At 40.0% G+C, this 72,089-nt stretch overlaps 1 long non-coding RNA gene across 2 annotated transcripts; it reads left to right on the top strand.

Moving 5' to 3' along the window:
• Nucleotides 1–18,170: 18,170 nt before the first annotated feature.
• LOC125644536 (uncharacterized) lies at nt 18,171–65,095 on the top strand. Of its 2 annotated transcripts, none has more exons than XR_007359041.1 (3): nt 18,171–18,322; nt 62,187–62,346; nt 64,886–65,095. It is a non-coding gene; the product is annotated as an uncharacterized LOC125644536 (long non-coding RNA). The 2 variants fall into 2 exon arrangements; XR_007359040.1 differs by lacking the exon at nt 18,171–18,322 and adding an exon at nt 49,018–49,148.
• Nucleotides 65,096–72,089: the final 6,994 nt, after the last annotated feature.

The raw sequence follows: 72,089 nt of genomic DNA, 5'->3' as shown, positions 1-72,089 counted from the left end.
AGATCAGAAGGGTAGACTTTTGAATACCCACTTTGCAACACCTCTGTCGGAGGGAAGTACTATTATCCCTAGTTCCCAGATGGGTAACAAAGGCACAAAGCCTAAGTGAATTGCCTAGATCATATGCAAAGCCTGTGGCAGAGTAGTGAATTGAACCCAGATGTCCCAAGTTCCAGCCTTTCGCACTAAACACTGGACTATTAGTCCATTACTAAATAACACGGGATCCGTTATACTGGCTGTGGTGTTCAATATCACATTTAATTGAGTAAAACTTCATTTTAAAATGTAAATGAATCTGCTGTTGAATTTGCAGTCTGCAGTGCCATAGTAGTAGAGAAGCCAGGAATCCTGATGCAAAACATAGGCCCATTTTGTTGTAGAGCATGCAGGCCTTGCATACATATACACAGTGTCACAGGGCTCAGTTATGAGCCTCATGTGTCTGCCTAAGAGCTGACCCCTTACTTCCTTATGTGGCCATCCACATCAGGGGTTGCCTCCATGACTGGCTACTCCCCCTCATGCACATGTGGGTGAGCAGAAGCATGGAGTGTGTGGTGTTTAGTAATCACTCAGAGACAAGGTACTTGACAGAGATCTGCTTCATTCAGTGTCTCAGTTCCAACTGTCTATTCATTGCGTAACACGAGCTGCTACAAGGTAGAGTTCCCCACTGTGTGCCAAACCTTGACTGTCTCCCAATGCGCTAACCAGCATAGCCAGGAAGTAACCTATCTCAAGTATGGAGCTGAGGCAGACTCTGTTTTGTTTTTCCATGGCATGTATGGAATGTACTTTCCTCAATGTACTCAGTTCTTTAGGGTTACCTAGAAGTAACTTACCGTGTGGAAAATGGTCAAAATTCCTAAATGCAGCATAGTGCATTAGATGTGGCTCAGTCCTGTAATCTAGCAGTTGGAGAATAACCAGTGAGCAATGGAAAGGAATGAAGTAGTGAAAACTGCAACCTAAAACACAAGAACTTTACAAGCAAGCAATAAACATTACAAGGCAAGTAATATATTGCCCCCGGTGGTGTCTGAAAAAGTACCAAACATTCAACACAGTGCCAGCTCTTACTTTGCTCTTATATACCCATCATATTCCCTCATCCCAATGTGCCAATTAGCCATAATTATCTAATTACATTTCATAAAAGTCTTCCAAAGATGAGGATCTTGCTGCTTGGGACTCATTAGCCCTTTTTAACATACTTATTACATTCTTTATTTCTGACCACAAAGGGGGAAGAAAGTCCTTAAATATTCTCTAATATTCAGCATATTCTGCTTGTCAAGCAAAGCCTGCAAAAGAAGTAAGTCTCTCAGGTATATGTTAGCTCTCTTTTGAACTGAAAATGACAGGTAGCCATTGGAAAAGCAGGCTTCCATAGGACAACTGGGATTCACAATACAGAGTATTATATATCATCATACGGGATATCTACTACAGCTGACCAGACGGTGACAATTCCGTTTCACAGCATTTTTGAGACTTTAAATTTGTTTTCTTTCTGCATTGGAATGAAAATGAAACCTTTTGAATGCTTTCAGGATAACAGTGTGTGTGTGTCCATGACTTGCTTGTGAGGATACTGACCTGAAAGGTGGAAGACCCAAGTTCACATCCTTGCTCTGTCTAATTCAGAGTAGAGTTCTTTGTCTCAGATAACTACAACTGAGGCAAAGAATGGACTTGAATCTGGGTTTCCCACATAATAGGCGAGTACCCTAGCCACCCCAGACTGAAAAACCTTCCTAACTATTGTTCTGTGGTGGTAGATTCATAGACGCAAGACATTTTGAGTTGGACAAAACAGGAGATTTTGTCAAAAAATACATTTTGGTGAAGATGTTACCAATGAGTGGCTTGATTTTCAAAATTCGGACCTGGTTCTCCAGAAGTAAGCTCATTCCCAATCATCCATATAATATGTAGCACACGCACACAAAAGACCAAATGTTTACAATAGATTTTCTAGTCAAATAAAACAAGGTGACCAAATTGATTATGACCCTTTTTTTCTAAATGAATCAATGGTGGAATCTGCCCTACTTTTGTCCTCCCTGTAGAGACAGTCCTTTTGTTTTAGCTGTGTTCCTGGAGGGCCCTTGGTTTAGCATCTCCAATTATCTGGTCAAAGAGGAGGAGTAAGGCAGGTATGTAAGAGAAGTCCAGTAGATCATAAGTTAGACCACTGAATTACACTGAATATCATTTTTCTAACCTCTGATTCTGTGCATAATGCCATTCATGTACCTGGAGAAGAAAACTGGAATGTAGTATTTTTCCATCATGAAAACAGATCCTTTGGTTTGGCTGAGCTCTGCTCAGGATCTGAGGAAGTGGCATTGCATCATCTTGGCTAACAGTAGGACTGAAGGAATGCAAAAGATCAGTTCAGTCCCCATAGTAAGTTAGGGCAGCTTCAGGGTTGCACTAACCTTTACCAGGTGCAGCAATCCCCTTCTGCCCTCAGAGCACCTTCTACACCAGGAGCTCCAGTACAGATGGTCATGACAACTTTATTCCAGTTGGGGGTCAATTCCCCAATAGGAGCGGAATCCCTAGCTAGCAGTCTAAGCAAAATTTCCCATCCCCTTTGACCTTCCAAAGCAGCCCAAAGAGACCACAGCAGGGCCAAAAATTTGACCCTCCATTTTTGTTTCAAATATTAGATGTTCCAAATCTGCCTCTTTTGCAACTTCACTATCGTAAATTTGGTAGAACAGGACTTCATGAGCATTACATGATTTTTCTGCTGGATGTCCTGTTCCTGAGATGAAGCCTTGAGAAAATAAAATTTTCTTTCTTTAGATGCAATCAAATGTATATAAAACACTCCCTGCCAATACACTGCACAGCTAAAATGTAACATCCTCCAATATTTAAAGTAGCATATAGTAGGTAGTAAAAAAAATGGAGTTAAGCTGGATCTCCTTGTAGATGCAGAGTTTTGTATTTACTGTCATTCCAGCAGAATTGGAAGGACAGTCACGTCATGGTTATATAATTGTTAAAAGTCATGAGAAGTGCTTGCTGTCATGTTTTTGAAGACTGTATTTTGATAATGGATGGTAATGTTTAATGAGAATATTGTCAATATGACAGCAGCCCCAGCTGTCATTGCTGTAGGGCAGGAGTTCTGCAGGGGTAAGAGTCTCATGATAGGTTGGTTGGTGCTAAGGGGTAGATTAGATTAACAAAAGATCAATAGAACTGTTCTCTTTCACAATTTTGATTATTATGCTCTCAAACTGTTGAACTGAAAGGTTGTTTTTGATTGATTCATTAGACCACCGCATGATCAAACATAGGTCACTATACAGTTAGTGTCAACATACTGAGAGCTCCAGCCTTAAAATGCTAAGCAATCCCACAGCTTTTACTTTGAGTTGGCATTTAGCTGCATGATTTGGTCTCTATGAGCCAAAAGGTTTCCTTAGTATGTTTTTTGCTGAGATTTTTTTTTAACCTATGGACAGTTTTGCACATAGCATTGCAATTGATCTTGTGCATTAGCCACGTGCTAGTGAGATGTGTCCGACAAGACAGGTATTGTAACCAGTGGTGAATGCACCTCAAGCTCAGAATGTAGATCGAGCCATTTGTGGAGCCATTGTTGTCACAGGTCTCAATATTAAGGGGATGATGACACTTAAGCTGGTGGTGAAGGGATGCAGCAAAGGGAAGAGAAATGAAGGGAAAAATAGTATGTGGAAGGAGTTCCACAGATGGGCCATAGGCAGAAAACTATACCTGTGTGTTCACATGGAGTGCGTATGTTACACAAATAGACCCCAGTCATCGGTGTGCGGGATCGAACTGGGGACCTCTGGAGCTTAGTACATGAGCCTCTACCACATGAGCTAAAAGCCAACTGACGGTTAGCGAAGACTCATTTAACTCTCTCTAAGTGGTCTCAGTGCCACTAGACGGGACAGAAAACCACACCCAGAAGGTGTGTGGGTCACACATAGATCTCTAGCGCACGCCACTCCCATCCCTATAAAAGCCACCACTTAGATTTGATCAGGAGGGAAAAGTCTCTCTAGACTTCAAAATAAATGAAAACTGTGTTTGGAGGGGGAGGAGGTATTCTTTCCTAGCAATTTATTAAAGTCTTAATATGATTCCCTGCATGGTAAGATTTTTCTTAAGAGTCGTCATAAATGTGTGCTGGCGAGAGGGAGTTGGCAGCTGCAGGTCGTCTTCCTTCCCACTTCCTTTGGAAGGAAGTGGTGGGAGCTGGGGCAGAGTGGAGGCACAGAGTGGACTCCTGAGAGGGGAGAGGTTTTCTTCTCCTCTCAGTTACCTACTGCTGGAAAGACTGGGAGCCCCAGAGACTCCACAGCTATTCACTAGCTCCTTTTAATGACCCCACTTCATGTTCCCTCTTGTGGTGAGTCCTTACTTCCCTAGCCAAGCAGGAAAAGGCCTCAGGGAACACTGCTCCCTTCAGCCAAGGAAAGGAGGGAGAGGGCTATCTGTTCCCAATCAGATGTTCTCTAAGCTGTTCTCCCTCCCCCCCATACCCTTGCTTTTCCCCCTGCTTTCATATGTGCCTCAATTATACATCAAATAGAGTTTAACTCACTATCCCAAAATGTTAGCTACCTTCTTTAAATAATGACAGGTTTCAGAGTAGCAGACGTGTTAGTCTGTATTCGCAAAAAGAAAAGGAGTACTTGTGGCACCTTAGAGACTAACCAATTTATTTGAGCATAAACTTTCGTGAGCTACATCCAATGAAGTGAGCTGTAGCTCATGAAAGCTTATGCTCAAATAAATTGGTTAGTCTCTAAGGTGCCACAAGTACTCCTTTTCTTTTTACCTTCTTTAAAGTTTTCCTCATGGAATCAGAGAGGAATTGGTTAGATCCTCATTAAAGATGATATTCTATACTTTTTCTCCCTACTTCAGGCTTTTGCTGTATATCCCCTTCTACCTTTTCCAAGCTTGCCTGAGACAGGGAGAGGTGGTGCTGGGAAATTTACACACGTTTTTACAGATCAACGTCTGATAACAGCAACCAGCATGCAGCACTCAGTCTGTTGTTGTAACCTACGCCTTTAACAAATCAAGACTGATATAAGCAAAATGCTGCTGTAGTAGTTATGATTTCTCTCAAAGGCAACAGGAACATGCTTAGGTAGAGCCCATGTTTCACTGTGCGGCATAGCAGCATTTTGCTGATCAAGAGGAGTACTGGATAAGACAGCATTTCTAACACAGCAACGGGTTTTTATGTAGTTGAGCATCATAAATCAATGAGCCAAAAAAAGCACCTCTGTTGTATAAGCCCCCTTTTTTTGTTTCAAAAAATATTCTAGGTTGATCATTTCATAGTCAGTTATATGGTAATCTGCTTGGCAATGATGCTGAAAGTCTGCTCAACCCCAGTATGTTCCGTGTGCTTTAATAAATTTTGAACGTATGTTCTCATTATAAAATAAATAACAGTATAATCCCAAACTATCCACATTTTAAAGTGAATAATGGATCAAACACAGGGCGTTAAAAATGCAATGTGATTTCCAAAGCATGGATATTAGGAGGGTTGTGTAGTACTTCCTGAAAACCAAGCTCATCTAAGGTCTGTCAAACTGGGCATCCAAAAACAAAGGCATTCAAATCACTAGCCACTCCTGAAAATATAGGCTGACTTTTTACTCTTGGGGTGGTTTTGCTCCAAAAATTTGGGTTTCAGACCTTCAACTGATTCAACATAAATGATACTAAATTTCTGTCTTGTTTCATGTACATCAGTACCGGATGCTGAGACAAAAATATCAACTTTGATGCTGGTCCACTCTGTTTTATGCACCGGGGTTCATCTAAACTCTGACTAGAACTGGAAGCAAGAAGGCAAGTGTTTAATGCACTGCTGCTCCTAGGCTGACTGGAAGTAAGGACTAGCAGAATTTTTCTGCAAGGCTCATGTCATGTAACTTAGATCAATTTTGCAGTCTAAAGAGGTTATTGGCCAGACTGTGGCCCACATACTTGTGCTGACTACTCTGAGGATTCTTTTTGAAACTACTGTGAATATTTGAAGAGCAAGATATTAGTCAACATAACAGTTGTACAATTTGGCAGTAAAGTTGCATTCATAGATTAAGGCCAGAAGGGACCATTAGATTGGCTAGTCTGACATGTATGCAGTAAGCCATTAAATTTCACCCAGTTCCCGTTGTACTGAGTCCAATAACTTGTTCGATTACAGCATATCTTCCAGAAGGGCAGCCAGTCTTGATTCACAGAACTGAAGAGATAGGGAATCTATCACTTCCCTTGGTATTCCTTCACCCTCAGTATTAAAAGTGTACCTTCTTTCTAATTTGAATTTGTATGGCTCTAGCTTCCAGCAATTCATTTTCATTATACCTTTCTCTTCTAAATTAAAGAACCCCTTAGTATCTGATATTTTTCTTTTGGATAAACTAATCATATGAAGCTCATTAAGTTTCTCACTGTAAACCATTTTTTCCAGCCCTTGAATCAGCTGAGGTTCTTTTCTTGCATCCTCTCCCATTTTTCTCCAAATTCTTCTTAAAATGTGAATACCAGAACGGTGTGCTGTATTCCAGTATTGGTCTCACTAATGTTGTATGCAGAGGTGAAATCATCTCCCTACTCCTCCTCACTACTTCCTTATTTATACCTCCAACGATCCTATTATTCTTTCTGCCACAGCATTGCACTGGAAGCTGATGTTGAGTTGTCTGTCCACTATGACTCTATGCTATTCTGTATATATGGCCTGCACTTCTTGTTCCTTAATGTATAACTTTGCATTTGGCTGTGTTAAAACTCATTTTGTTTGAATAGGCCCAGCTGATCAAGTGACCCAGCTTCACTATGTATGGCTTCCCTTTCCTCATCATTGTTTATTACTCCACTTATTTTTGTCATCCACAAATTTTATTAGTAGTGAATTTTATATTTATCACACTTTTCAGGCATAGTACTGATCCCTATGGAACCCAACTAGAAACACCCCCATTCAGTGATGGATTCCCCATTGATTCCCTTATTGAGATCTGTCAGTTAGCAGTTCCTAATCTATCTAACATGTGTTTTGATATTACGTAGTGGTCACTTATAATCAGAATTTTGTCCAGTAGTAAGAGTACTGCCTTAAAGTCTATGACATCTACAGTTACCTTTATCAACACAAATTTGTAATCTCCTCAAAGAATACCAGTTTTGTATTCAGAGACTATGGTGGAGTGTGTTTTAAGTGTACAAACCCACACTTGGATAAACCTTGAAATTCTTCAGTAGACCTGGTCAAAATTTTTCCAACAGAGTATTTTTACAACATAAAATACTAATTTGATTAAATTGAAGCATTTCATGGACTGTATAGATTTTGTCAAATTTCTATGGAAAATTATCTAAACGATAATGGCCAAACATTTCATTTCAAGTTTGTTTCAACTTCATAATATAAAAGTTAAAATGGAACATTTCAACCTTGCTGAAATAAAACACTTCAGATAATTTTTTAGACAATGAAATATTCTTAGATTCCTACTTCCCATTCCAATTTAGGACTACATGAAACTTCAGGATTTCCTGTGGGATGGAAATTCTGCTTTTAGACCAGCTCTACTTTTGAGTCCTTATTTGAATCTACACTTTGAACCTCCTAAGCTCATCACTACTGCCAATACTACTAAAGAACAGATTCTAATACCCTTGTATCCTTGATACATTCAAGTAATTGGAAACTACTTGTGGATTAAGGGGTTACTCATTGTGAGTAAGGATATCAGAATCTGGTTCTACATTTTATTTACTTAAAAGAAGCTGGGTAGTTGCTTCATGGAGTAAAGACCATTGACATGACCTCTTCGCATTGGAAAACAACACAATTCCCTTTATATAGGAAACTAATTACCAAGAAGGGAGGCATTATCTAGAAGTTGATAACTCTGCATTCAGCAGCTGACTAGATGTTCTTGGCGGAGGTTTGCACAGCATTAGCTTTGCAAACCAAACAAAAAGTGACACTTGAAGAGAGATTATCTGCCTGGAGATGGTGCATTCAACACACACACAGTTGCACAGCATAAGTAGGTAAGATAAAATAGAAGACAAGAGAAAATATATTAGACTAGCTCAGAGGTCCTCACAATTGTAAATAAGTGCTGAAATGAACAACTTTCTGCCAGCTTTATAAGTTTATTTTTAATATAGAATATAGCAAGGATCCAGTGTATTTTGTAATTCTATGGTTGTGAAGTTTGCCACCATTTTGCAGACTGACACCTGGAAATGGCAACATGGTTGCTTATTGTGACTATACTGTTTGTTATGATTTCACAAACCATATTGTGGAGGAAACAAATGATATCTTGATCTTCCTCACTTCTATAGTATAGGAGCCAATCAACTCCTTAGGCCACATTCAACTGGATTCACATTCAGTTTTCTTCCCATCTCTAGTACCCCAGGCTTCACCTCACAGCATTTCAACACGATGACCTATGAAGATGACGTGGACCAAGGACAGCAAATGGCTGTAACATTCTACATGCCCATCATTGTGCTGGTATAGTAGATGAGCAGCATTTACATCAGAAAAGCTATGAGATCCATAGGTCTCTGAGGGAAGAAACACACACCAATGGTAGAGTTGGAAAGTCTTGTCCCCTGGTTGGAGGAGGTGATAAAGACCATGACATATGTTTTTATTGCAGTGCTGTGTCCAGCTGTGAGAATAGGCCAAAAAATCGCATAGGAGAACCCAGAGTTTGTAATCATGGACATGAAACTGAGTCAGTGAACTGAAGATGCTTCTATGATCAGGGAAGCCTCCTGAGATGAGTCCTATGTCAAGCCTAGTATTAGAGTCAACAGGAAAGCAGTGGGGTTGAAGTGGCCTGAACACACCACCAAGATTCCTACACTGACTTTGTACCAAGATGTACACACTCTAGTGACATTTAAAATAGTGTGTTCCTGGGACCAGACCTCCGCTGGATCCTGGGTCAGATACTGAAAGTATGGTGGTGCCTCTAGTGGCCACTACCTTCTATCCTTTCCTCATAGACCCAGGCCATATGGAGGCGATATCACTCCAGATTGGAAGAGGGAGCTAAATGATATTCAGGTGACATCAAACTTACCTATGAATAAGATTTCTCAGCATAGACGTCTGAACAGCAGAGCAGTGAATCTGTAGCATAGTGAGGATGGCCTGTTGCTCCTCCAAGTGAGGAGGAAGGAGCGTCTGTTGGGAACAGGTCACTGATGGACCAGAAGTCCTGATTGTGGTGATGGTGGTGCTGCTGCTGCTTCAGTGGAGTTGGAAGGCCCCATTGGGAAGGGAAAACTGCTGGAGTGGAAAGAACCTGGCTTTTATTGCCTCCCCACCCTGGAAGTCCTTCGTGGCATAGTGAGGCTACACTGGAAGTGAGGGGCATGGAAGGGCCTGCTGAGAGAGGAGTGGAGAGCATCTTTTATTATGGATTTTGAGGGTATCAGCTGTTTAAAAAGTGTGTGTGTGTGTGTATAGATATATATAATGAGTACATCACACCAAAAGGAATTTCTAGAATAGGGCTTTGGAAAAAAAAATTTTAAAGGCCCACAGCGTGCACAGTGTCTAACATTTGGTGCTAGGCACATATTGGGCAACTGAAATCACAGTTGCACAGAAGGAAGGATAGCATAAATTGCAGACAGACGATACACATACAATGTATACTGGATGGCCAAGTCCTTGATGCAGCAGTAGAATCAAAGCCCTTTGAAGCAGCAGGGTCAAGTGCCTCTGAGCAATAGTATCAGTGATGTCACAGAACCTTAGCAACAGAACATCACAGTCATTTCTGTAACTGGATTTCAGTTAATATAGAGAATAGAACTGAAAGCTACCTGACAAAACTTCAGCACAGTAGTGAGTTGATACAGCTGAGGTCCAGGCTCATTCTTCAACTCTCTGCATTAGGGCACGTTTGCTTTTTCAGTTTGTGGCTGGGAAGCTGACAACTTCTCCCCAAGATGTTGCTCCTGTCAAAAGGAAACAATGATCCTGTTTAAATTAGCAAACAAAGTGTGACAATCTCAATTTTCAATGTGGATTGTATAGGCACGACATTGCTGATGGAAACTAATGACACTGGCAAACAGAAAATTAATGGAATGCACTGGGGAAAAAAGGTTCATTTGGTGGTGTACAGTTTCTCTTCTGCTACGGAAAATAAATAAATAAAATAAAATTGCAATGTGCTATCACAGTAGGATTTTGGCTTCTTTAACCTGATACTTATTTAACAATCTGGATTCTTAGAAAGCAGTAACTTTACATATATAATTGGGAATTATGCTAACATAGTTAGGAACAGGCAGCCTGCACCATTAATAAATGATTAGGGTGAGTTTAGCTAGCTGTCTTTAGGATTTTTAAAAAAAATAATATTGTAAATGCACTGAAGGGTCTTCCCCTGCAGATCCGAATTATCCAGCATTGCATACCTAGGCAAACATTCAATATTTTGCGGTATATTCTAATGTATTGGAATACTGCTTCAAAGATGAGCTATGAAAATATCTCATGTAGTTTTACTAATAAACAAAATGTACAATAATTATAGTGCATCTGGCTCTGTGCATATGTATCTACAAGGGGCTGCAGCTCTTTATGGATGCAGGAGTTCTCTAGTGCAGTGGTTCTCAACCAGGTGTATGTGTACCCCTGGGGGAACGCAGAGGTCTTCCAAGCGGTACATCCACTCATCTACATATATGTCTAGTTTTACAATAGGCTACATAAAAAGCACTAGCGAAGTCAGTACAAACTAAAATTTCATACAGACAATGACCTGTGTATACTTCTCTATATACTGTACACTGAAATGTAAGTAAATATTTATATACCAATTGATTTATTTCTAATTATATGGTAAAATGAGAAATGAAGCCATTTTTCAGTACTAGCGTGCTGTGAAACTTGTGTATTTTTATGTCTGATGTTGTAAGCAAGTAGATTTTAAGTGAGGTGAAACTTGGGGGTATGCAAAAAAATTCAGACTCCTGAAAAGGGTATAGAAGCCTGGGAAGGTTGAGAGCCACTACTTTAGTGCAGAACAGCATTCAAGATGAAGGCCTAACCTGGCAAAGTTTGAGGGGATGATGAAAGGCCAGTATCACACACATTTTTATATTTTGCTAAAACCTTGGAATAAGTTGGAATGTTTCTGGAACAGCTTTCATATCCCACCTACCTTAAAACACTCTGTAAAGATGGATTTCCATACTGATCATGCAGTGGAGCCATATAAAATTCCACTTTCACTTCATCTATTTAAGGCAATGGGGGACAAAAGACCCACTCCATTTTAAAACAAAAACTTGAAACAATATTTTTTTTTGTCCAGATGGTCTTTTATATATATTGGGTTGCATTACAGTGATGTGGCTGATGGAAGCCTGCCAGAAGAGGAATAGGGACACAAGAGATGACCAAGATCTAAATGAGTTCATAATGCTCTCCTCTGTCAAAAGAATAACACCATGTCAAAGCCGTCTTGCAGGTGCATAACTTACATTCTAGCCCTTAGCATCAGCTCAATCTCTGTCTCTTTCTTAAACGACAATAAAATGCATTCCCAAGCATCACTTACAAAGTAATTGATCATTAGATGTGAGAGCTTTCACTGATTAACTTCACATCTGGTAGTGATGTCTACTATTCTGATGTACCGTAAAGGAAATAATGAAAGCTCTTTCTGCCACAATCTCTCTAAATGGTTTCCATCAAATTAAGTGAATATTCCATCAAACTGTTTGCACAACAGCACTTTACACATTTGGTTGTGATATAAATCAAAGTTTTAAATCCACACATGATAGGGATAATGGTGCCTAAAGTGAGACACCTCCTTGAGCCTAATCTTTCAGAGATACAGAGCTTCTGCGGTGCCCATTGATTTGACTGGAGTTGAGGCTGTTCACTTCTAAAAATGTGGGCCCATATTAGCTCACATTTGGCTCCCAAGAACTGAGAAGCCAAAATTTATGGCCTCTTTTGAAAACTTAGGCCCCACTGCCAAAATGGTCAAGATTATTTTACAAAGATGCTCCCTGCTCCTTTGTGGTCTGGAAAAGAGATCTGAGATGGATCAAAGAAGGATACCTAATTCTATGATTTTTTAAAATGTGTGGTTACCCCTACCTCTGTGTCCTATCTCCTACTCTCTGCTGTAGGTAAAAGGTAGGGCAGAAGATGGAAGAAAATGGAAGATTTGAGGAATGAGCAGTAATAGTGACAGAAGCCAGCACTTGGATACTCCAACCATGTATGGGTAAACCATCCAGGGAAATGATTGATGGACTGTAGGATTGCCAGAATTTTCCTCAATGACAAACACAAGACTGAATACACAAGTTCACACAATGATATGACTATTACTGAACAGATCAATGTATGACTCTTGTTCTAAGCCATTTGCTTTTATTGCACAGAGAGAGTACAATTTACTGGTGATAGAAAAGAAAGAAGCTGGGAGCCATGGAAAACCAGGATCCACATTTGGGATCTGTTAACTCTTCACTAACTTGACTTGTTCTTTCTTCAGTCAATCCAGATGAAAACAAGACCTTGCTTTAAAAAAAAACACCACTAAAATTAAAATTATGCATCTGAATTCAATTATTCTGGATAAACAATTTACAAAACAGGTTCTTGGGGTGCCATCCGGAAGACAGTTTATCGCCTTCCCACTATTGACTTTGTGTATTCATTGTCTATATATTTATTACATTTGGCAAATTTGCATCTGCCTGAACAGAGGAAAAGGGGCATTTTCTTTGGCATTGGAATCCTCCTGCAGATCCAAATAAGCTCACTCCCATACAGATGTAAGCAATTGCTCTGAAGAAAAAAAAGGCCCTTTTTTTTTAAACTACAGATCTGTTCCTTTCCACCCACTTTTTTAGATAATCTATGAAAGGTCATTATTTGCCATCTAGGTCCTGACCCCTGCAGTCAGATCCATATTGGCAGGCCCCTATGCCTGTCACTGTCCCTTTGAAGCGAAAGAAATGTGAACCTTTGTACCGATGTGGTGCCCAAGTGAAACAGATTACAGGTCAGGCCATAGGACCTGACATTTCGTATACATTCCAGTCAATTCCACTCCTGTGAGGAGAAGCTTGGAGGCTAAGGAACTTGTTTTGAGGTGTGGGGCGGGGGAGAAGTCTGTATTTAGAGAAATAAAGGTCCCATGTGTGACCTTGAGCAGGTATTACAGGGGTGAGGGTTACTAAAATAACCAGTAAAATTAAGATAGCCACTCTTGTTTGCAGCCTTGCAGTTCATTCATATCCACTATCTAGAAGGAAAGGCTACTAGCTCTTAAAAGGTTAAATTGAAATAATACTGCTCAAGCATTAGTCAAAGTCAAAGCAAAAATAACAAAACTGGTTCATCGCCACTTCTTCAAATGAAAAGAGTGCTGTCTGCATAAACTAAAATAATGTAATGTAGCGGGAAACCAATTCAGATTGAATCAAAATAGTCAATACCCCAAACCGCTAAGGGATGAATTAATGCACAGCCATATAGATTGATCTCACTCTACATATAGATCTCTGGTACATTTTGCAGCTGCTAAGGTTTGGTCATAGACTTCAAGGTTTCTTTCTAGGATACCAAAGCATTACATTAACAGCATTCATTCCACTCTTTAAAAAAAAAAAAAAAAAAAAAAACAAGAAATACTTTTATTAAGCTTTCTATTTATCTTTAAAAGTGGGGGGAGGGAAGCAGGGGCTCACCCCTGGAAGTCACTGAGCAGTCTCATCCCGATCTAATAGATGGCTTAAAAACATGCTTAACTTTAAGGATTTGAGTAGTCCCATTGAAGTTGCTTGCATATTGATTCATCATGGTCAGTATGGATAAGGAAGTAATTCTCATTTGGGGCTTGATCCCTTAAGGCACTGGGCACACTAATCACAACCTAAGAAAACTTAATCACTAGTCTAATTTTAAAAATGACTTCAAGGGGACAACTTCTAAATATCTGCTGAATTGAGTCCAATAGTGTGTTCTCAGAGTTCCTGTGAACCACCAGGTCTGTATTCATGTACCAGATGAGAACCAATTCTTGTCATCTATCCCCATTCTATTTAGAAATTCCTCATGTGACCCTGTAGGCCTGGGGCAGCCCGCACTGGAAATGCCATGGTCAGGGCAGGCTGCAGAAGGAAAAGCAGATATTCCCTAAACTGGTGGGTAACACTGAAATTAAAGTAATACTTGTGGTATCTGAGAGACTAACAAATTTATTTGAGCATAAGCTTTCGTGAGCTACAGCTCACTTCATCAGGTGAGCTGTAGCTCATGAAAGCTTATGCTCAAATAAATTTGTAAGTCTCTCAGGTGCCACAAGTGCTCCTTTTCTTATTGCGAATACAGACTAACACGGCTGCTACTCTGAAAACTGAAATTAAACTCCCCAACCAGTTACAAACTGTGCTTCTGATCCCCCACACAGATTATCAAGAAGCGAAAATGAAATCACACAGCCCCCTTTATTGCATTCCAGTTCTCTGGCTCCCAATCAGCACCTAGGTTCAGTACAGTGAAAAGTTATTTTAAAAAATTCTGCTCACCACTACAAAATGCTCTTCTGATCCCAAAGGGTTAGCCATAATGCAAGATCAGTACAGGTTTGGATCTTACCCCAAATACCATGCTGCCAGCCAATCCTTTAGTGCCTAAAACTAAAGGTTTATTAAAAAGAAAAAAGGAACAAGAAGAGTTCACCACCCTCCATCCCAAAGTGGTCATGTGAGGGGGTAGTAGACAGCGGCATCCATTTAATGAGGTGCTCACTGCTCTACTTGACTTAAGTAAGCACGCACTCTGAATTAACACCAATTCTTTATTCCAGCAAACTCAAAACTCTGGCCCCACTCTTTTGTTCGTTGGTTTCTGCTCCTCCCCCCTCAAACTTCCTCTAGTGTTTTCAAATGTGTATTGTGTTAACCAACTCCTGTCTGCTTAGCATTAGGTCTGTAGACTATTCACCTCAAGCTTAGGGCCCCTTCTGGTGAATGGCTCAGATTCTGAACCCGCCAGTAAGACCCAGCTCACTAAAGCTACCTGAAACGTGCTGTTGGAATGAAGTGTGCACGCGTTCTGGTGTCTTTCATTCCTCATCCATTTTTCATGGGGGAAGGAGGTGGGACGCCCAGACAGCAGAGATGCAAACAGCCCAAAAAGTCAAGAGTATTCATTTGCCCAAGTTGCCCATATACATAATGGGTTTATAGCCTCAACATTGTGGATAATTCTTAATTTAGACATGCTGAAATCAGCAAAAACAAACCATGCCGCAAGGAGGTTATCTGCTGTAGTAAACAAATCCAGAGCTAAACACCATTACCCCTGCTGAGATAAGACAATGAGCCAGTTTCAACTCAAGAGCCGGCTCACAGAAAAGCCAAATTCCTGGCCTCAGATACTTTCATTCAATCCCCACTGAAGACAATAGTTGTGAACAAGTATCTAAAGGAGAGTTTCAGCTACGGGCTTCATATTACAACTGTCTTAATGCAAGTTCATCTTTTCGTACATGATGATATATGCGTTATCTTACAATATTAGAGACTAAGCAAAGAAATAGCTATTGCTGTAAAAAGGAAAGGCTGGTTGCACTGATGCATCTTTCTGATACAAGAACTCTTCCTGCCATCCATGCAAAGGTTGTTTTTTTTAATAATTGAAATGACTAGATCACTCTTAATATTAAGGTTGAACGGCCCAGACCCTACAGGGTTAACATTGGAGCCACTCCATTTAACCCTGACCTACCTGAGGGAAAAGAGGAAAATATAAGGAGCTGCAGCAGGGCATATGGGACAGCTGGTGTGAGCTGGAGCCTTGTCCACAGGTTCGTACGTGGAGAAGGTTGGAATTGCTGTCTTTGTTTTGCTACGGATGGTATTGTTCTGTTTAGACTCTTTTTAATTGATCATAAAAGTGGCCCTGGGAAGAAAGGACTACAACTGACTGACTGAAGGCTGTCTCACCGTTTCATTCTGTGGGCAGGGAAATCAGTGCACCAGCTCACAGGAACAATAATAACTCATTTATAAAGGAGGTAATAAATGATTAATAGCTACAATAAGCATTAGAGACATTTGTATGGGATAAGAACCTCAGTAGAAGGTGTTATCTATAAGTCCTGGTGAGAAGCAGCCTGTTGACCATATCATAACCTATAACAATTGATTTGTCATTTATTCAACAATTAATCATTAGTTAACTTTTTATAAACACTTCATAAATGAACTCTTTATATTAATTGTAACCAGTGATGTTTTTCAAATTATGCCATTTCTTTGTTATCGTCTATCGTTTAGATCATTGTTCAATTGGATTTCAGTGTTTACAATGTTTGTGTATGGGATATAGAAATATATATGATACAAATCAACATTTAAACATCTCTTACAGTATCATGGATATTACCATCATTTCCTCCATCTCTGTTCCGGCAGTCACTTCTCTTTACACAGAGCCTTTATTTATCTTTCTAGCTGTTCCTCAGCTTAGTTGACAATGCTGCAGCCCTTCCCAGCCCTCTTAAAGGCAAACACTTGTTTCCCAGCACATTAGTGAACTTATTTCAAAGTTCTTGAATGTAGGAAAATAAAAAATGTCACAGGAATCAATTTTCTTTTGTTGGTCAACTATTAGCCACCACTTAAAAAGGCTAAATCAGTACAAAAGGGGAAAGCGCTGTCAATGTTAACATGAACCCATTGGATCCAGCTTTCTTTGCTATTTACAAATATTAACAATGCTCTGGAAGCGCAAACATCTTCCAGAGCACTTCCGCACTATGCAAATTTAGGATGCTCCCTAATCTTGGTGCCAATAAAGCAATGTAATCCAGAAAAAAACATTTTACAAGACTGTATTTTTCAATATTAGTCCTTATATAATTCCACTGGAAGATGCTTCATTATGAATACAAGAATCATATATCCATTATTCACTTTGTTTTCATTTAACACTGAATAAAATATGGCTACTAAACAAAGAATCCGAGATATTTTTCAATAATCTCTTCATAATTCCTCTACAAATAAATCCTTAAATCAGGGATTGGAAAATGATATTGGTCCAAAACCTGGGATTTGTTATATTCAGTCCAATAAGAAAGCACAGCAAGATCAAGGGAGAAGTGACAATTTTAAGGTCCATTTTCTCAAGATCCAGTACTAGAATGGAATGCTTTACACTTCTGCAAAAACTTAGCTTTCCAGTGGTATACATCATTCATCTGTAACTAACCATCTGCAAGGCATTTGGCTGTTTGAGCCGTGCTGCAACTGAAGGGGTTAATGATCCTCATGTGACTTTAAGGTCTGATGTCTCATGACCTACAAGGATTAGAATTACATTGATAGACCAGTGCAAATACTTTCCGAACCAACCAGCTGTTCCCAAATACTGATCCTAAGACACGGCCTAATTACACATGGTCCACTTTGACTTACTCATTAAGCCTCATCCTGTTCCCATTCTTAGACAAGGCCAAAACTTCAGTGAACCAGAAAAAGGTGGCATTGACAGCGGCTTTGATTAAATGAAATACTGCGTGTACACTTCCTGTTGTTCCAAAATCTTGCTGCCTGCATAATACATAAACAGCATCAACAGCTATTCACAGTATGTGTTTAGGAGGAAATTTGAAGCTCTGGCATCTTACCTGTTAATGCTGGAGGTGAATTGTGGAGCTAATCATGAAAATATTCGCAAATGAAATACTTTATATCAAATATTTTAGCTAATACTCTCATTCCCCTCTTTTTCTTTTTTTAAAAAATCCTGCAATAGTGCACATTTAATATATTCTTTACTCATTTTATTAGACTTTCCATAATGTTTTCCAGTATGTTGGCTATTTCTTTGACAGACCCTGTCATAAACTGTCACTGAAAAATGTTTCCAATATCATGCAATTAACACCAGTTTTTGCAAGTAATGAGTGAGGTCAAGTTTACCTGTCAAAACAATGCATTTTGTCAAAGCCATCTGGGAGAAATGGGCAGCACCTGTTTCCACATCCTGCCTGCCTAATTAATTACAAAGGGCCTGATTCTATTCTGATACCATTTTTACAGCAATGCAACTCCACTGATTTAAGTGGTGACACTCCAGATTATCACCAGTGTGAAAACAGAAGCAATTGTTAAGCATCCAGTCAGTGAAGCGATTCTCACAAAAAATAAGGATCACCCAGACCGGGAACTCAACTTGAGCCAAATGCCTTTAACCAGGGAAGAGGTAAGATATGGATGAGAATTTTGCTTCATGTCCCCATCTCCACTTTGATGTTTATGGGAAGGATATCTCCAAAAATTCAGTGATTACCCCCCTTCTAAAGTATAAGGCAGATATTATAGTGTGCACAAAAGTAAAATTCTGCTCACTTTGAAAAGCAAGTTTTGTTTTAAATCAGACACAGGCAACTTTTTGTCAAGTGACGTGACTAGATTATTTCAATAGATCATAGTGTAACTTGCACTGGGCAGAGACATATGTCTGTTCATCCAGCCATCTTTATTCCAGAGTCCCGTGTGTCCACTTACCACGAAGGGTCAGTACCATCAGCACGCACCATAAGTCTCATCCATGGAGTGAAGCCACCATGGTTTTATGAGAATTATCCAGGTTGGAAATGAAAGTGAGAATTAGGGACTGATGCAGTAATCATTTACGCCAATGTAAAATGGGCATAACAAAAAATAAGTGATAGAATTGGACCTCCAGTTTGCACTGGTGTGACTACATAATGTGCAGGGCAACTGATTTAGATCCCTTTTCAGCTATTACAGTATGTACTATTTTGAATAACGTGCTCATAAGATGTAGATGTTATATTTTTACATTGTGTGTATTGCACATTTCAAAGTCTTTGCCTATTTATCACGTTTACATAATACATCTAAGTGATGCTTTTAGTAAGACATTATATAGACTACGGTACATTTCTGAGTTTTGTTGTTTTCTTAATTCCAGAGTACAAATGCAGTGAAATGCAGTTTGGGGATATTAAGCACACTAAGAATATCTTGCTTTTGGTTTTGAAATTGTCAATTAACAAGATTTGTAATTAAAAGAAAGGGGGGGGGGGAATGCAATTAAATTTGAGTCACTACGTAAATTAAGTGCTTTTATGTTTTTTGCTTTTCTGATAATATGCAGTGTTTTGCAGCATGTGAGACTAATTTAACTGAAGCTCGAATACCACATACAAGGAGCAACAGTATCTAAAAGCCTTCTAGAGAATTATAAAATTGTGATTAAAAAAGAAACTGACAAAGTAGTTATTTTAATACCAGCTCCACAACTAGCTATAAAGGACTAAATCAGAAATTCTGTGATTTCCCTTCCCCTCTTTGGGAACTTAATTTTAACTAACACTTAAATGCTAATAATGAAGTCCCTCTTTCACTTCCTTTGCTGGTGCCTGACCTCAGTGGAATTATTCTGGATACATACTGGTGCAGCAGAGGAGAGAATTTAACCCATTGTCCATGGAGAACTTGGTTTTTTCCAGAAACTTCTTCCTAGGACTATATGAGCTGGATCTTCAGTATGTGGAAACTGGCATAAAGCTCCACTGAGGTCAATGGTGTTACACTGAATTACACCACTGGAGGATCTGAACCAACACTTTTTCCAGCTGCTGTCTGTCTACAAATAGTCCTAGATTTTGCTCAACTCTATGTACAATTTAACTCACACTACACAAATGTAGGCACCCAATATCTGAGAGACAGCTAGACACAGTAACACTGGATGCCAGTCATCAAATAGTAACAATTCTTGGTTGCTACCAACCTTCTTCCTGACCCAAAGCCCATTGAAAGGCTTCCATTTACATCTGTGGGCTTTGGACTATGCCCTAATGCTGGATTTTAACCAATGATAAAGAATTTGTATACCATTGTCAGTCTCAGTCACCCTGTTGATGAAGGTCTAAATGTGGGGAAAGAATGTCCTACAGTATATCTGTCTCTGTGTTGAACCCCAGGTAAGTCTTTTCACACCACAGAATCTTTTCTTAACACATGTGAAGGAAAACTCACCCTTTTTTTTTTTTGTAGAAAGTTTAAAAAAAAAAAGTTTGCTGTAGAAATACAGAGATTAGCAACCCGAACTGTACTACCCACAGTGCTGACATCCATTATAGATTTCCATTCAATCTTAGCGACACTTGTGACATTCTTTCTCATACCGCAGCAGACTTGATTCTAAATTGTCCCCACAGAGAACAGCATTGCTTGATATATTCAGAATTAGATTGGCTAGATGATCTTAATTCAAGAAAGTACTGAATTCGTCTGTGGTTCATCTATAATGCAGTAAAAGGAAAATTCCCCAGCTAGACAAGTAAATTATTAAGTCATAAGTCTACATGTTATAATTTGTATATAGTAATAACTCATCTAAGTAGGATTGAATATGCTTATGGTTAAAATGAGGTAGTGAACTGAATTGGAAATGGTTACTTACAAACACAGGGCCAAATTCTGACCTTGGATGTACATCTGAGGGCAGAATTTAGCCTAAAGGATTCCCTCCCTATCCATGGATAAACTGGAAATTTGACTGTTGGTGCAGTAATTACCAACCTCCCAGAACTTAATCTCTGTGGTGATGATTGGATTTGGGAGCAGTAGAGATAGACATTGCCTCTTCCCAGAAAGGTGTAATCAAGAAGAAGAGGCAGGACATTACACATCATAAACAAGGAAGCGGTTGAGGCCCAATCCAAATGACAATGGCAGCCTTTCTGCTTATTTTAAAGGGGTGAGTGGACACACATGAGTAGATACACTGAGTAGTTGGTTATAAGCAGTTCATAACACTTCTAACCCCAAAGAGATACTAGCACTTTTTATTAGCAGAAACATACTATTCTCATTATAAACCCCAAAACATATTAACGGGTACTTCAACCAATAATAAGTCCATCTTCAGTGTAATAAACCTATGCATACTATACCAATCATACATGTCCATGAGCTATTCTAAAATAATCATGGGTTTAATATTCCGGTTTTTATAACACTGGTCCTATGGCAGTTTGTTGAATATGCCATCTTGCTCCCATTGAAGTACTTCGCACTTGTGTAGGTACTTGCCTATTTGAACTGTTTTATAAGCCCAGAGTAGCCAACAAAACCCTCAGTTTAGTACAGACTTCTTGACGGTGTGGTTATTTTCCCCCTTGGCCCTGCTAAAGCTGAGTTTGCTGTAATGGGTCAGGTCTGATGCTGGTTTTCCTGTCTGTACACTTAGGTAATTAAAATAACAAATCTTCACAGCTGTCTGCTTTGGATTCATCCTTATCACCATAAACTAATTAAAATAATGCAACTGGTAGCATCTCATTAAGTACCAATCATACTTCTCAGATAATTATAATACTAAAATTTAATTTTTCAGGTTCATCTCTTCTTTCTCCTTTAGCTACTGTAATTATTTTCCTTGGGTATCTACCTACTGTTAACGATTTTTGTTTCTTCTTTGTTCTCTGATACTTTCTTACCATTATATGTTCTGTACCTTTTCTTCCTCTCTAAGATGTTCAAATGTTTAGGGATTCCCTTCAGTTTGGATAAGCACCCCAATTTTTCTAAACTTATCCTGAACTCTATCTGCTTCATGAACTAGAAAAAAAATATCACAAGCATGGCCCCTGATTCAGCAGAGCACTTAAGCACATGCTAAGTTTTAATACTATTGGTAAGACTACTCATCTACTTGAGTGCTTTGTTGAATCAGGGCCACAGTTGTGTGTGTGTGTATGTATGTGTGTGTGTGTGTTTAGTTGTGCCCAACCTGGTTACAATTATGATTCCAATACATAGATTAGAACTCTTTTATTGAAGACCTGCAGTTTGATTACAAAACACCATTTCCCCCTACATACTGGACCCATGATTGCAAGTGGGTTAGGTGATACCCTATTGTAACCAGGTTTTCAGACCTGGTTGCATTTATAGCATATAAATAAAGAGGAAAGCCTTTGAAAAATAGGGAGGATTACACATTCCCTCAAGACCAGTAGGAGGGATGGGGGCAAGAGGAGGTTGCTCCCTTTCCTTAGAAGTCAGAAGAGCATAGCATCATAGAGTGAGGTGGGCAGAATCTTCTGGCTGAGGTGGAAAGAAAGAGGACTCAATGAGTCCATGATATTCTTCACCATTCTCCTCTGGAACCCAGTTGCACCTTTTGGCTGATCTGTAGGTCAGCAATAGAAGAACTTCTGTTACTTCCCATGTATCTACAGAGGCCAGGAGTGCTGGACACAGGCTACAAATCTTTTCTTCCTAGTCAGGAGCTGGGGAGATGCCCGCTCTAGTGGCCAGTCAGAGTTAGGAAAGTGATATAACACTCTAGTTCTTCCTGGTATATGACTAGGCATGCTAAGGGTTGGCACACATTGGCTTATTTGATATTGGGATATCCAGCTATAATAAATATTCAGCAAATATATTATTTGCTTCAGTCATCACTAATATTAATGTCATGTTAGTTGAAATATATCCATCCAAATTTTGGAAACATGCAATTCACAGATCTCAAAAAGTGAGAATTGATTTCTGGACACTATGTGCTATATGTCTAGTGTACACTGGAGGTGGCATTTCAAAAACTAGGCCATATATTATCCCTTATAATAGGGACAATATGCTGGACCAACTCATGCACAATAAGAAACTCTGATCTCAGGGTCTGATTGCCAGCCCTACTTTTTACTTAGTCCCCCCACTAATCAGACATGAAATTCTTTAGATAGATAGATAGTTAACTTGGGTCAGATGTTGGTAGAGCTGGTTAGAAAATGCTATATATTTTCTTTGAAAAAAGAAAAGTTCACATTTGCTGCAGAATTTTTCAACAAAATAAAATATTCCCCCCACACCTTTCCTCCCTCCCCAACTGGAAAAGAAGGGAGGTGCAATGAAAAAAGGAAGAAACTTAAACATTGAAACCCTGCATTTTTTTTCTTTGAAAATGTTTGACCAAAACAAAAATATTTGTTACTTGAAAAGTAATTTTTTATTGAAAATAAATTTCAATGAAAAAACATCAATTGCTCTACTTCTGGGTATTGGTATGAACTCTTCCTACAGTCCCAGAAATGCCTAGGAAATCTAATAGAACTGATCAGGCAGGTATGTAAATACTTTGATGCTCCACTTACGCAACAGCTGGAATTCAGTGTTGCTATATATAAAACAAAACTTCTCTCCACAGATTTTACTGGGGCCTTTTCCTGTACTGTAACTTAATATTCATCTCAGGAAATAATGTTTCTACACACTTTTGAAGCAGGTTTAATCATTTATTTACTGCAAGACCTTCACTTTTAATTGGACTTTTCCTGTCTTTTCCTTTTCCTACTTGCTCCCCAGGAGAAATTTTCCATTTATGGTTCTAAGCTGAACTCTACTTCTGTTTTGGCAGACTTACTTTTAAAGCACTCTTTTACCTCTTCAACAGCTGACATTTTTTTTCAGCAGCAACATAATTACTATGCCTGCTTTTCTTTGCAACGTTTCTGCTCAAAGACTAACTTCCCTGTTCACTAACTTCCATTTCTAGAAAAGGAGTAGCAGAACCTGGTCAATAATTTATAACAAAACAGGAAAACAAAAAAACCCTCCATTTTATTCCTCTCTATTGCCTTTCGTCAGATTTGAAAGCATGTAGGAAATGGTCATCTGCAAAGCAAGAGTGAAATATAGGAATTACTTCACTCACTACTGCAAGTTTACTTCTGATGCACAGCAGTTGCATACAATAATGCTGCACGACATCTCAGGGTTCCAGTTCAGAAAAACACTTAAGTGCTGTCAGTTTCTGGGTTAACTGCACCTTGGAGACACACACCGGTGACCTCCAGGGAACCTATTTGAGGTTTCAGGTGCCCTAACCATCACCTCCCTCAGGCAGAGATCTGTGTCTGTCCCTTTGCAGACTGGCAATTTAGGCTTGCTGTCCCTCTGCATCTCACTGTGACTTTCCCAGCTGGTTTGACTGAGGTTCAGCAGGTGTGTTTTTTTCTTTCTGCAGGGGTTACAACAGTGTACATCAGTTATCAAGCAGCCTTCACAAAGCCAAGTATAGTATTCTTAGGGCAAAAGCATTACAGAGAAAACATACAAAACAATAAACAGCCTACATGTGTGCTAAAAGCTTACCAAAGGTCATTTCATCTCCAACATAGGGCTCTAGTAGGTGTCTGTCTTTCAAGACCCTCTACTGGGTTTGCTCTCTTGGTTACAAGTTCATGTCAGGTTTCACATCAAGAACAGCAGCCTTGGACCAGTTCAGCTGTCACCTTACACAGTTTGAGCCTGATCTTCAGCCTTGTGTAAGAGGTAACATCAGCCAATGGCCCTCTCCTCAGGTGGAGAAGCTTCAAAACCTGGGCTTTTGCATATCCAGTGTTGAGAATTTGCATTAACCTCACTACAGGAGGGATTTCCCAGGAAACCAACTCAGCAAGCCAGGACCCTAAAAACTCATTTAACAGTTACTATCACAAAAGACTCACTCTCTCTCTCTCTGGCACATTTCAAAACAATTGTTTTTTGTTTTGTTTTTTGGAAAGCCTCATGCTTCCCACGTCTCACATCTGTCACAAGTGCTTTCCTAAATAGGGATCACTTCCTGAATTGGCATGAAGCAAGAGAGCAATTGTGAGCCTCATTTGGGCTTGCAGTTGCTGTGACTTTGTGCACAAACTGGGCTATTGCATATACAAATAGCCAGTTACATATCCAACTATCCACTGGCTTGCACAATTATCTGCTTTGCATAGCCAGGTAGGATAATATTGCTAGTAAACATGGTGCCCAATTGAAATTGTGTGCAAAATTGTACATTCCTAATTTCTAAAAATGGGACCTGATATCTTTACAATACTCGTAGACTGTTCACTGTCTTACGTAACTTCTCTGTGGTTTGGAGAGAGACAATTAATTCTTACTGCAAAGAAACAAAATAAAGTATTGGAACTTTTTTTTTCTTTTTATGTAAATCAGATGGGAGTGTTCTGAGTGGTACGCCATGGGACTATAGTTTAAAGAATCGGTTCCCATACTTTTTATATCCACTAATCACCACCTTAAAACAACTGATGTTGGAAGTACTACATGCAAGTTTCTCTGTTTATGAACATTTGTTTTAAGCCTTAACAGGCGTAAGTATTTTGAAACTCTGTAATAAAATAAATGTCTAAGGAAGACTAAAATGTTTGATTTACAACATTCTTTTTAAACATCTCCAGTTACTAGACAGTGAATAAAAAAGGAACCCAAACAACTGTTGTTAATGTCTTTTGTGTTATTCAAGTAACAAGAAACAATTAAATGTCATAAATGATGTCTTGATATATTTTGGTATGCCGTTGAACTACGTCAGTAGCTGGATTTCTTTTTTAACGTGTCTAATTTACAGTCAAAGTTCCTGCTAAATCTTATCTGGATTACTATTCAATATGAACCAAAGTTCACTTTGCTTACTTTTTTAGAAAATTTAAATAAACCCTCCCTCCCCCCCCGCATTTTTAATAACTCTTGATGAAAATGGAAAAGGTGTCATCAATGAGAAAGTTGTGCTTGCTTCACAAAATGTAGTTTCCTTGTCAGATGAGGTACTGGTGAGTTTCAGCCCAGTGTGTGTGTGTCTGTGTGTGTCTTTAATTGTGAGACTGGTCTTTCTGTCCTGATCCCCAATATATGTAGTGCTCAAGGGAATCAAGAAATTCAAAGCTCTGTCTGATACTAGGCTAAACTCATGTCTCCTCCATTAAAAGTCACTGAGCTGCACTTCACTGAACTTGAGTCCACCATCACATTACAGTTCAATTAACTCTTCCTTTTCTTTTGTCTGGCAGGGTGACTTCTATTGAATATGAATCTACGATCTAAAATTCTCATTGGTTGTACGGTCAGGAAAGTATTCATTACACTTGGTGACTCACGTCAAACCATTTTTCTATGTCACCAATAAGGTCAGGACGAATTTCCAAGAAGAAAATTTTCCATGGTGTTGGGAGTGATGGGCAATTTCACTTTCCTCCCTTTCATATTATAAACAGCAATTTCTTTATTGCCATTGTTTTGTCAAGAACATGAATAGGTGGTGTTTTCAGTCCCATAAATTGGCATCCAGTGAACTGAGAAGTGTGAACAAGTCAGCTAAATAGGCTGGTCTTGACAGCCAGACTTCATCCACAAAGTAATCAGTACATTCAAAACTAAACTCAATAAGGAAATCTTGTAGCTCAGAAGAGAGTTCAGAGACAAGTCAACACCTTCCCATGCAATAGCCATTGCCCCTCTGCACGGAGGAGACGTTTTTGATGATCACTTTCTATTTCATTGCGCAAAACTGAAAACAAGCATAAGTTCAGCGCTGAAGCTTTAATAAAGTGGACCAACTTCACAACCTGATCCAGAATGACTTTCAGATTGACAGGCTGCTTGCTGCCCTTTTTTTACAGCTAGTGCTTCACAATGATTACTGCAGTGAGTGAACTTAACATTAGGTACCACGTCTTTAATTTTTGCCAAACACCCAAATTTCCCATTCATTGTTCGCACTCCATCAGAACACACTCCAAGGCAGTTTTGCTCTCCACACCATTTTCTGTGATAACCTCATTCAGTTTGTTAAAAATTTCTTCTGCCATTGCACATCTTCCTAGAGCACTGTACAACAAGATCTCTTCAATTGTCATTTCTGATTCAAATCTTACATACATAAGAAGCTGAGCAAAATTAGTGATATCAGTACTTTTGTCTATCTGCAATGAAAAAAACTTACTCTTTTACACATTCTATAAGCTATTCCTTGATAAGCCATGTCTCATATTATTCTCAACACAACAACATAAAGCTATTTTGCAGACTCAATGGCACAATGTCTCTTGCCACATGTAATATGAGAGTCTTACCAATTGTATGAGGCTTCCCAGTTTGATCAATCTTCAAGCTTACAAGGTATGACTCTTTTAGTGCCTTCAGATTAATGTGACTGAGATGGTTTTTGGTTGTATTTCAATTCACTTAACTTTCTGTAATGACAGACCTCTTAATTGTGTGTTTAAAGAGCTGTGCTTCAGATTGAGGTGACATTGAAATAGGATAGGTTTCATTGAATAATTGGATAACAAATTTCCTATGAAGTAAGACACTAGTTCACTTTCTTCACCACTCAGAGTAAATCCAACTGAGTAGTTAGGATGATACCTTCTAACAATCTTCCACTGTTTATTACCTGTGTTAGGAAGTCTACTAGCAGTGCCCAAAATCAAGTTTTTTCATTCAGGTCTTGATTCATCTACTGCTTATTTCATCAATAGGCGTCTGTGTTTCTGTACATTTCTATTTGAGTTTACTGCTAGTTAGCCATCAATCCATGGTTGAGGATCAGTTTATATACCCAATACAAAACAACTTCCAGGTCCACATGCAAACTAAAGCAAGTGTTGTCAAAACATTCAAACAAGCAGGTTGAAGGTGGGTGAGATTTCCCAATACACACAAACTCCTTTTGTTTAGAACCAAGGCATAGGCTGTGTCCTTGGAATGTGTGTGTACAGGTGGTTTGGTTGATGGAGATCTGCCTGGGGAAAACTAGTGGAGACTAGTAGAATCATAGAAATGTAAGACTGGAAGGGACCTCAAGAAATCAAGTCCAGTTCTCTGAGGTAGGACCAAGTAAACCTAGACCATACCTGACAGGAGTTTGTCCAGCCTGTTCTTGAAAATCTCCCATGACAGGGATTCCACAACATCCTTGGAAGCCTATTCTGGAGTTTAACTACCCTTACAATTAAAAAGTTTTTCTTAATATCCTAAAATCTCCCTTGCTGCAGACTAAGCCCATTACTTCTTGTCCGACCATCAATGAACATGAAGAACAGTGGATCACCATTTTCCATATTACAACCGTTTATCTGAAAACTGTTATCAGATCCTCCCCCTCCCCCCAGTTGTCTTTTCTCAACACTAAACATGCCCAGATTTTTTAACCTTTCCTCATAGGTCAGGATTTCAATGCATTTAATCAGCTTGGTTGACGGAGTCTGGGTGCGAGGGTCAAAGAACATGAGGTTAGCGGTTCTGTCTGGAACACAGGGGGCTCAGGTAGTGGAGTGTGTATGTAACAGGAAAGGGGGAGAGGTGGGGAGTCTTAGCTGGAAGTGGAGGTGGCTTTATCTGGGCATTAGGCAGCTTCAGCTCCAGGAGGCCTCTTCCTTTTCAGTAGCTCCAGCCCCTCCCAAGCAGGGTCCCTGAATGCCTACAATGCTGAGCAAACGGCACCAGGGCTCCCCTTACTGGGAGAAGGCTCAATTTGCAGCCAGCAAACTGTTCTGCTGCTGAAGAGCCAGTAGGCTCTACCTAGTCCTGTACCCCAGCTTTTATTCACCAGACCCAGCCAACAACCCCAATCCCACCATTTCCCTACAGAGGCAAGAGGGAATTTCCCATGTGCTGTATGCTTCCCAAACTGGCAGGAGCCAGGCTGCAGCCTCCATAGAGCAGAGTGTGCAAGGGGAGCTTCTGCTCTGTAGCAGCTTCCTGGGTATGGAGCTTTGAACTGAAATCTGCCAGAAGAGGGCATTTTGCTGGTCACACATTTTCTGGTGTGCTGATGTGCATGAGAACTATTCATTTTCAGTTGAAAGATGGAGGTTTTTGGTGTACCACTTCCAATAGGATCATGTCAGAAGTAGTACACCTATCAGTTTGGGAACTCCTGTTTCACAGGGTTTATATGTATAGTATAAAGTTGTGTGTACCCATGCTTGGAAACTGAAAAAAATTGCCCTTCTGCTGTAGTTTATGGATCTATAGGTATCAAAAAGGTGAATGATCATAACCGAAAATGAATCCAAATTTCATACTGTTCAAGATAGTCTCGCTTTTCTTTTATCATAATATATAATCTAAACACTTCTAAAACGAAAACAAACAGCGCTTGCAAACTTTAGGCAAAGATTTACTTGCTCAGAATTTAATCAGTAGAAAGGAGTAAAGCACAGATTTGCCCACTATATTCAAGCAATAATGAGGACTACAGCAAAAAGACAAGTATGCTATGCATATACTGTGCAACCAGCTAGAAGGTATCCTTGATCATGTAGAAAGCTGGTGACATCCAAGAAAGATGGATTTCCTTGGAACTTGCATGTTAAAAACAGGGAATTTTTGTTATTTCTTTTTAAGTCTCAGAAATTAGAGCTGGTTAAAAAATTTTGGTGGAGATTTGTTTCTGACGAAAACAACTTTTCAACAACTGGAAATTCTCATGGGTGAATTTGCATTTTAATTGCAAATGTCGGGTTTTCATCGACAAACCAGAAATGTGCTGGGGTTTGGTGGCCTTTTCCAGTTTTAAAGTGAAATTTGAGGAAGGGAGGGAGGAGTTGTGGCCAAAAAAATTGTTTTCAAGTTAGAAAAATCCATATTTTTGTTTCACTGAACTCTTCCTGGGAGAAATAGTTCCCCATCAGCTCCAACTGAAATATTGACATGCACGTTTGAAGCACAATTTTTCAGTGATTAAACAGTAAAGAGGAAAGTTAATATTTAAAATACAATTAAGCTTACCTACTACAGTAGGGTAAACCAGCAATTATGTGGGAAGTGTGTACTGTACATCTTAAAATAAATCACTCTTATGTTACACACACACGCACACACACAATTGGCTTTTGGACCATAAAAAAATTCAAGGAAGCCCAGTTGCTTCTTTGTTGTATTCTAAAACAATATATTGTTGCATATATACAGAAAAATTAGGGTTTGCCTATTCATGTGAATTAATCCAGAATAAGGTAGGGTGTGAATTTAAAGCCAATTAACTATTCCCAATTAACTTCATGTGTGCATGCTCCTATTCCAGGATAAGAGTGTCTTCTTCTGAATTAAGGGAGTAAACTAATTTGGAATAAGGCATTTATATTCTGGGATAAGATCATCCACACATGGAGTTAATCAGGAATAACTACCTATTTAGACTAGCTTGAATATGGTATGGTTGAATTAGAATTAAACTTCAACTTCTCAGCCCTAGTTCCAGTAGTGCAATGCAGCCAGAAAGCTGCCCTGCAGGGGCAGTGGAGAATTACGTCTGACAGAAGGAATCCACAAATGATGGAGGACTGGCTTTGACAGCAATACATTCCCATCCCCCTCTTCCCCCAGTTAGGGAATGTGTCAGCCCAGAGTAGAGGAGAAGCACAATGTGCATTGTCTGATCTTCAGCCAGTGCAGCAATCCCTAAGGGACTACAATGGTTGGCAAATTTTAGAGCAGCCCTTCCCTTACGCTGCTCTAAATTATTCCAGGGACCAATGGCCCCTGACTGGTCCCGAATGGGGGATGGAATGGAAAGATGACTTTAGAACTACCTTTTCCTCCTCCGCATCCTCAGGCGCCATGAGTGTAAACTTGCGGCATGTCTATATGGCCCTGCAGTTTGAACTATGGGGGTGTAAAATATAGTGCTGACTAGCTCATTAAATCATACCACTAAACTACCTCACTACCAGAGAGATGCATCAAACTGATGTGGAGAAAGTGAGGCCTGGGAAACTGAGGTATCTGGGCTCTGGAGCGGTAAACTGCACCCTTGCAATGAAAAAGAAAAAAGGAAGCTTTGTTGTCTGTGGAGTTTTAGAACATGTAGACACTCATTTGGCTCCTTGGGGCATCAATGTCATCAAGTTCAGTGATTCCTTTTACTTTTGGTAGGGGTAGAATCTCAATGGCCATTTGAAAGCCTCTTGTTCGGAAGCTATCTAACACCAACCCAGATAACATGGCTGCTGGCCGTGTGGGGAAATCCTTATTTTAAAAAGAAATGAGGGAGGGGTGGGAAAGAAGGGAGTTAACTAGAAATGATTTTACAGAAATCACTTTCTGATCAGGGGAACTGTATAAATAGAGCCTCTAGTTCGCACTTATGGGCAGGGAGTGTCATTCACTGTATGTTTGTACAGCCCCTAGCACAAAGAGGCTCCAATATGGTTGAAGCTTCTAGGTGCTAATGCAACCTAATCACTGTGGGTGGTTATAGCATAGCATCTAAAGCTATGCCTACACCATGAGCTAGGGAGGTGGTCCCCAGCTCCTGTACACATACTCATGGCTCTTGACTGAGCTAGCACGCTAAAAATAATATCGTAGCCTCGGTGGCATGGACAGCAGGAGCAGAGTGGCACAGGCTAGCCAGTCCAAATACAAACCTGGCTGAAATCTGCGGGTTCGTAGTAAGAACAGCTAGCTCATGCCATTGCCTGTGCTCCCCTGGCTACACTACTATTTTCAGAGCACTAGATCAGATGAGAGAGCACAAGGGTGCGTACAGGAGCTGGGAATCACACCCCGAAGTAATAAGAGACTTACCCTATATTGTGTTTGAAAACTACAGGAGAAAAACAGTATATTTTCAAGGAAAAAAATTAGCATGAAACTATAACTTACAGTAATTTTGATATAGTTAACAAAGCTATATGTCCTGATCCCACAAACATTTAAACTACATTCATAAAGTTATGTGCCTTTCATTGACTGCCCACATGCACAAGTTACATGCCTATGTGTTTGGTGGGATAGGAGTCATAGTTTCTTCAGACACATTATAGCTAGTACGTGGACTCACTGGCACTTCTAATGAGCACAAAGTGAAGCATGTGCCTAAGTGATTGCTCTCTACGGGCCAAGGTTTGTTTCAGTGCAGTAATGTAACGTGTTTGTTTGAGGTCACTTTTTTCCCCCTGGGTATACAAATATTCATAATAAATATTCAAAGAGCTACAAAAGGATCTCTCAGAACTCGGTGACTAGGCAACAAAATAGCAGATGAAATTCAATGTTGATAAATGCAAAGTGATGCACATTGGAAAATATAATTGCCACCAAACATACAAAATGATGGGATCTAAATTAGCTGTTGCCATTCAAGAAAGAGATCTTGGAGTCATTGTGGATAGTTCTCTGAAAACATCCACTCAACGTGCAGTGGCAGTCAAAAAAGCAAATAATGTTGGGCATCGTTAAGAAAGGGATCGATAATAAGAGAGAAAATATCATATTGCCTCTATATAAATCCATGGTACTCCCACATCTTGAATACTGCATACAGATGTGGTCGCCCCATCGCAAAAAAGATATATTAGAATTGGAAAAGGTTCAGAAAAGGGCAACAAAAATTATTACGGGTATGGAATGACTTCAATATGAGAGATTAAAAAGACTGGGAATTTTCAGCTTGGAAAAGAGATGACTAAGGGGAGATATGATTGAGGTCTATAAAATCATGACTGGTGTGGAGAAAGTAAATAAGAAAGTGTTATTTACTCCTTCTCATAACACAAGAACTAAGGTCACCAAATGAAATTAATAGGCAGCAGGTTTAAAACAAATAAAAGGAAGTATTTTTCAAACAACGCACAGTCAACCTGTGACACTTTTTGCCAGAGGATGTTGTGAAGGCCAAGACTATAACAGGGTTCAAAAAAGAACTAGATAAATTCATGGAGGATAGGTCCATCAGTGGCTATTAGCCAGCATGGGCAGGGATGGTGTCCCTTGCCTCTGTTTGCCAGAAGCTGGGAATGAGCGACAGGGAATGGATCTCTTGATGGTGACCTGTTCTGTTCATTCCCTCTGAGGCACCTAGTGTTGGTCACTGTCGGAAGACAGTATACTGGGCTAAATGGACCTTTGGTCTGACCCAGTATGGTCGTTCTTATGTTCTTATATTCATAATTCTTCTGGATCCTTTTAGCAAACTCATGAAATGTGCTGAAAAAATAAAGTACAGTTAATTTGACTGAATTGTTTCAACATGAAGACAGGTCTTTGTTGTTTTTCCTAGCTTTTTTTTTCTGTGACAAATGAGTGAGGATAGCTCTTAAGATAAATTCATTTTAAAAATCCCTTTATTACAATTTCCCAAATGCAAGTTAATTTGTATATAATACAATGTTGCCAATACTGTTATTTTTACTCAGTGGTGACTAGGGCCCTGATCCATTGACATCAGGCCCTATCTATATTGGATACTAAATGGCCCCCACTAGCACCTCACTTTTTTTAATGAATTGATTATCCTCACAACACCCTTGTGAGGTAGCCAGTGCTCTTATCCCCAATTCACAGATGAGGAACTGAGGCACAGGTGGCTAAGTGACTTGCACAAGTTCACACAGGTGGTCAGTGGCAGAGCAGGGAATTTATCCTGGGACTCAGGTATGTGTCCTAAGCACTGGCCCTCTCCTTCCCTATCCTGATAACCTAGATCCAAAATGTTGTATTGAATAATTGCCCTGGAAAACCACAGAATACTCAAATGTATTGGAACTTTTTTATTCTCTGACTTTCAATTCCAAGTTTAAAGTCCAAATATTATCTCTGACACTGTAATCATTAAAACACAAAATTCCCCTTTAAAATCAATTGGATTTTTTTGTGTGTAAGGGCTATTGGGTCGACACCGCTCTTCGATTTTGATATTTTGCTGAAAACATCATTGACTCCTTTCAAGATCTGCACTGGGGAAAAAAACATGCAGTGAGGCCATTTATTGTAACAGTTGTGCTTAATGCTGGGGAAAACCCTTGCTAGTTCACATAAGTGCATCTTTGCGCACTGTAGAGCAATTTGCCACTTTATCTTAGAGGGGAAGCTACAGTATAGATGGATAATAAGGTTGTAGCATTATGCTATTGAAACACATTACATTGCTACCCAGTGCACAGAACACAGATTTCTCAGGACAATGGATAATTTGCAGAAGGCAAGCTCATACAGGACATTCTGACTTCCAAAGCTTTCCTATCTAAGGATCCCAGAGTTCCTTTTGAGACAATCCTCTGAGTGTACCAGCTGTTGGGAAACACTTATGGGCCAGCAATGCTGCAGATTAGCACCACAGTACATGCCTTCCATAAAATGGAACATGTGCCTGAGACTTAAGGGGAACAGGAACAGGAACAGGCCCTTGTTCCTAAATGCCATATTTTCTAACTGTCGCCACCACCCTATCACAAAATCTTTTGTCACCTAGTAATACTGCATGATTGTGTGCTAAGCTCTTACTTCCAGTGTTTAAAAGATCAATGGAGATAACACAAAAAGTCAGCTCTGCGGTGTGTAAGGACTCTCCTTGGTGGCTTTGTCTCTGTACTGCTCCAAAAGTTGCTGCTTCTAGGAACTGCATCAAAGGCTTGAAACGCTGACTGTTGGCAAGGCTCTCACGTGTCCTGCAAGGTCTCAGCACTCAAGGCTCACCCCGGTGTATTTTGCACATTGAATTTTTGTTTTAATTTTTGTTGAGCTCTCTTCCTACCTTGGTTTTAAAGACTGTTCACCAGAATGAAAAATAAATCTTACAAGGCTCTGGGAAGAGGTGTTCATTCCTATGTGATGCTTCAGTTGTCATATCTTTCTCCCTAAGGAAATGTGCTGTCGCAGGAGTTATATTTCCCGACAGTGTGAAACGACGAAGTGGTGGTTCACAATTTACCAACCATCCCTAAATGGACGGCAGATTGGGTATTCTTTCATCCCAGGCATAGATACCAGTGAAGTGGTGTCTTCCCCATTGATATCAATAATACATGTTGCTTACATAATTACTGAAATATCACATTTCCTGGCTGCAGAAGAATTACCAGTGAGACATACAATGCTACTCATTACTGCAGGATCTAGATTTTAAGGGGCTGTGCAAATATTTAATTTTTCTCTTATTTTCCAAGTTTACTTCCATTTTTCTTTCTGCCCAGTTAACACATACACATTTCACACGCAGTATTGCTACAACATATCCATTTTTCTTTTGCAGTCAGTCGTCTTTGCTTCAGTCTTCACTGCAGAGGATGTGAGGGGGGTTGAGCCATTCTTTTTTAGGTAGCAAGTCTGAGGAACTGTCCCAGATTGAGGTGTCCATGAAAGAGGATTTGGAACAAATTGATAAATTAAACAGTAATAAGTCACCAGGACCAGATGGTATTCACCCAGGAGTTCTGAAAGAACTCAAATATGAAACTGTTAACTGTGGCATGTAACCTATCATTTAAACCAGCCTCTGTTCCAGATGACTGGAGGATAGCTGTGATACCAATTTTTAAAAGAAGCTCTAGAGGTGATACGGGCAATTACAGGCCAGTAAGCCTAATTCAATAGTAGACAAATTGTTTGAAACTACAGTAAAGAACAGAATTTTAAGACACATAGGTGAAAATGGTAGGTTGGAGAAGAGTCAACATGGCTTTTGTAAAGGGAAATCATGCCTTGCTAATCTTAGAATTCTTTGAGGGGGTCAACAAACGTGGACCAGGGTGATCCCCACTGGATATAGTGTACTTGGACTTTCAGAAAGCCTTTGACAAGGCTCCTCACCAAAGGCTCTTATGCAAAATAAGGAGTCATGGGATAAGAGAGAAGGTCCTCTCATGGGTCAGTAACTGTTTTAAAGATAGAAAACAAAGGGGAGGAATAAATGGTCAGTTTTCAGAATGGAGAGAGGTAAATCGTGGTATCCCCCAATGATCTCTACAGGGATCAGTGCTGTTCAACATATTCATAAATGATCTGGGAAAAGCGGTAATCAGTGAGGTGGCAAAATTTGCATATGATAAAAAAATTATTCAAGGTAGTCAAGTCCAAAGCAGACTGCGAAGAGTTACACTGGGATTTCTCATAAATGACTGGGCAACAAAATGGCAGATTAAATTTAATGTTGATAAATGCAAAGTGATGCACATTGGAAAATATAATTGCCACCAAAGATACGAAATGATGGGGTCTAAATTAGCTGTTGCCATTCAAGAAAGAGATCTTGGCATCGTTGTGGATAGTTCTCTGAAAACATCTGCTCGATGTGCAGCAGCAGCAGTCCAAAAAAAAAAAAAGAAAGCTAACCATGTTAGGAACCCTTAGGAAAGGTAGAGATAATAAGACAGAAAATATCATACTGATAGTATATAGATCCACAGTACACCGAAACCTTGAATAGTGTGGGCAGTTCTGGTCACCCCATTTCAAAAAAAGATATATTAGAATTGGAAAAGGTACCGAGAAGGGCAACAACAATGATAAAGGATATGGAACAGCTTCTACGGGACTGTTCAGCTTGGAAAAGAGATAACTATGAGGAGTCTAAAAAAGATGCTAGAGGTCTAAAAAATTACAAATGCTGTGGAGAAAGTGTAAGGAAGTGTTATTTACCCCTTCACATAACACAAGAACCAGGGATCACCCAATAAAATTAATGGGCAGAATGTTTAAAACAAACATAAGGAAGTACTTCTTCACACAATGCACAGTCAATCTGTGGAACTCATTTCCAGGGGATGATGTGAGGGCCAAAACTATAAAAGGGTTCCAAAAAGAATTAGATAAATTCATGCAGAATAGGTCCATCAATGGCTATTAGCCAAGATAGTAAGGCACGCAATCCAATGTTCTGGGTGTTCCTAGCCTCTGACTGCCAGAAGCTTTGAGTGGACAACACAGGATGGATCTTGCAATGATTGCTTGTTTTGTTCATTCCCTCTGAAGAATCTGCCATTGGCTACGGTCAGAGGACAGGATACTGAGCTAGATGGACCATTGGTCTTACCCAGTATGGCCATTCTTATGTTCAGCCCCAATAATATATTTTATTTTCAGTTTAAAAACCAAAGTCCTAGTACATTAGTTTCTCCCAGTCCACAGAACTCCCAAAGGGACAGTTTTAGCTACTGCAGGTCCTTTGGGGTCTTCAGTCTTACAAAGACACAATACAATGGCTGGACGCTAACCAGTTAACCCAGGGTTGTGGTGGATTCTCCATTTTCAGTCAAGAGTGGGGATATTTTTCTAAAAGCTATGGTCCAGGAATTATTTTGGGGAAGTTGTATAGCACAGGCCATAGAGGAGGTCAGACTAGATGCCTTGGAATCTGTGATGCAGATGCTGCCCAAAAACATGGAATCTTCAAATATAGGGTGAAAACAAATCTGACCAGTTGCTGGCTTTTAACGCTGGTGAACTCAAACAATATTAAATCCTTGTGCCTATATACAAGTAAAAGCAAATACTGTGGTTTATATGAATTATTTTGATAAGTTGTCTGGAGCTGTACCTGCACATTAAGTATAGGCCTTGGGCTTCTCAGTATTGCAATTCTGGACATCCTCTTGATAGCGACTGCAATAGCCCAGAAAGAGGTTGTATTATGGCTATCTATTTGCAAAATGATCCCCATAAAAATGTATTTCCGGATCTGCAGAAACTTTGCATAAACCAGTAGGGAATATGTGTCCCCCTTTTCCCCTGACAATATTAATTTTACAGGTGTTTGCAGCTGTGGAAGGAGGAATGCTGAAGAAAATGCTTATAGAGCAAAATCCAATGAGTCAACAAGTTTTAAAGTTAAATCAGGTGAAGACACATTAGTGTCTCCCTTCTTGACTCTTAATAACATTGAATAAAAACTAGATGCTAATCACTTGTATTAGTGGAACTGAAAATGATGTTTGCTTGGTGGAAAAAGTGACGAGCAAAACTTTAATATAGACAGATGAAAGAAAACTAATTGTTCTTCAGACTTAGTCTTTCTCAATAATTATATGTCCCAAACTTTTGAACTTGGCCATTGACTTGGGCCTGATTTGCAGAAGTGATGAGCACTGCAGCTCTCACTGACTCCAATTTATGAAAATTGGGCCCAAAATGTGTCAAAAACTGAAGTGTCCCCAGATCAGTGATCAGTTTGTGAAAATTTGGGCCTATATGACTAAATATAAAGATGTATACAATGGTATTGTAGCCATGTCAGTCCCAGGCAACTATCTAACTTCTGTTGGTGAGCAAGACATGCTTTTAAGCTACACAGAGCTTTTCCTCCGGTCTTGGAAATGTACTCAGTGTGTCACACCTAAATACAAGGTTGAACAGATAGTTAGCACATATTCTAAGGGACCGTTCAAGCTGAAGTGGCCCGTTGACACCCCTGTAATCATAGGACAAAAAGGGGGGTTAGTGGGTTACACGTTGTAATAAGCCAGTATCTCCGTTCGTCCATGATTTGTAGTATCTAGCCAAGTTATTCATTTAAGCTCCCAGCTTTATTTTTTGAAGGCGTTCTGCAGTTTCCTTTGAGGGTGAGGCCTGATAAGTGAGACGCAGAGTGACTGCTTTGTGAAAAGTGCTCATCCACAGGTGATCGGGTGTTTCTGGTTTTGTTGTTATTTTCCTGTGTGAGTTCATTCCAGACAATAGTGACTGTCTGGTTTCACCCACATAGTTGTTATTGGGGCATTTAGTGCACTGGATGAGGTACAACACATGGTGTGATAGGCATGTGAGAGACCATGGATCTTGAAAGGTGCATTGTGGGGGAGATTGATCGCTGTAGCAGCGAACGAACTCACACAGGAAAATAAGAGACAAACACCATATCACCTCTGGGTGAACACTTTTCACAAAGTGATAGGTCAGTTAGAGTGATCAGTCCTCATCCTTAAAGGAAACCTGCACAACAATTTCAAAAAACAAGTCTGGGAGCGTAAATTCATAACTTTGCTAGACACTAAAAATCATGGTCTTAATAAAGACACTGGATTTATGGCTCAGTTATTACAACAATCTGTAACCCACTGACCCCCCACTTTTTTCCCCTCTGACTACAGAGTTGTTAACAGGCCACTTCACCTTTAGAATATTTGCTAACTACTTACGTTAAACTATTTGACTTTGTATTTAGCTGTGACACTCAAAGCTCTTCCATAGGTCTGGAAAAGGTACTCAGTGTAGGTCGAAAGCTGGTCTCTCTTGCCAGCAGAAGCTGGGCCAATAAAAGATAATACCTCCCCCACCCGGTCTCTCTAACGAGTAAGATGGACAACTTGATCTGTTTCAGAGTAACAGCCGTGTTAGTCTGTATTCGCAAAAAGAAAAGGAGTACTTGTGGCACCTTAGAGACTAACCAATTTACATAAATTGGTCATGCTCAAATAAATTGGTTAGTCTCTAAGGTGCCACAAGTACTCCTTTTCAACTTGATCTGTGTCGTAACTTAAATTAGTCAGGGCATGTCTGCGCATATAGCCCTGCAATGGCACAGCTGCACCAATGCCGGTGCAACACTTCTGGTGAAGACGCTCTACGCCAACAGGAGAGAGCTCTTCCATCGGCACAATAAAACCACCTCTGCAAGCAACAGAAGCTATGTTGGCGGGAGAAGCTCTCTCATCAACATGGCACTGTGCATGCCGGCGCTTATGATGCTGTAACTTATGTCACTTGAGGGGGTGGGGGGAATTCACATTCCTGAGCAACGTAAGCTGTAGTGTAGACATAGCCTACGGCTTTGTCTACACTGGACTTTCATCGGTAAAACTTTTGTCATTCAGGGATGTGAAAAAATCACACCCCTGAACGACAAAAGTTTTACCAACACAAAGCGCCCAGGGGAGTAGTGCTTTGTCGGAGGGAGAACTCTCCTGCCAACAAAGCGATCGCTGCTTGTTGGGGGATGGAAGTTCTCTCCCGCCGACAAACAAGCGGCTACACTACATAACTTTTATCAGCACGGCTGTAGCAGCACGGCTGTCTATTCAAAGGGTGCGCAGTGTAGACATAACCTAAGTTTCCCAAGGCTTTTAGCAAATCTACAATTAGAGGACCTTACCAACAACATAAACAATATTTGAAACAAGTCTTTGGAATCTCTAAATATGGTTTTCTGCCGACTGTAATGGCTTAGATTTTACTATCTTGTTAAGTAATTCTATGACTGAATGTGTTTTGATGATGCAGCTGGGGGAATCTAAAAGTTCTCTCAACTAAGGTTAGAAGATGATATAATTTTAAAACAAATAAGGTTGCTAGAGCTAGAGACACATTGTCTATGACAATTGGGTTTCCGATTGATCAAGATTGGGATTGATCATTGTTGGGAATGTCTTGCATGGAATAGTCTGTGTACTATGGACATGGCTTTTAACTTCAGGGTTTGTCAAAACTGGATTTGGGGGCAATGTAAACTCTTATATCTCTGTCTTGTTAAATGGAATAACCTCATTTACGAGTTCTTCAGTGTAGATCATCTTATGGATTTTAATTTTTAAAAAAGGAGACAGAATGGCAGAATGTAGAGGTTAATTCTCTTAGAAAATTTTCTGATGCAGGGGGAAGGAGGGAATCGAGGCCCCAGTGAAGAAGTAAAACTACAGAATTTACAAGTTTACATATACACCAGAAAACAGCATGAATAGTAACCCACACCACTTTATTCAAGGAAATATCGGTGACTTGGGTTAATGATTCAGCCTTCCCACTTCAGACTAAATTTTGTTTACTCAGAGGAGAAACAGCTGTGAACTGAATTATAAAGACAGAGAAATGTTTTGCCAGACCTGCCTACAGCTCTGTATAGATAGAATTACAGAACTGTGCTCTGGCATCAGGTGGTGGGCTCCACTGATGTACTTTGGAATTTGCAAGATCAGCAGTTCTCAAACTCTGGGTCGGGACCCCAAAATGGCTCATGAACCCTTTTAAATGGAGTCGCCAGGGCTGGCATTAGACTTGCTGGGGCCCAGGACCAAAGCCCAAGGCTTGGGCTTTGGCTCTGGCCCACCTGCCCAGGACAGGCTCAGGCTTCAGTCCCCCGCTCCCCTCCTGGGGTCATGTAGTAATTTTTGTTGTCAGAAAGGGGTCATGGTGCAATAAAGTTTGAGAACCCCTGTGCTAGTTGACAGTTTTATATTTGTATGAGAGAAGCACAAGTATTGAGAGAGATGCCTTGCCTACATCTCATGCTTTTCAGATTATTTGGCTCTCCCTGTGCTCACAATGCCATTTGATAGCCTTTTTCTTGCATTGTTTGGGGAGGGAGAATTACAGCCTACCTCCTGCCACAGATCTACTGCCATACCTACTCCTGGCTGATCTCCTACAAGGTCAGAGTTCAGTTTCCTTCTCTGAGGTACCAATTAGCTATCCCAGTGAACAGTTCTGAACATCAATTTGAGACGTTTCTAATGTTTGGGGGATTTTTTGTGGGGTGGCAATTGCATGGAAAATAAACAAAAGGTTCAAGTTAAACCATGTAAATGTATCTAGACCAATACTATGGAAAGCACAGTTGCAAAGCAGTGAAATATTTCCTCTACCTTGCAGAAAACAACCTTTTTTCCTCTCACAGGCTTAAGCTGTGTGACTCTGCCTGTCAACTCAGTGTCTAATTGTACAAGCCAATGTCTATGTCCCAGGGTTAATTGGTATTTGGCAATTGAAGTGTTTAGTCCCTGATTTAGAATTTCCTCCTGTTCTGGACCAGACCAAGATGCACAAACTGCATTCCTGTTTGGATTTTAAATAAGTCATGGTTCATTCAGCCCCAAACATGCATGAATATTTCCCTCACATTAATATACATCATTTGCCCTTAATCACTCTCAGTCACTGCATCTGAAGCCAACCTTCATTAATATGTTAATTGGGCAGTCCCTCTCAGTGGAGGTTCCAAGGCTAATAGACAACGGAAAGGTTTACTTCCCCCAAATAGCTCTTTGTAACTATATAGTTTTATTCCAATAGGATTTTGGACCTGGTTCTGATTTACATTGTGCCAGAATAAATCCACTGAGTTCCATAGAGCTACACTGGCTGTACTCAGAAGAGCTGAGATCAGAAAGTAATCTCTCAACTTCTCCATTTCCTCTTTTATTCCCTCCTGGGTGGGCGGGCTGGCTCTTTTTAGGGCTTTCCAGAAAGCTTCCTTCAAAGTTTCCTAGCAACCAAAGAAAGATACAACATTGCACAAAAATACTGATGAAAATTGTTTCCAACCAACTCTTCTCTTATATTCAGTTTGATTAGGACTGATGGCAAACCTAGTATAGTATGAAAGGGAAAATCAACAGCAACAAAGTTCAGGAGATGACTATTTAGTTCCTTGACATAATGAGTCTTCCTCATTCCTGCCACGGGGGCAACTTGTTTAATTCTAGTCAAATAAGCTGACTGGATCACAGGTGAGGATCTTACAAGCACAGGCTGTAGCTGACCTACTAAAGACTTCCTGTTTTGATCATAAGCAGCAAGAGTTTGTACCTGGGTATTTACAGACATCCCCACCACACTCCTCTAATTACACCCTTCTTGTTTGCTCCCTGTTGGTGATTCATACCTCTTTCCCACCCCACCCCCCTTTTTTTCCCCTATACTTTCCTGATTCCTTTGTCCATCCAGCATTTCCCTGATGGATTATCATCTTTCCTGGTTACCCTCCTTCGTGCTTTGGCAGAGGGCTCTCTGCTCTTCCAAGGCAGGGTCCATTAATGGCTCAGTAAATGAGTCATGGGTCCATGAAGCAGAAGCTGGGGCATGCTAAGAGAAGCGACAGCTGCCCTGGGACCTGCTCCAATGCCCATTCAATTTCGTGGGAAGACTCCGACTGATTTCAGTGGGCAGTAAAACCGGCCCATGGGAAAAAGGAAGACCAACCACAGGATGTTTTTTCCCTTTCTCTTAAATGCACCACCATTCCTGCCTCCCACAGCAATCTTCACCCTCACTTGCCCCACAGGTCTCAGGGGCCATGGGCTATAAGGCCATCTCAGCTTGTACCCTCTTTGTTTATACCATGACAGTAGTTTGCCCAGTGGCAGCACTCACAGACGGAAGAGCTAAGATCGTAGGAAAATTAACAGGAATTCCCATGAGCCTTTGCAAGCTCTGTCCCTCCCATCAGTAACAGACCATTACTGTCACAAGCCAAAATGTGTTTCGCATCCTGAATTGAAACCTCAGGTGCCTTGTCTTCAGTTCTGTCTCTGACTTGTTTGTTTGTATTCTCTCACTCATGTACATTCTTTAACTTAAACATATTTTATCCCCAGTTGCTTGGATTCAGTCTGACAGCGAGACCTCTGTATCTGCACATCACATGGATCCAGTGGTTTGGCAATGCTGTCTGTACGCTGGAGTGGCACCTGTAGACAGGCTATTCTTAGCCTGGAGTCCAGTGCTGAGGCAGAGGGAGTGTATTTAAATTTGTCATTCCTTCTCCTGCCCCCTGCAATTCTTGGTTAGGACAAAGATTCTGCTCATTTTGAATCTGAAGGATAATTAAATTTCACCTTTGGAGGATATCTGTATCTCAGTCCTGGCCCACCTTAAAAAAACAAAAATCCATGTTTCTTAGCAGATCGGTTTCATTTAATTTTAATAGATGGGGCAGTGCATTATGAATGGATCTAATCCTGGGTGATGTATTAGTCAGCAGTTTCATTGGCAGCAACATGTATTTATTTTACATTTGTTTACATAGTCTATGCATTACCTGAGCCCCACTTTTAATTCCTAGCTCTTCAGCCTCTTTATATCATTGTATCTTACCTTGCTTACACAAAATAGTTTACACTGAGTATCTGACCCTTAGGTTTAAGTGGGACAGAAGGCATTGTGTGTGGGTCCTCTGAACTATGATGAATTTCATTCTAGCGGGGGGAAATATTATCATCGAATGGATGCTGTGCGAACATGTGACGTTATTGGAATCAGTAGATTGTCTTTTTATGCTGATTCTTAGAACCACTTAACTGTAACTTATTTTTTGTGTTCAGTTGTAAATTTCTATTGAAATAGAAACATGCTAAATATGTCTTTCATGACTTAGCCTGGGAAGTCTTTATTCTAATATTGTACTGTCAGGCACTGTAACTGAATAAAGCTGTGTAATAGCTTGGACCCCATGGTCAAGAGACAGGTGCCTTCCGCACTATTAATTGGCCAAACAGGAGATTTTTGCTGTCCGATGCAGACATTTCAACAATATCACAAATCTTAATTTCTATTAATGGACTTAATCTTTTTTCCATTTTAGATAACACAGTTTAAAATAGACTCCTGAAAGCACGTAACATGTATTTTAAACAGCAAATGCTGACATTCATAGCCTCTTCATTTAAAAAAAATCCAGATTCTCAACAGCCTGTAGCAACAATTCAGTAGCAATATAATTCCTGCCCAATAACCTTCTACTAGAAAAAATATTTCAGCCAGCATTAGCACTCAGCGTAGCGAACAGAAATATTTGATACTGAGAGCACTGAAATCAGAATCCACTTCACATGTCCTTCAAACAACAAGACAATGAGTTCAAGGGGGTATGTAACAGGAATCTCAGAAGATGGGGGCTGACTTTGTTACTTACTTGGTGTGATAATTTACTCTCCATATAAATCTCACTGTATAAGAAAAAGGAGGAAAAAAGGAAGCAGTAATATCATCTTATCTAGCTAAGGTATCTGTCATTGCCGAAATTCTGTTTAAACCATGATGGATGTTCTTATTCAACAAAAGAGACTCCTCTCCTCCCACCCCCACCCCCAACTATGAAAGCAGATCCTTTTAAAAAGAAAGGATTATATAAGACTATAGTTCCTGACTGTGGATGAGAGGAAACAATTAAGAAATACAGCGCTGAAGTTTCAAAAAGATGTCCTAGGATTCACCGTTGGCCACTTGCAATATTTATTGCAATAGAAAAGTACAGTAACCTACATAAGGATAACACATTGAAAGCGATTGTGTTCATTATTTTACTTCAAACCTCTGTTCTTTAATGTAAAAGTAGATTTTCATCCACATTGATTTGTGTCTTTGCCAGGGGGAAAAGGGGATTCTTATTTTATATTTCTGTAATTCTTTGTAGTCTGACCTTTAAATCACATAAAATAGCCAGTTCACTAAGTATCATTGATCATTACTGATACAGAAGTTACTGAATTGCTAATGACAACTGAAGACACTAGATGAAAACAGATTCATGGTATTTATCCTTCCTTTTCAACATAAAATACTATTGTACAAGTTCCTCTTTAAACTCCTGTCCTGAAGCTGACAGATGACAATACCGACCTATCCTTTGAGTAATCTAAAGGACTGTTTTCTAAAAATGGTGGTTAACCCCTGAAGTGTCAGGGACAAATCATACTATACATCTTAGAAAGAGAACGGTGCTGGTATGGATCCAGCAAATGCAGTGCTCTGTGTCATACACTAAAACAAATAAGAATATTTTATAGCTCTTAGCACTACTCAGGAAAAATCCCTTGGTAGGTGTAACTTCAGTTCAAATCCAGCCTAGTTTAATAACTTGTATTGGTTATCAATATTTGCTTGATGGTGGCCTCTCTGAATGACTTCACTCCCATTTACAGTGGAGGAGCACGAGGGATGCTCACATCACAGTATAAATAGCAAGTTTATTGGGTGTTTCAGCAGGGAGGCCAATGATTCTTTGCGTTAAGAGTAGAGTTGTTTCAATACCACCAAAATGGGATCAGTTCCACAGCTTTTTTAAATCGTGTAGCTCCATGGAATTCAACAGAGCTAGCAATCTGGGCCATAGTGTTTATGAACATTTATTCATATTTCCATCAGCTGTTCAGTTCAGCTCATGTCTTTCTCCCTTATTCACGACTCGTAAATACTCCTGTGGGTTGGGAGCTTGAGGTTGTTGGGATTTTTGCTTAACTTCTAAGAAATGGTTGTTCGTAGTATGAATACATAGCCATGAACAAGTGAGAAGTTGATGTTTGGTCGCTGTTAGGCTACGTCTACACTAGCACTTTTGTCGGTAATATTTTTCTCAGTCGGGGTCTGAAAAAAACACCCCTTGACTGATGTACGTTTCTTCAACAAAAGCGCCGCTGTAGATAGCACTATGGTGAGAGACGCTCTCCCGCCGACATAGCCACCGCCGCTTGTTAGGAGTGGTTTAATTCTGCCAACGGGAGAGCTGTCCCATTGCTGCTGTGGTACACTTGTGCCACTGTAAGGCCTGTGGACATAGCCTTAGTCCCTCATTCTATTTAGTTAAAAAGAGTTTGCCATCTAATCATGGAACAGAAACAATTACCTCTTACTCCAGCTGACCAGTCTGTAAGTGAATAATAAGTAGTTAATAATCCAATATGAACAGTTTACAAACACTCAATACGGCTGAAGCTCATTCACAAACTATTCAGCATATATTTTAATCAGTTATGCACAGTGCACACTCCTGCAGCAGAAGTTTAGAGGGTAACTGTGGGGCAGGAGGTTGGGAGAGTGAGGACTTAAATACCTTCCTTTCTACCCACCAAAAACACATAGGCATTTTGAATATCAAACGAATCAGTTGTATCCCCAAGAGGACTCTTGCTAACCTTTCCTAGACTCCTCCACCCAGCCCTGTGCGCAGTGCAGTGTTCAAGAGTCAGTTATGTTTTGGGGACATAGCAAGGGTGAAAAATTCTTTTGCAGGCCTGTTCAAAAATGCTAAAGCCAGCTCTGAGTGAGTGGAAATGCTGCAGAAGCAAGCTAGTTTGTGCCCTTTGAATGCTCCATCTCATTGTTTACACAGTGTTTTCATCCCTGTGTGCGCTGTTCACCAAGCATGGCACAGTCTGACAGACGGGACCTGGAACTTTCACCAGCTAATTTAATCCAGGTCTATCTGACATCTCAGCAGGGGCAGGGATGTTGTGATTCTGAAATAGACAGTTTGCACATCCCTAATCTGTTGTATACAACGTTGAAGCTAACTCTTTCTATGTAATGCAGCAGTTTTATTTCACACCATCTGATACTGTGCATTTTAAATTACAGTCATGGACGTCTCAAACCTTTTTTATTTTGATGAAATTCTTCTTTCCTCTGCTCACTGACATTTGAAGAGTTCTGTGTTTGGTAGAAGTAGACTGACATTTTGATGCACACTTACAAACCTGAAATAGAAATTAGGAAATTAGAAATTGCGGAAATTGTGTTATTTAACTTTAATTATAATCCTCACTGTCTCAACAGTTAAACGATTAGATTAAAATGTCCCTGAAGATATAACACAAAAAAAACCTCATTATTATAATCTGTAGTTAGCATTCCTGACATGTCAGTCTTTGGGAGGAGATGGGGGCTGTTGAATAGACTTAGCTCTAGTTTGACATGGGGACAACTATTCTGTTCCGTAGCAATTTTAGAGCTTGTGCAAACTGTTTCCTTTCCGCATAGGAATGAAAACAAAACCTTCTGAATGTTTTTGCAAAAATGGGAGCAGGTATCTGCATTTATAGCCTAGGAGTTAGGATACAAGCTTGAGATATGGGAGACTCAGCTTTGAGTCCCTATTCTGATGATTCAGAGCAGAGCTTTTCATTCCAGACCACTGTAATCAAGAGTGTGAATCTAGGTCTCCCACATCCCAGACCAGTTCCCTAGCCCACCTAGTCAGAGTCTCCCGACAAAAGTTTTGTGGAAATTGATGTGCTTTGACAAAATAGCATATTTAGATGAAAATGTTCTGACCAGCTCTATTTATCCTGGTACCCCAGGATTTACATATATTGATTTCCAGCACCATGGAATTGAGGAAAACAGCTGCAGCTCTTTAACACTGTCATAGCAGCAGTAGGGCTATAGAACTTACCTAAGCAATTGAAGTCTCCCCTTTAAGACATGTTATTGATCAAATAGTGCAATGGTGTGCTAACACTATGCTCAATGCCATTGCTTAAGTTCATTCATTCATAAAATTATGAACTAACAGCACTGAGTATAAAGGTAAAAAGAGCTGGGAATCAACAGCGGGAATCTGTAGAAACAATCTCAGATGAACAATATTAAAAATAAGACAGAGAATGATGATTAATGAAATAGAAGGGAGGGCTCAGGAAATGACTACAACTTGAACTGTCCTGGATTTTTCACTCCAATTTTAATTTCTTATAATTGTTATGCAGACATGGAAAATTGTGAACAAAATATATTAAGGTTCACAGAGAAGCTGGCCTTCAGACACTACCCTGAAACATCAACTTTACTCGATCCCACTTTCATATAGTCTGAGTCCCATACTCTTGTGCACCATGGTCATAATTTTTAGAAGGGCTCAGCACCCACTTCTGGGGACAGTTATTCAAGAGGTTACATTATGGTGGGACATCCTCAGGCCAGCTCCATGCACACTGAAATGGAAAAAGTGTTTGCCTTTACAATAGCATTTCCTAACCACCTTTTCAGCAATACTAGCTGGGAAATGGAAAAAGCAAAAGCTTGAGAGGTACATTTTCAATCATCTTGAAATGCCCTTTTACCCTAGTAATTTGCTTCCAGATAAAATGAATAGTTTGCTAAAAAAACAGAAGATGTTAAAAAGTGAAATGAACACGTCATGTTCTAAAGAAATATGGGGTGGGGGGACAGGTCATTCAAATTATTTGTAACAGGTCTAGAACTGATGATGGTGATAATGACAATGAAATAATAGTAGGGAAGCTGACAAGCAACAGTTGGCAAACTCAGACTGTGAAAGAAAGCTCTTACAAGTCTCTTTCAGGGACAGCACTGCTCCATAAAGTCAATTATCACTGATATTAGGAATGTTTTCTGTGTAGGGTCAGGATATGTAGTTAGTTGTAATAGGTGAACAGAAATAGCATCTACTGAGGCATTATGATCACTCCATTTGAGACCCTCTCTCATTAATTAATATATGTGAATACATGCATGGGGTGAGGTGGTTGTTAGCATTCCGTTTGTACATGTACTTTTAAAATGTGACATTTGAAAATGTTCTAAAATTTTAAAAACATGTCTTTCAGGATTCTATGGCAACGTAGATTATACTTGATGAATATCCCCTACACAAGTCACAGTTTGCAGAACTAAGAGAAGAGAGCCATTTATTAAAATATAGCAAATCTAATTCTTTTGGGAAACATGTTTTTGCTTTAAGTGGTATTTAGTGGGCATGTTGCTGCATTGAGACCCTCTGGCAGAAAGAATCTCAGATGTGTGATTGCACTCATCTTCTAAAATAAGCATCCCTGAACTACTTACAAAGAGAAACTAAATTAAAACTATCCTCAATATATCAGTTATATTATGCGCCTTATAGAAAAAAGAGTGATGGATTCATACAGCATAGTGAGGAAGGATCATTTTGTGATTAAGGCACTGGACTGGGCCTCAGGAGATATGGGTGCAGGTCCATGCTCTTCCCTACCCTTTCTGTGCAACTTTGGGTGAGTCAATGGGAGTCTTGGGGTGGTCCATATCAGTACCAATAGAATGCCTTCCATCTGACAGTGTGTTTGGATTAAATGGTCTCTAAGTAGAAACAGAACCAAAATCCTAGGTTCAAAACAGGAAAGGAATATTAAACAGGCCTTAAATGTTTTCCTTGAAGGAAAGGGAGAGAAGACGAGGAGCTTTAATTTAAATCCAGTGGGCTGTTTGTCCCCTGTAGCCTACAAAATAAGGAAGCAACACACGTATTAATATGGTATAAAGCCTGAACAAGCTTACCCAAGTGAGGAAGGTGTAATGAGAGAGAATATTAAAAATCTATCAGCATGGAAAAAGAGGATTCTAAAACCCTGCAGTTAAAGCACCATGGGTTATAGTTCTCTGAAAAAGAATGCAAGAAACAAGGATCTGGCAGGGTGTTCTTGCACGGATCTACCACCTTCCAAAAACTGAGGGGAAATATTTTGAACATTTTCCCCCTTTTTTGTTTTAAACAGCTTTGGTCTGCACGGTATTCAGGTTTGTGAGTAAGAACTGTGAAATTGCCAGACTGGATCAGACACATGGTCAACTTAGTCCAATATCCTGTCTGACAGTCATTAGTACCTGATGCTTTGGAGCAGTGGTTCTCAACTAGGGGTACAAGTACCCCTCAGGTATGCAGAAGTCATCCGGGGATACAGCAACACATCTTGACATTTGCTTAGTTTTACAACAGGCTACATAAAAAGCACTAGCAAAGTCAGTACAAACTAAAATTTCATACAGACAATGATTTGTTTATACTGCTCTATATACTATACACTGAAATGTAAGTATAATGTTTATATTCCAATTGATTTATTTTATAATTATATGGTAAAAATGAGAAAGTGAGAAATTTTCCAGTAATCTTGTGCTGCGACACTTTTGTATTTTGATGTCTGATTTTGTAAACAAGGACTTTTTAAGTGAGGTGAAACCTGGGGGTAAGCAAGACAATTCAGACTCCTGAAAGCGGTACAGTAGTCTGGAAAAATTGAGGGTCACTGCTTTAGAGGAAGGTGTAAGAACCCTGCAGTAGCAGATGTCCTGCCACATTAGTCTGACCTCATCCTAGTCTGTAATAATTAGAGATTGGCTTAAACCCTGAAGCACAAGGTTCAGTATCCCTTCCAAAAATGTTATTGTCATTAATGACAACCCTGGATATTCTTCATTTTCGTCTAAATCCATGTCATGATTCTGTAAGTTATACATGAAACTATGGACTCAGTTAAGGCTCATAATTTGGAGTTCTACCTGAAGACATGGGTAAGGAAGCAGGGGTACGCTCAAGAAGCAGTGGCTGGAGATATGCCTGTTAGTCAGGAGTATATTTCATACCTGAGCATTGTGGGCAGAGACCTTTATTGGGTGCTTTCCGAGTGCCAGCCTCCTGGCACTTGCTGGTGTGCAAAGAGCCAGAGTCACGATCACGTACCCTAACCCCCAACATTGGCTCTCTTGGGGTGTTCAGTATGCAGGGAGAAGTGGCTTCCGTATTGTCTCTCTCTCCTGGGCCTCTGGGGTTCCTGTGTCCCAGGGCTTGCTCTGTACTCTGTTGTCTTCACTCCTACGTGCATTCTCACTGGGGAGCAATAATGTCAGAGGGATATCCTGCTCCCATTAATGTTGATGACAAAACTCCCATTGATTTAATTGTTGCAGGAGATGGCTCATATTGCACGTGCTCACAAAGGCTAGTAATGGACATTCTGTTCTAGGAATACACCTGTAAACCTGGGATGAGTGCTCAAAGCCAGGTTTCTTATGAAGGTAAAAGCAAAAAACTACTCTCTCTTGGGGGATGAGCTCAGTTCTGCAACAGCTTCAGCCTTGCCATGCTAAAGTTCCTGCTTTTAGAAGTATATTGGATGGCATAATCTCGCAAATGTTACAAACTCTTGTGTGGGGTCAGATCATTGTACCCCTGCAGAAACTATTCTCAAATTTTATTGTTCGGGGTACACAGCGCCTTGGATTAGCTCTAAGAATGCTTTGTTACAGAGAAACAAATATCTTTGAAGCTGTAAACATGCAGAGACAAGATCTGTCATGACCTGAATTGAAGACAGATGATAAAAAAAAAATCCACTGGAGACAATGGATGTAAAATCTTTCAGCATACCCTCTAACTAGCTTCGAAAGTATGATCCTTGACTTTTACCTAATGTTTACACCTGTTCAAAAACAAGCTTCCATTTCTTGTGATATTGTATGACAATGACTAAATTAACTGAATCCTTTTGCTGCTGAGGTAGTTTCAACCTCTTTGGGTTAAAAGGGGTTTTTTTGCTACTTATCTCATTTGTACATTTATAACTGTTCTCTCCAAACCACCCTAGGTACTCTGTATTCTGCATTTTTCTACAGACAATTGCACTTTACCAACAAGATCTAAAATTTCCACCAAAAATGCGTTCAAATGGGTGACTTTCCATGCATATAACTGATAGAATTTTTAGAAAAGTATAGTTGGACCAGCCTGCAGAAATCAATAGTATTTTTGACCTGCTGTGGGATGATTCAAAACATCTGTAGAAATAGGCTCACAATTTAGCCCATTGGGAACTACTTTATTCAACAGCCTCCCTAGCTTCAGCAGCACTGCTTATAAAGAAAGGTATTACCCAGCATGAGTAAGCGGGCCCTATAATGTATTCCAGTAATTTAATCCACATTGCTAACCATTCAGAGTATATCTACTAGGGCTGGCCAGACATTTTTTTTCCTGCAAAATAAATAAGTAAAAATGGACATTTCATAGAAAAAGAATAAATTGTTTTGCTGAAAAACAAAGCTTTCTGTCTTTGGAGAACTTTTTTTTTTCTGGTGAAAATGCAAAAAAGTTCACAGAAAGGAGACATCATTATTTTTTTCTGATTAAACTGTTTTGATACAATGTCCTATTGGAAAAATGAATTGTTGGAAAACGTTCAACCAAGCCTTCTATCTACATGCTATAACACTTATATGAAACTAAATTCACCTGTAGTGTATCACAAAAGCTTCTCTGTTTAAACAACAACAAAAATCATATTGTAGCCTTCTGTCCAAACTTTAGACTGGGGATTGTTTATTAAATGTATTGTTGCCCATTACACCCACGAGTGATAAATTGTGTAGACCTCGCTGTTGGAAGTCAGACGCTGTCTTAATCTCAAACTACCATTTATCATCAGAGTTATCCCATCTCAGGAGAGAATGGTAGGCAGTAGAATCTGTTGCCCTACACAGCAGTACTGTCTGGCCAGTAAAATGCCATTAGTTTTCTAGACTAGAAGGGAGATGGAATGGGTTTACAGAGAAAATCATAAGGAAATTGCATTGTTATGCTAAGCGCATTTTTGCGGAAGCATAGCTATGATCCCCTACCACAGCTGCATACCCAGAGAAAGCTATTCTGAATGTTTAAAACTTCCAGCTAAATAGGCTATTCATTCATTTACTTTCTTTAATCTATCTCAGTGTTATCTATTATTTCACTTGGGGGCCAGATCAATAAATAATTATCAAGAGAAAATCAAGCCAAAATGATTTATGGCTAGCTTGCTATAGTTAAATGCAAAGAGGTAATTTAAACAATATGAAATGTAAAAGGTCCACTCTGAATTTTTCAGTTAGCTGGGAGAAAAATACATCATCTGATTTGAAGCTGGTATGCAAAGTGTCTTTGCATCTTTGTCAACTAAGCCATAGAAATAGCTTTGTTCTTCTATATGTGTGTCCTATTTCATGTAGTTTTGCCAGTCACCTGAAATCTAATCTGAAACCTGAATGTGTACACAGGCCTTACTCTTCAAATGCACTGAGGTTGTGCTTTGTACCTCTCAGCCAGATCAAAGCAGCATAGAAGGCCATAAGAAGAACTCCGCAACATAAGGGATCCTCCAGTAGTGTAGATTCATGGGCTTGAGGACTTGGCAGGAAAAAAATGGACACTGTGAGAGATTCCCTATGTTCTAGAAAACCCCATCTTCTTGGGGTTACTGGCAAGGGGCATAATTTACAGTAAGCTTCTTTCTGCTCTAATTTATTCTTGGGGACAACAGCACCCAGATTGGGTTAAAGTCACCTTTGTACCCCATAACAGCCATACTGGGTCAGACCAAAGGTCCATCTAGCCCAGTATCCTGTCTTCCGACAGTGGCCAATCCCAAGTGCCCCAGAGGAAATGAACAGAACAGGCAATCATCAAGTGATCCATCATCTAATCCTCTGAATCACGCTGTGCGCTCCTTGGCTGCAGCCACTGATATGGATCAATATTTTTAAGCTTTGTATGTTAATAATTATAGAAAATTTGTTTTCCTCAGAGCACAATATTGTGAGAGAACCTATAGGACCAGTCAATGTCAATTATCAAAGGTGGATTATATAAAATTGACTTCTACAACTTTACCAGCATCTTATGGCATCTGGTGTTTCATGGGCCCTTCCACTGCAGGGACTCTGCCCTAATCTTTTCTGGATTTGGTTCAACGGATCTTGAGACTGGTTGCTTTGTTGCATAGGTGCAAATCTGGCGTACCAGACAGATTTGCACTGGTGTAACTGAGAGCAGAATTTGTCCTTCAATGGCAAGTCTTGTGTTAATGAAAATTCCAGCCATATACCAAATCATACATAACTTAAATCTTTTAGCTTAGCTATTGTGAAGCCTTTTATACTATGATAAACCAACATATTTATAGGCTAAATAGGCACTTGTAACTGTAGTAGAAAGAATGAGATGTGAAAGCCATTTCTTCCCACTTTCAGATATAACAAGAATGCCACAGGTTCCATTCTACTGAAATAAATGGAATGATATGATCCATATAACATAATTTTAGGAGTGTAATACTCCCTAGTCTGTCAACTAGCATGAGAAGCAGAAAGGGAGTTACAATACACTCTCCCTAATTCCGCTTGAAAAGATGCCACTTTAACTGAATGAGACAACAGTAAAAATGAAAAATATAAGATCATTTTATCAATCAAATGGGGGTAATTCATTTGTACCTGAACAAAGTAACACAATTTGATTACTGAGCAGTTTAATTTTCTAGTGACTTTTATCATGTGAAGTCAGTTCTAATAGCTATTAAAAGTAGGGTACTGTTTGCTAAAAAGGGAACATTGTCTTGGTTGCTTATTAGGACACAAACTACAGGAATGTAGAGGGGATTTTGGCAAAATTTGAGGGGATTCTTCCCCACATATATACCCGATTCCTAACTGTAAATCTGTGGAAATTTTCCAAGAGATGGGAATCGCTTTATTCTTTCTATCCCTAATCTTACATTTCAGTGCCAGATAGTATAAAGTCACAAGAGAAGTCAGTCAAAAATATTAAGGAACCAAATCCTCATCTCCAAGTAGACAGGCTGAGGAGCTGTGTGGGGAATCAGTCTCACACTTCTATAAAGTAGCAATGAAACCAGTCTACTACAGATAGGCTCTGCTGTGCTCCTTTTCTGCTCTGTCCCCTCAACCCTTTCCATGTGGATTTGGCTTGGGCATTTCCATAGTGGATGGAGGATGTGAAGTGGATGGAGGAAGTGAAGTGGTTAACAATGCTATTTACATTGTGATGATTAGTTTCCAGGAGTAGTGCCCACTGAAACGAATGGAAGACAGTCACACGTCTCTCTACACATTTTTGTGGATGATGTGGCATGGGTTGGGTACTTGTGCACCAGGAAGCACCACAACACTGGCCTGGATTTGAGCTAGAAACAAGCTAGGGAAGGGGAGTCAGATGTATTTTTAGGTGGCTCTACACCCAAAGAGGGGCACATCATGAGATTTGCTGTGTCTCTGCCGCTGCTCATCCCCCATATTCCAAATTCCACTGGACCTCCCCACAACGCAACCCAGTTATTTGGGCAGTCTGAAGAGAGTGTGGGATTTGTCCCTGGGTATTATAGTTTCAGTCAGTCTGGTTCTAACTCAAGACAACTCCCAACATCTAACATTCCAACAGTTATCTTCCCAATCAGAAGGACTAAATCTCTTCTTCCTGAACATTAAAACTGGGAGGAACCCACTCAAAGAAGCCCTTATGTATTCTGAATAGCCAGGTCTTTCATGCCTCTGGATATCCATTTCCCTGCTCATTAGCATGCTGTTTTCCTGTTGCTATTGGGAGTTTTACCTTGCCATTTCAAGTGGTATATGTGCAGGAACAATGTAGAATATGCCCCTAAATCACCAAGATATTCCCAGTTATCTCATTAGCTGAATGCAACTCGTGATTTATATTAATTTCCAGCATGAACACTGGAGTTCTCATTTCTGGAATTAACTTTTACATGGATGTCATCCCTCTTCTATACATTTTAATTTTCGACACGGGGAAACAAATAAATGCCAGGAGATTTCATAGGGTTCCCTGGGTTAACAATTAAAGAAAAACTGAAATGTGTTTATAAAAGACATTCAAATGACTACATCTACTTACAAAGAGGAGTCAATCACTAAATGTTTTAAGGGATATGAAATATAATAAGAGTAATTATCAATCAGACATGACGTTGACATCTTGAGTCTCAGGAGGCAGCTTAGAAGTGAAAAAAGTTCTTCTTGATAGTAGCCATTGGAAACTGGAGGGTTTGAAATGTAAGTTACATTTTGAAATCTGTGTGTGTGTCATGACTATTTTTAATGGTGGCTATATCAACTGTTAAATCAGCTATTGCTTAAAATATTGAAAATGGACCTTAGAACAGCTTTTAAATGTATTATTTATATATCTGAAAAAGTCTGTTGGCCCCTTGACAGACAAGTAAGAAGTCAAGGACTCTGCAGAGGAGAGCTGATCTAAATTCTCTGGCCAGATTTTGACACCCCCACCTCTCTAGTTCCACTCTTTTGTGATGCCAGACCTTCACAAAGGGGTTTGAGAGCTGCCTTAACAGAGCAGCCAGGGCAATCCCTTGTTGCCATAAGGCTTGTTCCACCCCTCCTATTTCATCACCTCACCCCATACCTGGAGGTTTGGGAAGACATTAAGGCACAAAGCCAGAATAATCTTTGACTGGTGGAGTGGTTCCTGAGGCTCAACTCCAGCATTGGAGGGGAATGGAGGTTGTATCTACGCTGACATGTGTCCCTGATTACTGGATCATATCCATGATCCCTTGTGCTCCCCATACCTTCATCTGTAAGGTCCTACATATGCTGTGCTGTACACACGTATACCTGTATCCACGCTGCCGCTCTAACTACACAAGATTAGTGCTACCATTTCAGGGCTGGGATCCCAGGGTTGCACACATCACAGAGATACATTCTAGGGGAGATACTTTGTTGTGTGTTGTTGGCACTGTTCCCTGCTTTCACACAGTTAATGATGGCCATTCCTGGTCATGTTTCCCCTTACTGTTATTTCTTGAAAAACTGGGCTGAAAACATGGACCATTGTATTAAAAATTCTTCCTGCTGCTCCTCATTGGGTGACACATTTATGTGGAGGAATGGATGCTCGACAAGGTGCTAGGTGGAGTTTGGGCAGTTTTTCCTGACTCACAGAAAACAGATAACCTTGATGGACAGAAATAATTCATTCCTGTCAGCCTGGATAGATATGGTGAATGCTTATATTGCACAGTCTGCCTTTGGGTGGACTATTGCTTCTGGATCCTGAGAACCAGCATATGTGGTGGGAACATGTTGTCTTGGAAACCTAGGATGACCAGCAGTGGCTTCAGAACTTCTGAATGAGGAAACAGACTTTCATGGAGCTGTGTGAGGAGCTTGGACCAAATCTCTAGCACCAGACTACTCAATTCAGAGAAGCTTCACTGGTTCAGAAGAGGGTTGCTATTGCCCGGTGGAAGCTGGCTACCGATGACATCTATCTAGCTAATATGTTGCAAACCACTTTGGTGTTGGAAAGTCCACTGTTGGGGTCATGGTTATGCAGATTTGTGAGGCAATTAACACTGTGGTTTTCCTATGGCTTTCCTATGGTTTTCCAGGCACCTTTACATATGACTTGTTTTTTTATTCTGTTTCTCCTTGATCCCATTAAGAACCATGTGAGGAGCCCCACTTCAAGCAATTTACACAAGGACAGTGGTTTTGCATTGAATGGGTGAAGGACCTGTTTGCACTTCTTTTATGACATACTGGGTTCCACAGTACTTAACTGCATAGCACAATTCACTGATAAGTGTAACCCCTAAGTTTAGCCTTCTGACAACTGTTTAGGGTGTGGGGTTTTCCCCATAAAGACAAATGCTGTTATTGTATGCCTGCATAACGTTTGGCCTTAATTGCTTGACACAATTCATGCTGCTTTTGAAACCTCTGTCAACAGGAATACCAAAATGTTTATAACATGTTTAGGAGGGATTGCAAGGGGAGGGAAGAAATGCAGCCATTGTAGTAAAGCAGTGATTTAGAATTGTCAGCACTGCCAAGCACAATTCACAGCATGTAGAGACCATTAGTCCCTGGTGTGCTTGAAAGTGCTTAAGGTTGGGAAGCAGGGAGAGGGTGGTTTCAGGAGTGTACTGGCAGATACTGTGTGATTGCCAGTATTTATTTATTTATTTTATTATATTTCAACATATTCATTAAAGAAGTTAAGAAACAAATTGATCCACCCTTTGTGGCCTAGGTGTAAGATATCTGCGTCATTGAAAATTAGTAGTGTTTTCTACAGCACAGAAAACATATACTCTACTCTCCTCAGCCCTCCTGTGTATCCCTAGGATTTCAGATATTTGTGAACCTTGGGGAAAGACTCAAAACCATTTCCATATTTACAGCATCAAAATTTTACACATCATTCGATTACATGAGGTAGGAAGTCTGGGACTTATTCCTGAGCCATAAAACATCTTCAGTTAACCATACTCGGGAAAAGAGAGAGACTACCATTAAATAGATGATAAAATTTACTCAAATTAGGAGATAGGAGGTTTACTTTCTAGACAAACATCACAAGAACAATTAAGGCAAGATATGCAAACAATAGACCATTAAACAACTTCCACAATGAAATTTCCTTAGAATAGATTATAAGGATATATTAAAACAGAACAACTCATTTTTTTTAAATTGTCATCAAAAGAGAGAACACCATCCACAATTTAATGTCTTTACAGCTGTCTCCTTCCCGCCTCATCGGACAGTAGAATGATGGAGGGAAATATCTCTCAGTGAAATGTGGGATGTCTTCTGTGAGGAGTTTCGGGGGCTGGTACCTGCTGGCATTCCGGGACTCCTGCAGGCTCAACATTATTCTACTTGTCGGTCGGGGGGAATGTAGGCGAAGATTTCCAGGCAAAAGAGCACCTTGGATGGCAGCATCAGGAAGAGAAGGAGTAGGAGGTGGCAGCATCAGAAGCTAATGGGGTGACTCTGAGGCCTCTGCAGCAGATGGATGCTGCATACTGTCAGCCACCAGTCCAATTAACCTTTCATTAAGGAATGTTCATGTTCTCCGTGCCATGTCTCCACCTCCAAGAACCAGTTCAGAAGTCTCTCTTCCTCAATTGCCCCGGAAAACTCAAATTGCTCCGGACTTCTCCCGTCCACCCCTTTAAGCAGGTCTTCCAGGGCCCTTCTTCATCTACCCTGACCTCTCTGGATACTGCTCCTGCCCTCTTGGTGGCAGGGTTTCCGTCTCGGCATCCAAACATCCTGCCAATCCAAAGTGCCTTTGGAAGAAGCTGAGAATCCCCCAGCCCCCAAAACTTTGATGTAAAAGCTTTTGTGGGTTTTCTGACACTTTTGAACATTCCAGAAATGTAAATAGCTCAGCATGCTTTGTTCTTGGAAAGCTTTTGCAGCACACAAGGAAGGAGCAGAGGCATATAATGGTGAGGAAAATGTAGTTGTGCTTTTAAGAATCGTAATGTCCATAGTGTCTCAAGGTGGTGGAAAGAGATGGGAAATTTCTTCCTGGGGCTATGTTACATGTTTACAATTCCTTTCTTTAAGTAAGGACAAAATCGTGGAGGAAAGTTTACTCCACCCATGCACTGATCCATCCTTTGCAGCCACATAGACTCAGTGGGCCAAGTGCTTGCTTTTAGAGCCGGGCCCATTATTGTTGCCTGTATTGATCTGCAAAGCGTTCAGCAGAAAGCTGTTCTGATGTGGTCAGTGCAGCACACTAGTACTGGTGCAAAGGGGGGAGAGGGACATCTATAGATTGCGTAGGGGTTAGGGGGGAAAAGGTTCAGTGCAGCGTGGGAATGAAGGTGGAGGACTATTGAAACTCAATACCTGGTACGTGCCTCTTAGTTCTGTCCATGCTGAAAGCTAGCATAGATATGAGGTGATGCCACAGCTAACGTGTATTTACTCTCAGGCATGCCAGCTTGCTTGCTCTCTACTCATCTTGAGATGTGTGTCAGGGGTTTCAGCATGAACAATAGGGGGCATATGGCACAAGTCTGCACATAGCCATTTGTACAGCGGCTAGCATAGGTGTACTCTAAGAGGCCTTCTCCCTGTCCCCACCATCCCAGGTCATGTGCTAAAATCAGCTCAGCTGGAGCTGGTATCTGGCTCACTGGTCTGTAACAAGATTCCCCCTCCGCTTTTTGTGTAGTCTTTATCTGCGTCAGAAAGTTACCCTTGCTATTGGGAAGTAGAATATTTTATCATTCAAATGATACCCTCTCTTAAAAAGCCCACATCCCCATTTGCTGAATTAAGTCCCAGAAGCAAGACAGCTATAGTGTTGTGGCTTTTGCTGTTGTTTTTGCTACTTAATAATTTTTTTATTGTCCAGTCGTGGGAAGAATATTGGAACCTTTACACTGATGTTCCAAAGTAATTTTTAACATTAATTGCTGAGAGGGTATCAATTTTACTATAACATTCTGTTATCTGGAGTAATTTAAGGACTTTAAACATGAAGGAATGGCTTTCATTAGGATGATGGGTACATGGTGAAGCACATGGCTTTGCATATAAATGAAGTGATTAAGAATGATTGCCCAACACCTATTGTCCTCTGCCAAATTTTCAAGGGGAATTAGCATTTAAACATAGCCACTTGAATACCAGGTGTTAGATTTTTATAACAGAGTTATGAGCAGCCATACCTTCTAGAGTTTTGGTATTTAAGACGTTTCTGAAAGGTTAAATGGCACAATTACAAATAATGATGAGCTACATGGATAGCCAATGTAAGACTGTGGCTAGCAAGATTAGTTCAAGGATGGTGAACTGATTTTTGATTAACTTTGTTGTGACTTTCATCCTTGGTGTTTGCAGTGTTGTAACTGTTGGTCCCAGGATCTGAGAGGGAAGGTGGGTGAGGTCATATCTTTTTATTCCTCTGGTCTCTGAAGAGGAGCTCTGTGGAGAGCCAAAGCTTGTTCTTTTTTCACCCACAGAAGTTGGTTCAATAAAAGCTATTGCTCACTTACCTTGTCTCATTCATTCTTGATGTAATTTTTGGCTTCACTGTATTTACATGAGGAGGGGAATCAATGTTATCAACTCTCATGACTTTATCCTGAGTCCGATGATCTTTTACTTAGAGCTTCAACTTCTGGAGACAAATGATTAGAAGAGACCAATAACTTACTTTTTAAATGGAAGTTTCTATACCTGACTGTTTCAGAGAAAAGCTTGAAAATGTGACTGTGACATTGCATTCCATATGTTTTATGGAAATATGATTATGAGTGTGAATATGATGTAACTGGAGTATGCTTTATGCAAAATGTCTCTTGTAAGGTATCATAACAAAGGTTATAAACTACTGAATATATTCCTCCTATTTGTATGCATGTATCATTCTTGTATCTGAAGCTAGAAATATGAAGTATAACTCTGAGGTCCTATTGTAATTATGCAAAGTGTGGGCCATGAATGGTGGTTTAGAATCTTGATGGCTCCCATTGACGAGGACAATTGGTTGTAAATGTTTTATTTATGTGCAAACCTTCCTGTGTACCTATGGGCCAACCCAGGAAGAATGGAGACTAGGGGTCTTGGAGTGACATGTGACTATGTCACATGATAATGGAATCCATCTTAATCCTTGTACTTTTCCATTGAAGAGGCGGGGGTGGGGACAAGCACAGACAAAATATTCCCCTCTTGTGCCAAAGATATAAAAGTGGGTGTCAAGGTTCCTCCCCGACTCTGAACTCTAGGGTACAGATGTGGGGACCTGCATGAAAAAACCTACTAAGCTTATCTTTACCAGCTTAGGTCAAAACTTCCCCAAGGTACAAAATATTCCACCCTTTGTCCTTGGATTACCCGCTACCACCACCAAACTAATACTGGTTACTGGGGAAGAGCTGTTTGGACGCGTCTTTCCCCCCCAAAATACTTCCCAAAACCTTGCACCCCACTTCCTGGACAAGGTTTGGTAAAAAGCCTCACCAATTTGCCTAGGTGACTACAGACCCAGACCCTTGGATCTTAAGAACAATGAACAATCCTCCCAACACTTGCACCCCCCCTTTCCTGGGAAACGTTGGATAAAAAGCCTCACCAATTTGCATAGGTGACCACAGACCCAAACCCTTGGATCTGAGAACAATGAAAAAGCATTCAGTTTCTTACAAGAAGACTTTTAATAAAAATAGAAGTAAATAGAAATAAAGAAATCCCCCCCTGTAAAATCAGGATGGTAGATATCTTACAGGGTAATTAGATTCAAAAACATAGAGAACCCCTCTAGGCCAAACCTTAAGTTACAAAAAAGATACACAGACAGAAATAGTTATTCTATTCAGCACAATTCTTTTCTCAGCCATTTAAAGAAATCATAATCTAACACATACCTAGCTAGATTACTTACTAAAAGTTCTAAGACTCCATTCCAGGTCTATCCCTGACAAAGACAGACTATAGACAGACACACAGACCCTTTGTTTCTCTCCCTCCTCCCAGCTTTTGAAAGTATCTTGTCTCCTCATTGGTCATTTTGGTCAGGTGCCAGCGAGGTTACCTTTAGCTTCTTAACCCTTTACAGGTGAGAGGAGCTTTCCCCTGGCCAGGAGGGATTTCAAAGGGGTTTACCCTTCCCTTTATATTTATGACAGTGGGAGGAGCAGCGCAAAGAGGCTTCCAGTCATGAGAAAACCCTGCTTACCACCTAGATGTCTGCTGGAACTAACAAGGACTTGTACCAAGGGAAAGGATTGGACCCAGACTTGGAAGGAGTTTAGTCTGTGAAAGAAGCTTATTGGAACATCTCTGAGGGTGAGATATTACTTGTAATCAGTTTCTTAATGTATTAGGCTTAGACTTGCATGTTTTTGCTTTATTTTGCTTTGTGACTTACTTTGTTCTGGCTGTTATTACTTGAAACCATTTAAATCCTACTTTTTATACTTAATAAAATCACTTTTGTTTATAATAAACCCAGAGTAAATGATTAATACCTGGGAGAGCAAACAGCTGTGCATCTCTCTCTCTCTCAGTGATATAGAGGGCGAACAATTTATGAATTTACCCTGTGTAAGCTTTATACAGATTAAAATGGATTTATTTGGGGTTTGGATCCCATTGGGAGCTGGGTGTCTGGGTGCTGGAGAGAGGTAACCTGCTGAGCTGTTTTCAGTTAAATCTGCAGCGTTGGGGGCGTGGACCAGACCTTGGGTCTATGTTGCAGCAGGCTAGCATGTCTGGCTCAACAAGACAGTGTTCTGGAAGTCCCAAGCTGGCAGGGGAAATGGGCTCAGAGGTAATTTCAGCACATCATATGACAATCCCAAGGGGGTCTCTGTGACCAAGTTCATCGTGGTGACCCATCTGCAACCTTGAAGGTTCAGAAACTAGAAAGTAAATAAAAAAGAACCAAAGTGTGTGTGTGGGGGGGGTGTAATTTCATGATTCTTAAGACAATCTCATGATTCTTAAGCAAATCTCATGATTTTGGGGAGCCTGATTTAATATTTTTGAATGTTTGTGGATTATGTATTCTGATTTTTGAATGTTTGTGACAAGGATGGGGATTTAACCCAATCTCTGTTTAGCACAAAAATCTTGAAACATGAGAAATCTTAGTTTACTTTATTGGATGGTTTGTTTAAAAAAAGGAATAAAGCATTTTTCCATCAGAAAATGGGGTTTTCTCAAAATCAAACCTTCTCCTAAAAAAGACAGATTTTAGGGGCAGGATTTTCTTGAAAATGAAATGTCAGGCCAGGGCAACATTAATCTCGGTCTCTGCCTGAATCACTATAGTGCCCAATGGGAGTTGTAGTTCTGGGTTCCTCATGCCCCAGTTCACCACTATGGAAGCTTCTCCTCAGCCAAACTACATCTCCCATGATGTACTTCAGTCATTGGACTCTCATGATGCACCACAGTGGCTCTGTCATAGGGAGTAGAGACCATAGAAGAATGGTGACATGAGGTGCTCTCCACTATAACTCCCACGGGGCATTACGGTTTCTCAGATGGATCCAGAGATTAATATCAACTTGAAGTAAAATGTTCCAGGGTTTTTTTAAATGTTTGTTCTTTGATATTTGGGATATGCTCATTTGAGAGCAAAACAAATGTCAAAATATTGGAATTTCCTACTGCATGGAAAAAAAATTTAATCGGCTCTACATCATACTTACTTTGCATAATTTAAAGTTGGTTATGTTCCTACTGTGGTAGTGTTTAATTATTGGAATTGGGGACTAGGAATCAGGATTCCTTTATTCTGTTCCTTATTCTGCCACTGACTTGTGTCACTTCAAGCAAGTCGGTTAACCTCTCTACATCTCAGCTTCATCATCATCATCATCATCATCATCACTCCCATAACTGCATTGGTTGTTGGGGCACCATCATTGATGAGCAATCAACCAATTGTCTCCAACCCTGACGATTGTGTGTCAGTGCTTGAGTCTCCGCAAAGTCCATTCCTGTCCGCCCTTTTTTATGTTGTCAATCCATCTCTTCTTCTGTCTACCTCTTCTTCTCTTCCCCTGTACAGTCCCTTGGAGGATTATCTCGGATAGGCCAGATGATCTTGTTACATGTCCTTACCACTTCAGCTTGCGCTTCTTCACGGTCGTCAGGAGGTCCTCAGATGACCCAGAGCATTGGGTGATGATGTTGTAGGCCTCTTCATTAGTGACGTGGTCAAACTAGGAGATGCCCAGGATTTTACGGAAGCATCTCATCTCTACTACCTGTATTTTCCATTCAAGTTCTGCCGTAAGGGTCCATGTCTTGCACGCATACAGAAAAATGGAGATGACCAATGCGTGCAGCAGTTTTGGTTTGGATTCCAGGGAGATGTTCTTATTCCTCCAAATTTAGCTTTGTCACTGCTGCTGCTATTTGTGCAGTTCTTGCCCAAATTTCTGCCTTGGATCCTTGATCAGTGATGATTGCCCCCAAATACTTGAACTGTTTCACTGTTCATCTCAGTTCATCTCAGCTTGCCCATTTGTAAAATAGCTGTAATAGTATCCATGTCACAGTGGTGTAGTGTAATGTAATTGTTTGCAAAAACACTTTGAAATCCTCAAAGGTTTGTGTAAGTGATAATTCTCCTTAAGAGGTAAGCAAGCAGCTCAGACATATTTTTGTAATATCTGTGTGTATATATAGCTAATCTGCACAATGAGCTGTTGGGAGTAACAATAGAAAAATCAAAGCTGTCTGGCTTGGCACTGGATTGAAGGTGTGAACTGAGATCAGATAGTAATCTTTATTCTGTCCCTTACTCGCTATAAATTCATTCTTCTCTCTCTCTCTCTCTCTCTCCCTCCCTCCCTCCCTCCCTCTCCTGAAGCATATACAAAACAAGAATTATGCACTTACACCCTGAAGAAAATGACCTGGTACTGGTGCAGCATGAAGGAGTGGAGAGCACAGTCAATCAAAAGACAGACAAACTTGACATTTACAGAGCATACCATATGTTGTTGAACTGTCATGCGTTGTTGTATATTTGATGAAGTTGGGTCCTTTTATATATCAATTCCACATTGCAAATGTTGCTTTTCTGGGACTGCTGGTTGGTAATGGCTTGTGGCAATACATATTCTGTGCAGTAAACAATCACGTATGATATTATAGTGCAACTAAGTTATTGCCACAACTGTAAACAACTAATAAAAGTTACTGTGCCTTAGAGCTGATACAGTAATACTTTCTCCATTTCCAAGCCTATTGACTTGATGGAACATTTTACATTAAGTTGCTGCATCATCTCTCCTAATTAGCTATTTAAGCAATAAGCATGCTACGCTAGGTTGTATAGTACACCATTTCTAAAAGGAGATTTCCAGCACCAGAGATATACTGAGTAAACTTTCAAAGAGCTATAATACAAGGTGGGCTAGATGCAGTCCATTTCACTTCAAGGTTACCGGTTCAAACCTGGTGGGTAGGGACTGAAAGTCATTGCCATTAGATTGCTTCTGGTAGCCTGTATGAAAAGAGTTGTTCTCAGTCCAGTGGGAACTAGTGTTCCCCTCTGAGAAAAACCACCATCACAATTGGATCTAATTGGCAATTTGACACCCTTGTTGACAGGATTCATGAAGAAATCAAGGACTAAAGGGGCACCAAGAGGAAAGTCTTTAAGTTAAGGCCCTGGACTGGACTTGGTCAATTCCCAGGTCTTCTACAGACTTTCTGCATTGCACAAGTTGCTTGATCTCCCTGTGCAGCAGTTCCCCATCTATAAAATGGGGATAATAGCCATTTATTTTGTCTTGGCCATTAGACCATAAGCTCTTCAGGGCAGGGACTCTTACTAAAAAGGTAAGAAGGTACAGTACCTAGCCCAGTACAGGCCTAGGGGCCTGCAGACACTACTGTAATACAAGTATAATCTCCTTGACCAAGATTACAAAAAAAATCTTATATTGTTGGGCTCCTAGGCTGAAATATGTATTTGTTTTTCAGACGTGCTGAGCGCCCAGCAGCTCCCAAATGAAAGGCCATCAGTTTTATTTTACCCTGAGTGCAACTACAGTGCTTACTTTGCACTTCTAGAGATCAAGACATTTAATCAGGTGCTTAAAAATACCCCCAGGAGCTCAATTTAAGGTACCTATTTATTAAAAACTCTTGGCCCTTGTAATGAAGCTACCTTTTCCCCCATCGAGATGGTTCCACCAGGTTACAGTTAAGGCACTTTGGCACAGGAATTTGCAGTATTGCTGTACATTCTGTTCTGTGCCCATTTTGTGGATAAACTGTTTTTCATTTTGGCACCTCTCATGAGTAACAAACTCTGAACATTGGGTCAGGATGATGAGGCTAAGTTTATATCATGATTTCCCTTCATACATAACTCATGATACAACAGCATTTTATAATAAAAAAGAGTACTGGGGATTCACAACCCTGATTAAATGCTGCTGAGGAATTTTAAGTCCTTTTTCTAACTAAGACACTGGCAAATTGAAAACTAATAAGGTATTTTGCATATCAAACATTGCTTTGGGGACTGCCTAAACGAGGCATCTAGTAGATTTTACCTAACTGCTCTGTGAAAAGAGTTAATAAAGAAAATGATGACAGCTCATCATTTGAAAGAATAAAATCCTTACCCAGGGCAGAAGAAATATTGTTTTATTATTTTGCAATCATCAGTGCAGAGATCTTCAAATGTTTTGTTCCTTAAACATTAGTTGCTTGCAGACACTTTCATAAATCTTATTGTAGTGATATCAAATGATGTGTAATATGTTTCAGTGTTGAACAATACATACACAATTTAATGCTACCACTGTAGTGTATGTAGCCATATAAATGTCACGATGACTTTTTCTTTGTACTATATCTTTCCATTTCTAAGGAATCTGCTTATCTGAAGGGGCCAGCAGCCATTTTGTGAGGAAAAGCTAATGCAACATCTCTCATGACTTTGCTTGTGGAGTGTGTGTTTTTAGTTTGTCTCCTTAAAAATGATTCAGGCTGGAAGTACTTGGATGCTCCTTTAGTATGGAAAAACATCACAGCAAGAATTGCAATAGTCATATGTGAATAATTTATTTCCCAATGAGCTAAACTGTCAGCCAAAATTTCCTTTGTACCTATCTATGCTGTGCCCCAGTCTTCCCTTGTATTCATAAATGGGGGTTCCCATTATGGGAATGATTACCGTTATTGAACACAACATCCTATTGCACAGATGAGAGAACATAACATATGCAATGAGGATATAGTGTATAAGTGAAAACTGAATTGGGTAAGTGAAATTAAGAATTCAATGAGCATCCATAGCTCTCTAAATCCAAGAAAAGCTATATTTTCAAATGCCAGTGTCCAAATTACACCAGCACTCCTGCATTTGTGCTTATGTGCACAGAGTCCCAGTTTTCATGTGCAAATGCACATTTTGAGATGCACATGTGGGATTCTGAGTAACAATGGTACAATCTCAAATTTTGCATGTGTGACTTGGCGTCAAACTTTTATACATGGACACCCAAGACTCAAGTTTTCATCATCCCTTCTATTTTAAAAGTTATATGATGGAGAAAGAATAATAAATTATATAAGGTTTTATTTCATAGAATCGTAGAATATCAGGGTTGGAAGGGACCTCAGAAGGTCATCTAGTTCAACCCCCTGCTCAAAGCAGGACCTAATCCCCAACTAAATCATCCCAGCCAGGGCTTTGTCAAGCCTGACCTTAAAAACCTCTCAGGAAGGAGATTCCACCACCTCCCTAGGTAACCCATTCCAGAGCTTCACCACCCTCCTAGTGAAAAAGTTTTTCCTAATATCCAACCTAAACCTCCCCCACTGCAACTTGAGAACATTATTCTTCGTTCTGTCTTCTGGTACCACTGAGAACAGTCTAGATCCATCCTCTTTGGAACCCCCTTTCAGCTAGTTGAAAGCAGCTATCAAACCCCCACCCCCTTCTGCAGACTAAATAATCCCAGTTCCCTCAGCCTCTCCTCATAAGTCATGTGCTCCAGCTCCCTAATCATTTTTGTTGCCCTTCACTGGACTCTTTCCAATTTTTCCACATCCTTCTTGTGGTGTGGGGCCCAAAACTAGACACTGTACTTCAGATGAGGCCTCACCAATGCTGAATAGAGGGGAATTATCATGTCCCTCGATGGCAATGTTCCTACTTATGCAGCCCAAAATGCCGTTAGCCTTCTTGGCAACAAGAGCACACTCTTGACTCATATCCAGCTTCTCATCCACTGTAACCCCTAGGTCATTTTCTGCAGAACTGCTGCCTATCCGCTCGGTCCCTAGTCTGTAGCAGTGCATGGGATTCTTCCATCCTACGTGCAGGACTCTGCACTTGTCCTTGTTGAATCTCATCAGATTTCTTTTGGCCCAGTCCTCTACTTTGTCTAGGTCCCTCTGTATCCTATCCCTACCTTCCAGCGTATCTACCACTCCTCCCAGTTTAGTGTCATCTGCAAACTTGCTGAGGGTGCAATCCACGCCATCCTCCAGATCGTTAATGAAGATATTGAACAAAACGGGACCCAGGACTGACCCTTGGAATACTCCGCTTGATACCGCCTGCCAACTAGACATGGAGCCCTTGATCACTACCCGTTGAGCCCGACAATCTAGCCAGCTTTCTATCCACCTTATAGTCCATTCATCCAGCCCATACGTTAACCTGCTGGCAAGAATACTGTGGGAGACCATATCAAAAGCTTTACTGAAGTCAAGGAATAACATGTCCACTGCTTTCCCCCTCATCCACAGAGCCAGTTATCTCATCATAGAAGATAGAAGGCAATTAGTTTAGTCAGGCATGACCACACCATATACATCATAGAAATGTTATTTTCAAATGTTTGAGAATTTAGTACATTTTTGAGATTTTTAAAAAAATTTCTCCAGTTGTAAAGCCACATGTTTGTTTTAAATACTGTAAGTCCAACTGTACAAAATATAGCTAAATGCCTCTAAAAAGACAATTTTATATACATTTCTTCTCAGTAACTTTTAAAGTCTCATTTTGACACTTGGAGTTTGGACAAGCACCGTGCATCCCTGTCGAAGGTGGAAAGTCTGCCTGTTTTCATTGTATAAATCTCCCATTTGTACATTTATTAATCACAAGATACTGAATTTAACCTATCATTGCAAAAGAGAATATGGGGTATCTTGCAGCCTCTGTCCTGTATTATGTTGGGAGAGGTTAGTCTGTATGTGGAGAAAATTTTAGGGTTAATAGTCCAAATATTTGAAAACATAAAGTATATTTTACATATAATTATTTTGAAAACTAGACAATTTCATCATTTAAGTAGCATTTTTATAAGCTAGGAAAATTTGGCATTTCTAATTAGGAATTCTTTAATGGTTAAATCATGACTTTTTAAAGTAGTAATTGGGCATGTTGTAAACTTTCAAGGTCTGTGATTTTAAAATTGAATTGATCTTTGACTTATGTAAAAGAATAGATAGATAAGTGAGTGCCTCACAGAGGAGACAAGCTGTCTATGATATTATGATTGGAATGAGTTTTTCAAAGGAATTCAGACTAGACAATCAATCCTCTGATCTTCCTTTGCACACCAAAAAGATGACTCAATTAGATTTAGTTAGCTGAAGCTGAAAATGTTGCTTTTTAAGAGTGTCAGGGTTCCTTCCCCACTCTGAACTCTAGGGTACAGATGTGGGGACCTGCATGAAAACCTCCTAAGCTTACTTTTACCAGCTTAGGTTAAAACTTCCCCAAGATACAAATTATTTTACCCTTGGATTTCCACTGCCACCACCAAACTTTATCTGGGTTCCTGAAAAAATGTAGTTTGGACACGTCTTTCCCCCCAAAATCCTCCCAACCCTTGCACCCCACTTCCTGGGGAAGGTTTGGTAAAAATTCTCACCAATTTGCATAGGTGACCACAGACCCAAACCCTTGGATCTTAGAACAATGAAAAAAGCATTCAGTTTTCTTACAAGAAGACTTTTAATGGAAGTAAAGGAATCACCTCTGTAAAATCAGGATGGTAGATACCTTACAGGGTAATTAGATTCAAAACATAGAGAATCCCTCTAGGCAAAACCTTAAGTTACAAAAAAGACACACAGACAGGAATAGTCATTCTATTCAGCACAGCTATTTTCTCAGCCATATAAAGAAATCATAATCTAACACATACATAGTTAGATTACTTTCTAAGTTCTAAGACTCCATTCCTGTTCTGTCCCCGGCAAAAGCATCATACAGACAGACACAGACCCTTTGTTTTTCTCCCTCCCTCCAGCTTTGAAAGTATCTTGTCTCCTCATTGGTCATTTTGGTCAGATGCCAGCGAGGTTACCTTTAGCTTCTTAACCCTTTACAGGTGAGAGGATTTTTCCTCTGGCCAGGGGGAATTTTAAAGGGGCTTACCCTTCCCTTTATATTTATGACAAAGAGTTAAAGAATTCCACAGATGAGGAAAAACCATAAATTCCAACATTAGTAGGACCTCAAATAGATTATCTGCTGTTCCATATTCCCCAAAATGGAACTTGTAGTTAATATTTTTTAAACGTTTCTAGCCATAATTATTGCAAAGTAGCTTTCCGGATAGAATTTTGAAGCCTTCTTCAGTTTAGAATCAGACAGCTGGAAATGGAAGCACAACGAAAAGTGTGACTTTATCACAATGAGGTGTTAACTGTAAAGCGGGGATCCTGGAAGCCCTGGGAATGCAGCTTCCAGGTCCTGAGGTTCCTGGCTCAAGCAGCACCAGCAGGGCCTCCAAGGTTGTCACTCCCTTTCAGCCCACCAGGTGGATTTTTCTTTCTAAATTATGAGGTTTAATTTTTCAAAATGAAAATGTGTCAGATTCTGTTCTGTGGAGAATTTTGCAATCCTTGGTTTACATTCCAAATTGGAATGAAACCCAATTTTGAAATTCTGAAATCCTTTGGGAAACAGAATTCCTTTCTCCACAGAACTTTTCTAATGATGAACATTTCAAAAGGTCTGGCTGCTCTCTCTTTTAAAATAACCTCCTTCTGGGTACTGATGCAGCCCAAAGTACATGATGGGCCAAATCCTCGTACAATTCAAAACAAGGATAAAACTTTCATTGGCTTTAATAGAACTAGGATTTGACCAAATCTAAATAGTTAGCATAATAATGGGTCAGACCAAAGGTTCATCTAGCCCAGTATCCTGTCTTCCAACAGTGGGCAATGCCAGATGCTTCAGAGGCAATGAACAGAACTGGTAATCATCAAGTGAAAGTTCTTGCACTATTTTGGCATATGGAGTCCAGATCAGGACCAGATAGTGCTTCTGCACCGGCTTTGATTATGACTTGCTTCTGTGGTACAGGCAATGGTTTGGGTTGACGTTTTTTCCCTCTGTCTCTGTTAACATTGGATGCTGCATAGTGGCTAATGAGAACTCTTAAGATTACTTTTTTAATTATGGTTTTAAAACGTGTTTGTAGTTAAAACTTCAGGGATTTTCAGGAGTATTTGGCAGCAATTAGCCTCTTTCAGCAAAATTAGCTTGTTTTAAATATCTTCAGCTGCATCAGATGCTGCAGTTAGGAAAGCATCGAGGCACTCCAGAAACCTTTCCACCTAGTTTAAATGGAAAACTAATAACTGAGACTGAAGCAGGACTTAATTTAAATAGGTGGGGTTTTAATTTAAAATCTGTTGGATTGTTAGTGGGGCCTTGGTGTCTTAACAGTAGTTGACGAATGCTAAAGGATCAATAGTCATATTGTTGTAGCCATGTCGGTCCCAGGATTATTAGAGAGACAAGGTGGGTAAGGTAATAGCTTTTATCGGATCAAGCTTGTCTGTCCACACCAACAGAGGTTGGTCCAATAAAAGCTATTACCTCACCCGCCTTGTCTCTCTCACAGCTCTACTATTTCACTGAAAAATAGCAAGTGAATTGGGGATGAAATCGGGTAGGTCTTCTGTCATCAAATGAAAAAGAATTTGTCTATTGCTGTTTGTTTGTGTCTGAGGAAAGGTAATATGGGTCTTCAGAATTTGGAGGACTGCAAAGAGCTGAAGTCTGAAACAGTTTCTGC

Source organism: Caretta caretta, chromosome 11 (assembly GCF_965140235.1).
Source record: "Caretta caretta isolate rCarCar2 chromosome 11, rCarCar1.hap1, whole genome shotgun sequence".
Taxonomy (NCBI): domain Eukaryota; kingdom Metazoa; phylum Chordata; order Testudines; family Cheloniidae; genus Caretta; species Caretta caretta.
The sequence above is the reverse complement of the archived record's forward strand: the minus strand, read 5'-3'. Positions and strand labels throughout refer to the sequence as shown.